Source organism: Bubalus bubalis, chromosome 2 (assembly GCF_019923935.1).
Source record: "Bubalus bubalis isolate 160015118507 breed Murrah chromosome 2, NDDB_SH_1, whole genome shotgun sequence".
In the NCBI taxonomy this organism is placed as follows: domain Eukaryota; kingdom Metazoa; phylum Chordata; class Mammalia; order Artiodactyla; family Bovidae; genus Bubalus; species Bubalus bubalis.
Window position 1 is genome coordinate 23068595 of NC_059158.1, and position 72089 is coordinate 23140683.

The 72089-nt window shown below is 38.1% G+C and overlaps 8 protein-coding genes across 8 annotated transcripts in view; 2 read left to right on the top strand and 6 right to left on the bottom strand.

The window, feature by feature from the left end:
- The window catches only part of LOC102409823 (olfactory receptor 14J1), a 966-nt gene extending 207 nt beyond the window's left edge, over positions 1-759 (top strand). Inside the window, exon 1 of the mRNA XM_006056111.4 lies at positions 1-759. This exon is cut by the window's left edge and continues 207 nt beyond it. Within this exon, the coding sequence (XP_006056173.4) occupies positions 1-759 (759 nt within the window).
- A 4611-nt stretch (positions 760-5370) lies between these two features.
- Positions 5371-6333, top strand: LOC102415783 (olfactory receptor 14J1-like). Its single transcript, XM_006056121.4, has one exon. It carries the CDS (start codon positions 5371-5373, stop codon positions 6331-6333), a length of 963 nt encoding a protein of 320 aa, XP_006056183.4.
- An 18727-nt stretch (positions 6334-25060) lies between these two features.
- LOC102409487 (olfactory receptor 5V1) lies at positions 25061-26013 on the bottom strand. Its single transcript, XM_006056110.4, is given in 2 exon segments — positions 25061-25368; positions 25371-26013. Coding segments are annotated over 2 exon segments (951 nt in total).
- Positions 26014-35314: 9301 nt separating this feature from the next.
- LOC102409166 (olfactory receptor 5V1-like) lies at positions 35315-36238 on the bottom strand. Its single transcript, XM_006056109.4, has one exon. It carries the CDS (start codon positions 36236-36238, stop codon positions 35315-35317), a length of 924 nt encoding a protein of 307 aa, XP_006056171.4.
- An 8463-nt stretch (positions 36239-44701) lies between these two features.
- LOC112578705 (olfactory receptor 12D3-like) lies at positions 44702-45640 on the bottom strand. The gene has a single exon (XM_025263465.3). The coding sequence runs from the start codon at positions 45638-45640 to the stop codon at positions 44702-44704; it is 939 nt and encodes a 312-aa protein (XP_025119250.3).
- Positions 45641-54161: 8521 nt separating this feature from the next.
- Positions 54162-55118, bottom strand: LOC102414783 (olfactory receptor 12D3-like). Its single transcript, XM_006056118.4, has one exon. The coding sequence runs from the start codon at positions 55116-55118 to the stop codon at positions 54162-54164; it is 957 nt and encodes a 318-aa protein (XP_006056180.4).
- Positions 55119-61923: 6805 nt separating this feature from the next.
- Positions 61924-62874, bottom strand: LOC102408848 (olfactory receptor 12D3). The gene has a single exon (XM_006056108.2). It carries the CDS (start codon positions 62872-62874, stop codon positions 61924-61926), a length of 951 nt encoding a protein of 316 aa, XP_006056170.2.
- Positions 62875-69611: 6737 nt separating this feature from the next.
- On the bottom strand, positions 69612-70620 carry LOC102414439 (olfactory receptor 5V1-like). The gene has a single exon (XM_006056117.4). It carries the CDS (start codon positions 70557-70559, stop codon positions 69612-69614), a length of 948 nt encoding a protein of 315 aa, XP_006056179.4. The 5' UTR covers positions 70560-70620.
- Between the last annotated feature and the right edge of the window lie 1469 nt (positions 70621-72089).

Sequence of the window (72089 nt, forward strand, 5' to 3'; positions counted from 1 at the left end):
TGTTTCATCTCTGTCACAGTCCCCCAGGCCATCGCAAATTCACTTATGAACAATGGTTACATTTCCCTTGATCAGTGCATTCTTCAAGTTTTCTTCTTCATAGCTCTGGCCTCGTCAGAAGTGGCCATCCTCACAGTGATGTCTTATGACCGGTATGTAGCCATCTGTCAACCACTGCAATATGAGACCATTATGGACCCCTGTGCCCGTAGGCATGCAGTGATAGCTGTGTGGGTTGCTGGGGGCCTCTCTGGGCTCATGCACGCAGCTGTTAACTTCTCCATACCGCTCTGTGGGGAAAGAGTCATTCACCAATTCTTCTGTGATGTTCCTCAGATGCTGAAACTAGCCTGTTCTTATGAATTCATTAATGAGATTGCAGTGGCTGCATTCACAACCTCAACAGCATTTATTTGTTTGATCTCTATTGTGCTTTCCTACATTTGCATCTTCTCTGCAGTGCTGAGAATTCCATCAGCTGAGGGAAGAACCAAAGTCTTCTCTACCTGCCTACCCCACCTATTTGTAGTCACCTTCTTCCTCTCAGCTGCAGGCTTTGAGTTTCTAAGACCTCCTTCTGATTCCCAGTCAGCTATGGATCTCATGTTCTCCATCTTCTATACTGTGATACCTCCAACGCTCAATCCAGTTATCTATAGTTTACGGAATGAAGCCATGAAGGCAGCTCTGAGGAAGATACTGTCAAAAGAAGAATTCACTCAGAGAAAGATGCATTTAAAAGCCATTTTTAAACTCTAAAGTACCATACAAATAAAAGGTACTGTTATTATGTTTCAGACTGTAGGAGGAATAAATCTGATTTCTTTCCGGAACTCCCTTCTAACTTTTCCGTTCTTTATAGTCTTCTCAAAACATAATTCTTCAGAATTTAAGATGTTATGGTTCTAGGGATATTGGTCTTCTTTCCACAAATTCAATTTTTATTTTTAGGCATCTTACAGCATTTTTTCTGAAATAAAAGAGAAAAGGCAATTAGTTTGGGACTTGGTGAGCATAATTTAAAGCTGGCTTTTAGAGATACATGTGTATAGCTGAGTCCCTTCGTGTTCACCTGAAACTATCACAACATTGTTAACAAATAGATTCCAGACTGCTGCCAAATAAGCTGATTGTGTTCATGAGATAGTGTATCTATGGTGTATTATGTGATTTCCAACAGACCTCCAGGTTTCTTTTGTGCATTAAGTACCCATATTAATTTTCCCTTCCTTTTATGTATTATAATAGCTTTCCCCATACCTATTTATTCAGTCTCTAATAAATGTCAGGTATATTACATACATTTTCCTTTTAATTTTATCAAGCAACTGTTCTACCTATGCCCCATTCTATCAATTAGGACACTAAATTTAGAGGAGATTAATTTCTTGCAACTTCTCAAAGAATAGCAAATATGTGATTCAAAGTAATATTTGTCTGATTCCAAGCTCACTTATTTGCCTCTACTCATTGCAAATGATTTGTTTCTCCATGTGTGTGCATGCTAAGTCGTTTCAGTTGTGTCCAACTCTTTGCGACCCTATGTGAGTATACGTGTTTTTGTATCATCTGTAAAAATAAGCATATTCTACTATTATACACTAATGAGATAGCCTTCAGCAGAAGGCTGTTGTAGCCTTTAAAACAGTAAATCTATGTCCTTACAGCTTCAGAAGAAGCCTTTGTAATATAAATTGAATAAATTTATAGTCATATGATTATTACTGAAAAATATTAATAAAATATAAAAGATGGTAAGAGAATTCAGAAATTACAAAACAACATCATGGACTTACATTCATTTTTAAGTATACTTATAAAGTAGTTGCATATATTTAAATAATAAATTTATTATTTATAAATATATTATTTATAAATTATATATTATTTATAAATAATAAATTTAATGGACTGAGCCTCTTTATGAGATTTTCAGGTACTGTTGCTAAATTTGTTTTAGGATCTTTTAGTAGATAGTTTTATATTTATTAGAGACCACAATGGTTGCCCAAAATAGCTGTTCTAAATCTGAGATGCAATGCATAGGCCTCAATTTCTATAAACAATGATTTCTAGTTTCCCAGGACACGTGACATTAAAAATTTCTTTTAATGTTTAAAATCTTGTTTGCCTTTCTGGAATGCATAATTTAACTATTACAGCAGTTCTCTAAATGTGGCATTCAGTCCATCAGCAGCAGCATCAGGCAGTTTGTTAGGCATTCAAATGTATGGAGGCATTCAAAAACATGAAACCTTCTGAATCAGAATTACTAAATGTAAGGTTTATGTACCTGTTTTATCAAGCTCTCCAGGTGATCCATACCTCTGCTAAAGTTTGCAAACCGCTGAACTAGGAACAAAATCCCCACAGTTTACCAAGTCACTCCCCCTCTGTGTGAAAAGTTTCGAGTCCCAGGTGACAGAGAAGGAGAGAAAATGAAATAGTCTCATCATTCAGTTCAGGCTTCCATTACAAAAGATGGGGGGGGGGAAATCCCAAAAGCAACAGAAACCTTGGGTTCTCAAGGGAAACAACCTGTTTTAAAAGATGTCATTATAGATGAGAAAGGTCAGAATTTTGTGATCAGCTTTCATAACTACCCACACACCAATAGTGGCTGTGGTAAGTTTTACAATCTTGAATGAGGAAAGAGAAAAATGTTTTATGGAAATTGACAGAACATTATATTCTTCAAATTGAATTTGAAAAAGCAAGACTATTCATTCTAACACGGAAAATGAGCTGCTAATAAAGGTCATAGATTTAATTCACATGAATATATTACAAAATGAGCAATTTAAGAAAAGTCAGTAAATTAAGAAAGGTTCATATTTTATATGTTTATATAAACATTCAGTAAAGTAATTGCACTATAACATGTATAGCACTTATACTGAACTATAACAGTAGAGTAACTGTACTATAGTGATGTCATAGTCTCTGATATCACCATGAAACACAAAGCCTTGAATAGATAAATGTTCGGTGTAATTTTGGCTTTTTCCCCCAATGTTTCTGCATGTCTTCCATAAATACTCAGAGATTTTAGATGTAAGACAGTGGTATGAATTGCAAAGGAAAAGGTTTGGTGCTTAGATTCAATTCTGTCACTTAAGTATTCTGAATCTTATTTTTTTCTTTTAAAAATAGAGATTAAAATGCTTAGGCCATAGAAGATAAAAAAATAAAACTTGAGGCATATTTTATGACAAACTCTAGCATGGTGTCTGTCTCATGAAAATGAATGCTCAAAATTTTTCAGTTTATTTCCCAGACTGTTGATAATCACTGGTGGAAATTTGGCAGACTAAAATACTTAATGTACCAATATCAAAATTAAGTATGGATAATGATGTCATTTATTATTTTATCAGTTCAAGGAAAAGAGAGACAAAAAAACAGGCAGCAACTGCCTCTCCAAGGCAGAAAGGGAGAAACTATTGAAAGCGTAGCCTTTACTCTTTAATTCTTTCTGTTTTCTATTCGCTGTGTAAGGCTTTAATAAAAATGGAGTAAGAGGGTGATATTCTATATTAACTTTGCAATTCACACCCATAGAGAAAGAGAAAGACTTTTAATTTGGCAGCCAAAGCAAAAGTTTAAAAATTTAAATTTAATGTAATATAAAATTGTAAATCTAATACTATTGACCCCTGCTGGTAGAAGGGGCGGGGCAGATGTTGAGTTCATTCTTCATAGAGGAGGTTGATTTCCAAGAACCTGAATTAATGAGACACACACACACACAAATTTCTGGTGAGTTTTCATATCTGTTGTTCAGTCGCTAGTCATATCTAAGAGAATCTTACTTAGATCAGCACCCCACCCCCATTTCTCATCAGTCTGAGAGGCTTTTGTTAGTTCAGTAGCCTCTCTCATTTACTTTCTTTTTCTCTTCTCTAATGTCAAACTTTCCTGCTCATAGTTCAGATTTATTCTGTCTCCCTCATGTCTCCTCTGACACCTCTTTTCCTCCTGCCCTCAATCTTGCACATGGTTCAGAATAAAACTCAAAGAAATTGCTTCATTCAGCAGTTTTTCGTTTTATTCCCACCCCCCCCCCCCACCAGCTGCTGCCTAAAACTCACAGGCAGAGAAAAAAATTAAGGAATATGAGAGGCTCATGACTACGTGACTGGTCAGTTCTCATATACTGAGGTATATTTTAATGAATGGAGAACTTTTGTTTATCTCCATCCTGCAAAGCCCAAAACACTATACAATGGCCTAAAACTTCATTTATTTCTTTTCTGAATTGTAGATCACTTTATACCTTTTTAGAGTGTCCTTCTGAAGTTGTATATGGGGTTTTTGAAAGTTTTCCTTCCATATTGAAAGCGACCTCAGAGCAATCACTCTTTCTTCCTCTTCTTTGCAAATACCTTTTGCATGTAGTGGGCTTCTCTGGTGACTCGGACGGTAAAGCGTCTGCCTGCAGTGCGGGAGATCCAGGTTCGATCCCTGGGTTGGGAAGATCCCCTGGAGAAGGAAATGGCAACCCACTCCAGTACTCTTGCCTGGAAAATTCCGTGGACTGAGGAGCCCGGTAGGCTACAGTCCATGGGGTCACAAAGAGTCGGACACGACTGAGTGACTTCACTTTCACTTTGCATGTAGTAAATAGTCAATACATACTTAATGACTTTAGCTGAAGGCAATGTGAAGAGAAATGAAATGAAATTTCAAAGAGAAAACTGTTAGGTACCAGAAGAAGCCCTAGACAGATTAACACTAAATCTGATAGTGAAATGTAAGTAATTCCTTTGTAAAAGTTTTTTTGTTCTTGATTTCAAGATGTGATTATTAAATAAAATGTTAGCTGAAAAGGCAGTAACACTGCATAATTTGGTTGTTGGCCTCATAATTATAGGAACTTTCTCTTTATTAGAATGGTTTGCCAGGGAAGAACCTTAGATATCATCCCATCCAACCACAATTCCTCTAAAGGGCCCTTCAGAATACTAAAATAGAGCAATATAATCTATCCAATTTTGTGAAACCCCTAATTAAGAACTGATCACTTAATTTCTGTTCTTGACTTAAAGCAAAGCAACAAGTTTCACTTTGTGGAAATGGAATAGTGTTTTTAGTGGCAGAAATGCAACCATTTATCTGTGATAGGACCAGTGACTCTGATCACATCTGCACTCAGGTTTATTTTTGTTTTCTGTAAGCTCCCTGAACACAAGATATACATATCTTCACCTTTGAGTCCCCAGCATCTAAGGCATAGCTGATGAATGACAGGTACTCAAAAATTAATTGTTGAAAGAAGCATTGTAAATAAATGAATATTTTAACATCTCTCTACTGCATTTCCTCCATCCTCTTTATCTTCCAGCTGCCAACACAATTTGTACCTTCAAAATGGTTATGGCAAATGTAACCGCAATGAGCGGATTCCTCCTCATGGTGTTTTCCAACAACCGTGAGCTGCAGATCTTACACGCATTGCTTTTCTTGTTAATATACTTATTAACCTTAGCAGAAAACCTCCTGATTATCGCCATCACAACTCTGGACCAACATCTCCAAACCCCAATGTATTACTTCTTGAAACACCTTTCGCTCCTGGACCTGTCCTTCATTTCTGTCACGGTCCCCCAGTCCATTGACAATTCACTGACAGGCAATGGCTATATTGCCCACGGTCAGTGCGTGCTTCAGGTTTTCTTCTTCACATCTTTGGCCTGGGTTGAGGTGGCCATTCTCACAGTGATGTCTTATGATCGCTATGCCGCCATTTGCCTCCCACTGCACTACGAAGACATTATGGATCCCAGAGCCTGTAAGCGGGCTATGATAGCTATATGGCTGAGTGGAGGCATCTCTGGAATCTTGTATACAGCTGCCACATTCTCCATCACATTCTGTAGGGCCAAAATAATCCACCAGTTCTTCTGTGATATCCCCCAGTTGCTGAAGCTCTCCTGCTCCAGTGATTACCTAGGCGTGATTGGAGTGGCTGCTTTCACGACGCTGCTGGCGTTCATCTGCTTCGTCTCCATTGTTCTTTCCTATGCGCACATCTTTTCCACAGTTCTAAGAATACCCTCTGCCGAGGGCCGCTCCAAGGCCTTCTCTACCTGCCTGCCCCACCTCTTTGTTGTGTCATTTTTTCTTTCCACAGGCATTTTTGAGTTCCTAAAACCAACTTCAGATTCTCCAACTGCTTCTGACATTATCATATCTATCTTTTACACAGTAGTGCCCCCAACACTGAACCCTATGATCTACAGCTTGAGGAATGAAGCCATGAAGGGAGCTTTAAGAAAGTTACTGTTGCGTGGTGAATTCACCAGGAAAAAAACATTTTTGTCCTGTGGTTGATGGCTGTCCAATATTACACACAAGGAGCATATTTAATAACTGGAATCCATTATATATAAATGGTAAAGACTGCCAAAGAGTCAGACATGACTGAGCAACTGAGCATTCATGTAATATGTATATAGTAATGTTGAGGAAAAACAACACTTTTTTTCCTGTTGATAAACCAAATACTATAACCATAATCATAATGAAAATGCTTCATTTGACATCTTCACTCTTTTAGACACTGAAATAAGACTTTTTGTTATTCTTTCAAATTAAGAGAAAATAAACAATTATATATAATATTTTAGTGTAGGTCCACTACTTTCCTTTTCCTCCCAATACATATAGACATGCAGACACAAACACATATGAGGTCATACCAACAAACACAGCACTTTTGGAAAAACAGCATAGACAAAATTACAGCAATAATAGTAATAAACAGTGACAATTTATCCACAATTCCACTCACCAATTGTTTAATTCCAAATGTCCATTTAAATTTTTGTCTTTTAAATGCCAAGTTTACATGCTGATACAAACATATACAATTATTATGCATATTTAAGTAGTTTCACTAATATAATTTTCTTGAATACACAGAATTGAATGGAATTCATATCATAATACATTTAACCATTCACCTATTTTATGCATATATATTTTTTCCAATTATTCATTCATGCTAGAAATTGAATTTCTACTCTTCATAATTCCATGGACTGGGATTGTTGAGACAAAGCATGTGAAATGTTAAGCTGCTTTAAGTATGTGACTGTATTGTTTTCTAAAAATGTTAAATCATTTTATGTGGCTATTAGGAATGTGTGGCCATGTCAGTTCTACATGTCTCCTGTGATTTATGAATTCATACAACAAACATGCAGAGAGATTCTATTAGGTGGCTGAAATCATAACAGGTGCCTGGAACATAAAAGTATATAAAACATACACACATTGGGTAGTGTGGAGATTTTTCACCTTTATAGCTGCAATATTCTAACTTTAATTATTTTTAATGTGATAGATGAAGAAATTAAATATATTACAATTTTTATTTTGCTCTCATATTATTCATTTTAACTTTAAATATTTTTATTCTTTACCCATTATGTAAAAAGTTTCATAAATCTTAGAAGTTTGTGTTTTATAACAGCAAAAACCATTTTCTCAGTCCCTCTTTAACTTTATTATTTTAGTTTTCTTTACTATGCAATCTCATATAATTTGATATGAGTTTCTAAAGGTTGTAGCAACAAAGCTTAACCAGTCTAAGTTACCAGGGATAGTCTTAAATGACTAATAATTAAATCTTTTTTGTTAGTTATTAGATTCTTCAATCCATCAGCAATAATGTGTAAATTATATTGTTTATGCTACACACCAACTAAATATGTTAATTTATGAAATATTTATTTTATTGACCTATTATTTAATGAGCCTACTGAATTATAAAATGTGTCAATTTTTATCTCCATTTCTATGCTTTCAAATTTTTATTAATCTATGTTTATGTATTTAAGCTAGTTAAGTAATATTGTATTTTTTTTTTTACTGTAGTGATTTAGGTAGAGGATTATTCTTTGATTTACAAAGTATTTTTATTGCCTTGTATTCTCATTTTGAACCTCTTCATTCAGTTCAATAAACACTGCATTTGTTCTTGAGAGCATTCAATCATTCAAAATTTACAAATTAACTTGGGATATGTACTCTGTTATATAGTTTCTTTTAACCAAGAAACACTAAAGTGTTTTACACTAAATAATATTTTGCTAATTCTCTTTATGAAAGTAGCTCACACTTCTCAATAGCCTTTTTCTATGATTTTACATTTGTGTGGTGACTATAAACCTGATTCAATTTCTATTCATGTTAAACACTCATTGTAGGTACATCGTTGAACAATGCCATAAATTGTAGGAATTCCACACTACTCCTACCACTATCTCCCAAGGCAGAAAACAAAAACTCACTTTCTTGGTATTTATTTCAGCTAGAATGTAGACATAGGACCTTGGTTCTGAGATTAGATATTTCAGCCTGAGATTTTAACTAAGAAAAGAAAAATGTGAGAAGCAGGAACTATGTGGCATCCATTTCTAAAGAAGTTAGTGGTCCAGGCATTCAGTTTGGGGAGTGGAAGTAGCAGAGTCTGTAACCCCGCTCCGCACATGCATGGTAGGAAATGCAGAGTCTGTCCAGCAGCGTCAGCAGTGTACTCCCTTCTAGGACAGTGTCATTGTCCTGAGCTCATATCTTCCAAGCTTGATTATCAGACCTTCCAAGAGACTGTGTGGTATAGGTAGATACAGTTAGGATTGGTTCTGTGTGTTGCTACTAAGAAATTTGAGAACTATAACTGTTAAGAATACTACACTGATTCTTATATACTGGACTTAAAACTAGCCACTTTATTCATTTCTAATAACTCTAGCAGTAATTGATTTATGTGAAGGTTAGACTCTTACCCTCCCAGAGATACTAGGAGATCAGAAAGATTTCTTCCTTGACAATTATATTTCAAAATGATGACTCTTATCCCTGAGAAAGACATTCTTGGGTTGTAAAACTGTCAAGAAAGGATGTTCCCTTTTGGCCTAGTGGTTAAGATTCCAGGTGTTCACTGCTGCAGCCCTGGGTTCAATCCCTGGTCAGAGAGCTGAGAACCTACAAGCTTCACAGTGAGGCTGAAAAAAAGGGAAAAAATGATAGGAAGTTTTTAAAAGATTTATATCTTTTCAAAAAATTTTTTAATTTAAATTTATTTATTTTAATTGGAGGCTAATTACTTTACAATATTGTATTGGTTTTGCCATACATCAACATGAATCCACCATGGGTGTACACGTGTTCCCCATCCTGAACCCCCCTCCCACCTCCCTCCCCGTACCATCCCTCTGGTTCATCCCAGTGCACCAGCCCCATATCTTTTTAAAAAGGGACAGGAAAAGAGTTTACAATTTCAAATTTTCTAAAGACAGGAGCCTAGAGTGAGGAAGAAGCCAGTGGGTTGGTTGATCAGTCATTTGATGGTGATATGGCCTTTGAATTACCACTGTTTACCTAAAATGCAAAACAACAGTTACTGCATGAACAACTGGGAAATATAGAACTTTGCACCATCTACAGCAGTGATGGGCAGAGAGGGTGATTTTGTCTGTAGGAACATTTGGCAATGTCTGGAGGTATCTTTTGGCAATGTCTGGAGGTATCTTTAGTTGTCAAAGTTGCTTGGGAGGATGCTCCTAACATTTAGTGGGTAGAGGCCAGTGGTGCTGCTAAACATCGTACAATGTACAAAACTCCAGACATAAAGAAGTATCCAGCCCCAAATGTCAATGCAGCTGCCACTGACAAATCCTGATCTAGATGTACCGTGGCTTAAGGAAGCTATTACATGACAAGCTAAATATGTTTGAACAATTTTTTTCTCCAAGTAAGTACATTACAGCCAAATATAGAAGTATGAATAAGTTGATGTCAATCATCTAACATCATACATGAAGAAATGGAAAAGAGGTCATGAGAAAGACTGCATACTGCATTTATGAAGTCTTTATATAATAGGCTGTGTCCATTCATGCTGCGTCCTGCAATCAGGCTTTCACTTCTATTACTACACCAAAACTTCCTGCCTACGGCCAGTAATCACTTCCTTGCAATTAGCAACAGTGTCATGGTTGAATCATATTTCTTAACAATAATTGTATTTGGTGATACTGACATGAGACAGTTTGTAGAAGATGGCTGAGAATATGAAAAATGCCATTAAATGATGCTGCCTAAAGACTTACATTCTTCTGTAAAACAGAAGGTGAGGGCACCACCAATAATGAAGAGAGTATAGATAAGTTAATGAAAAATGGTAAATTTTGAAACAATTCCAGAAGGAAATAGGAAAAATTGGGAAGAAAGGACAAATCACTGAAAAATAAGACTGAGTTCATTATTTTATAAAGACATCAGAGTACATTATTGTGGAATTTTCTCCAGATTTTCTGAGCAATATGAGTGGAAGAGACTGCTGCTTTGGGGTGTGTGGTGGAAATAAGGAAGGAGAATATATACTCTGGGGAGTAGAAGTCACAGAAAAAAGTAGAAGTTTTCTACTCTCCCTCTTAGAGATGTGACTTCTGGCTCTAGAGGGTGTGGTCTGAAACTGAAGTTATTTTTTAAGCCAAAGAAATGAAAAAGAAGTAGTGTAAAAGACTACACATTATTTTATTCCACTTTTACAATTGTTTATATGATTACTTTCTGGAAAAGCTGAAACTATAAGCACAGAAACAGATCTATGTCACAGTGGCTGCTTGAGGGAGAGGGTTTACTAGAAAGGGGTGTGGGTCAATTTTAGGGGGTGATAGGACTTTTCTAGGGGGTTCCCAGGTGGTGCTAGTGGTAAAGAACCTGCCTATCAATATAGGAGACATAAGAGACAGGGGTTCGATTCCTGGGTCAGGAAGATCCCCTGGAGAAAGGCATGGCAACCCACCTCAGTATTCTTGCCTGGAGAATGCAACAGACAGAAGAGCCTAGCAACCTACAGTCCATGAGTCTCAGAGTCGTACAGGACGGAAGCAACTTAGCACATATGCAGGGGATCATTCTATGGCTTGAATATGGCTATGACTACATGACTGCAAATGTTTGTTTAAAATCACAAAAATATGTAGTCAAAGGGTGATTGTTACTATATGTAAATTATACATTAATAAAAATTTTGGAAAAAGAAAAATAGTGGGAGAAAGAGAGAATAGTAATTATATGAGCTTACTCCAAGATCAAGCATGAAGCCTTGAAACGAAGATAGGATAGTTGGTAGATGTGTGGGTTGTAACATGATGAGATCCTAAAATTCTTTAGTCATCTCCTTTGAAATGTCTTTCTAGGACTCATCTATGTCTTTGTGACATCTTTTCATGTCAACTATTGCATTTACCACATTATATTCTAAACATCTGAAATCAATATCTGTTTTTATCTTTACATGATGAATTATTTGAGGGTGGAGAATTAAGACTTGACTTTTTTAAAATTTCTATTTTCTGATGTCCAGCAGATATCACATCCCTTTTTTTTTTTTTTTTTTTTTTAACTTTACAATATTGTATTGGTTTTGCCATATATCAAAATGAATCCGCCACAGGTATACATGTGTTCCCATCCTGAACCCTCTTCCCTCCTCCCTCCCCATACCATCCCTCTGTGTCGTCCCAGTGTACCAGCCCCAAGCATCCAATATCGTGCATCAAACCTAGACTGGTGATTCATTTCATATATGATATTATACATGTTTCAATGCCTTATATTAAGTTGGTAATCAACAGTCACTTTGAATAAACAATAAATGAATGAAGTCAAAGAGTTCTGAGATTAATGAGGAGGCTCAATCCCAGGGATTGAACCTGTGTTCAGAACTTATGTCTTCTGTATTGGCAGGAGGATTCTTCACCACTAGCCCCACTTGGGAAGCCCCTACTAATACTAAATTTGTTTATATCTTGAAGTGCACATCAGACTAGTGGGGAAACACAATGGTCAGTTAGATTTTAAGACTTTGACTTATAATTTTTAAACTAAATCAGGTTAAAATTTAAAAAACAATTCACATTTGAATTAGATGATATTAACACCATTTTAAAATGTGCTCTCTGCCACTTTGAATGGGATAAAAGTTTATGTCCTGTGCCAATTAATAACATGAAAACACCCTTGCGTAATGTACTTCTGCCATGCACTCATTTATTTAACTATGGATGTAGTTTAGTCATTCAGTCATTGAGTAGTCATTAGTCATTTATTTTAGAAAATAAAATACAGGGAAGATGTAAGTTCAGTTCAGCCACTCAGTCGTGTCCAACTCTTTGCGACCCCACGGACTGCAACACGCCAGGCCTCCTTGTCCATCACCAACTCCCGGAGCTTGTTCAGACTCATGTCCATTGAGTTGGTTATGCCAACCAACCATCTCAACCTCTGTCATCCCCTTCTCCTCCTGCCTTCAATCTTTCCCAGAATCAAGGTCTTTTCCAATGAGTCAGTTCTTTGCATCAGGTAGCCAAAGTATTGGAGTTTCAGCTTCAGCATCAGTCCTTCCAGTGAATATTCAGGATTGATTTCTTTTAGAATGGACTGGTTGGATCTCCTTGAAGTCCAAGGGACTCTGAAGAGTCTTCTCCAACACCACAGCTCAAAAGCATCAATTCTTTGGCTCTCAGCTTTCTTTATGGTATGACTTTCACATCTGTACAAAACTACTGGAAAAACCATAGCTTTGACTAGATGGACCTTTTCAGCAAAGTAATGTCTCTGCTTCTTAATATGCAGTCTAGTTTGGTCATAGCTTTTCTTCCAAGGCCAAGGAAAGATATACAATGAGATATATATCCTTTTTCCACATCCATCCATTTCCTTCAAATAAACACTGTTATCAATGTCTTTTTAAAATTTATTTTATTATTTTATTGAGATAATTGCTAATTGCTAATGTAAAGCAAAGTGATTTGTTTTATATCTGTCTATATATCTCCTTAGTTATTAATTTATTAATGCACATAAAAAAACAGAGGACTTGAGGGAAGGGAGTAGCAGTGGTTAATTTAACCATTTCAAATGTAGTCATAGAAATTCTGTATCAAGGAAATTTAATGATGAATTAAAATAAAAAGATGCTATAGCAGTATGAGATAACTTCCATTATCACTATCCTATTTTTGTCTGAAGTTATTCTTCCTTAGCTCAAAATCTCACTTTTTGTAGGTTCTTAATTGTGATAATACATGTTTCATGAGTTGGAATTGACTCGATGGACGTGAGTCTGAGTGAACTCCAGGAGTTGATGATGGACAGGGAGGCCTGGAGTGCTGTGATTCATGGGGTCACAAAGAGTCGGACATGACTGAGCGACTGAACTGAACTGGACTGAATGAAATACTCCAAATACACAATTTTATTAAATGTATCTATATGTATGTATGTTTGTAGTATCTGTATGTAGCATTTTATATACAGATATAAAATGTATATAGCTTTCAAAGCTAGGTTAAAAGGAATTTATAGACAATCTAGTAATAAATATCAAACATAAGATTGTAATCATGGTACTTCCCTGGCGGACCAGTGGTTAAGACTCTGCACTTCCACTGCAGAGGGTGTGGGTTTGATCCCTCATCCCAGACCTAAGATCCCCGGCCACAAGGCCAATCTTAAAAAAAAAAAAAAAAAAAAAAGACTGTAATCCTAACAGTAAATTGTGTTCAAATAGGAAAAATCTATACCATGATTCACAAAAAGTAGTAAAACTGTAGAAAAGCAGGAGATTTTATTATAAACTTGGATAAGTTTATTTTAAATGCTGCAAATAGAAATATCAAGTGGTAAAAAGCTTCCATGCTACAAGGTGAGACACATTCTTTGCAATTATGTTACCTAAATTATTATTCAACTTGGTTTAATTAGAACTTTGGATATGGGAAGCTATTATAACAATGGTCCTGGATATCAGAATAACTAATTGAATGAACTGAGTGAATAAATGAATGAATGGTTGCATGAATATAAAGAGAGTTGATATTAACAGAGGTCTAGTTTTCATTCATTCTGGAGTTAGTGGCTCTTAGAGAAAATAAAACACCCTGAAGTTTTCCTAAAGTGTCTTCCTTTCTCTATAGTAATGACTCTACCGTTGACTGGTGCTTTCTGCTCAGTTACCCATCTCCTTTTCCTTGGGGAAAGCTTTAAACTTTGAATAAAGTTTATCTCAACGTTCTTTGTTAAGAAGCCTGCCCCCAGAGGCCTCTTCCTGGAGTTAAGTTGTGAGATTGTTAAAACCTTGAGGCAAAATTGAGATAGAAGTGCCAGAGATTGCCTAACAAAGCTGGGGACTCTGGAGACAACCTCATGTGCCCTGATAAATCACCTTGCCCTTCAGGGAAAATAGTTCTGAAGCACTTAAACAATTAGGTACTGACTGACTTGGTGTAAACGTTCATATTTTAATAATACAATTATCTGGAAGTTTTCTAATGAGCCCTCTAGTGGCTGTGGTAGAACAAGACCTTGCTTGACAACAGCCAATTTCCAAGGAGACAAGTTTTAATTGCTTAGAAACTGCAAAACGATGGCTGTAAGCAGCTGCTGCTTGATCTATGTGAAATGAATGGATTGTTTCTTGGGACAAGGTTTGGTGAGCACATGTCTTTAGTACAGGCTAGCAATCGCCATAATCTCGAGTCTTGGTGAGAAAATAAATACTGTAGGGGCCTTCAAAGTTATCCTAGTTACTTCTTTATATTAGAAGAAGGAATTCAAACTTCATTTTTTCAAATTCTTTTTTGCTTTGTGATTAAATAATTTAGTGAAATATTCCAAACAGACTGATTCAATCCCTCTTTCGTTTTAACTATTTCATGAAAGCAATAAACCATGAGGCTCATTTTCAGTGTAGCATATACATCCAAGTCCAAATGAAAGTCACTCAGTCATGTTCGACTCTTTGTACTGTTGCTGCTGCTTCTAAGTCGCGTCAGTCGTGTCTGACTCTGTTCGACCCCATAGACCACAGCCCACCAGGCTCCTCTGTCCCTGGGATTCTCCAGGCAAGAATACTGGAGTGGGTAGCTTTTCCCTTCTCCAGAGGATCTTGCCAACCTAGGAATCCAACCAGGGTCTCCTGCATTGCAGGTGGATTTTTTTTTAACCAACTGAGCTACCAGGGATGCATCAGTTAACAACACAGTTTTTAGATTCAGATTGCTTGAGTTTAAACAATGGCCCAACAGTTGTTAAACATGTGACCTTAGGAAAGCTAATTAACAATTTTGTGGTTCAATTGTTTGTAAGAAAAAGGTAGTACTAGTACCTCTCTCATGTGGCTGTTGTGAATATCAAATAAGTTAATATACTTAGTGGTCAGTCTCTCAGTCCCGTCCTACTCTTTTCAACTCCATGAATTGTAGCCCACCAAGCTCCTCTGTCCATGGGGATTCTCCAGGCTAGAATACTGGAGTGGGTTGCTATTTCCTCCTCCAGGGGATCTTCCTGACTCACAGATTGCACCTGCATATCTGGTCTCTTATATTGGCAGATGAATTCTTTACCACTGAGCCACTTGGTAAGCCCTCTAATATATACTAATCACATTAAACAGTGTCACAATCGTGTCACACACAATAAGCACACAAGAGATATTAGCTATCATTAATCTGCTACCCAAATAACAATGTGTTGTTTTTTACAGTTGTTTATTTCAAAAATTACTTTTGCATTTTTTAAAGACTATGTTCATTTTAACAGAAAAGAAAATTGAAATTAAAGAATAACAGCCTAGAATAAAATTATACTGGTATTTAACAGTAATGTCCAAGTTCAAACTCAAGTCTACTGACTAATCTGGTGTGCTTCCAGCACCTCACAGCTATTTCTAGACCCACCAGCAAGTGCTGTTAGAGTCAATCCCTTCCCGTACTGACAGAATCGAAAACAGTATGGACAACTAAAACTGGAAGAAAGAAGTCCTGACTATTTTGTTTCACCAAGTATCAATAAAATTTCCAAAATACAGGTTCTAGTTCCCTCGATGATGACATAAACATGCTTGCTCTGTCTCTTCCATGAAATGGCATCTGTAAAATCTGAGCAGAAAGCAAGGAGAAGCTATTTGAGCTTCCTGAAAAATAAATATTAGCAGGTGGGTTGGGGAAGAATACTAGAATTCAAATTGCCATCAAATTGGCAGTGTTTACCATTTTTTCTATCAGCAACATCTCAGCCTGAGTTTAACACAATCAGAAACAGAAGCAAGAACGGGCAACACCATACCACAGTCACAAAGAGCTCTAGGAGAAGCCCGCTGAGACTCTCTGGTTCAAGGAGCACCAAGTGAATTCCTAATGCTCAGAATGTGGAGTACCAAAATCTGTATATGTCTAGATTCTCTACAGAACAGAAGCAATAGGATGTGTACCTTTAGAGAGATTTAAGAAATTGGCTTATGTGATTATAGAGTTGGTAAATCTGAAATCTGCAGTTACGCTGGCAAGTGTAACTGGGGATCCAGGGAGAACTGGAGTTGGTTCTAGTCTCATGAAACTGTAACTCTACGGAATGGAAAATCAGGTTACCCTCCATCAGAACTTTGACTCTTATGGGTTCTGCTCCCACTGATGTCACTGATCAGAGAAAGTCTCAAGGGAAATTAATATATACCTAAATGTAGTCAAAATATAACATATTATGATTTGTGAAATGCAGCTAAAGGAGTGCTTAAATGTTCCTACTAGAAAATTTTTAAAGTTCTCAAATTAATAATTTGAATTTCAACCTTAACAAAAGAGGAAAAGAATAGGAAAAAAAAACCAAATTATGTATATACATTAAAATAATAAAGGACAGTAATTAATGAAATTGAAAATTGCAATGCCTTCCTCAAGGGGATCTTCCCGATTGAACCGAATTTCTTAAGCCTCTTGCACTGGCAGATGGGTTCTTTCCAACTAGAATTACTGTCTGAGGCATTAAAATTTTGTAGGAATGGGCTTCTTGGAAGGGTGATAATTTTAAAAGATTGGGAGACACAGATTTATGTAACACTCCCTTAATAGATTTCAATGCCTTTCTTATCAAAACCAGCAATCTTTCCAGTGGAAATTGACAAGCTGATTCCAATATTTATTTGTAAATCAAAGATACTTAGAATAACCAACACATTTTGAAAAAAGACCAATTTGAATATTTAAACAACTTTATCTCAAAGCTTACTATAGACCTAGACCTAGAGTAAACCTGAGAGTGTGGTTCAGTTCAGTTCAGTTCAGTTCAGTTAATCAGTCGTGTCGGACTCTTTGCGACCCCATGAATCGCAGCACGCCAAGCCTCCCTGTCCATCACCAACTCCCGGAGTTCACTCAGACTCAAGTCTGAGTCAGTGATGCCATCCAGCCATCTCATCCTCTGTCGTCCCTTTCTCCTCTTGCCCCCAATCCCTCCCAGCATCAGAGTCTTTTCCAATGAGTCAACTCTTCACATGAGGTGGCCAAAGTCCTGGAGTTTCAGCTTTAGCACCATTCCTTCCAAAGAAATCCCAGGGCTGATCTCCTTCAGAATGGACTGGTTGGATCTTCTTGAAGTCCAAGGGACTCTCAAGACTCTTCTCCAACACCACAGTTCAAAAGCATCAATTCTTCGATGCTCAGCCTTCTTCACAGTCCAACTCTCACATCCATACATGACCACAGGAAAAACCATAGCCTTGACTAGATGGACCTTTGTTGCCAAAGTAATGTCTCTGCTTTTGAATATGCTATCTAGGTTGGTCATAACTTTCCTTCCAAGGAGTAAGCATCTTTTAATTTCATGGCTGCAGTCACCATCTGCAGTGATTTTGGAGCCCAGAAAAATAAAGTCTGACACTGTTTCCACTGTTTCCCCCATCTATTTCCCATGAAGTGATGGGACAGGATACCATGATCTTAGTTTTCTGAATGTTGGGCTTTAAGCCAACTTTTTCACTCTCCTCTTTCACTTTCATCAAGAGGCTTTTGAGTTCCTCTTCACTTTCTGCCATAAGGGTGGTGTCATCTGCATATCTGAGGTTACTGATATTTCTCCCAGCAATCTTAATTCCAGCTTGTGCCTCTTCCAGCCCAGTGTTTCTCATGATGTACTCTGCATATAAGTTAAATAAGCAGGGTGACAATATACAGCCTTGACATACTCCTTTTCCTATTTGGAACCAGTCTGTTGTTCCATGTTGAGTTCTAACTGTTGCTTCCTGACCTGCATACAGATTTCTCAAGAGGCAGGTCAGGTGGTCTGGTATTCCCATCTCTTTCAGAATTTTCCACAGTTTATTGTGATCCACAGAGTCTAAGGCTTTGGCATAGTCAATAAAGCAGAAATAGATGTTTTTCTGGAACTCTCTTGCTCTTTTGATGATCCAGCAGATGTTGGCAATTTGATCTCTGGTTCCTCTGCCTTTTCTAAAACCAGCTTGAACATCTGGAAGTTCACGGTTCACGTATTGCTGAAGCCTGGCTTGGAGAATTTTGAGCATTACTTTACTAGCGTGTGAGATGAGTGCAATTGTGCGGTAGTTTGAGCATTCTTTGGCATTGTCTTTCTTTGGGATTGGAATGAAAACTGACCTTTTCCAGTCCTGTGGCCACTGCTGAGTTTTTCAAATTTGCTGGCATATTGAGTGCAGCACTTTCAGAGCATCATCTTTCAGGATTTGGAATAGCTCAACTGGAATTCCATCACATCCACTAGCTTTGTTTGTAATGATGCTTTCTAAGGCCCACTTGACTTCACATTCCAGGATGTCTGGCTCTAGGTCAGTGATCACATTATCATGATTATCTGGGTCGTGAAGATCTTTTTTGTACAGTTCTTCTGTGTATTCTTGCCACCTCTTCTTAGTATCTTCTGCTTCTGTTATGTCCATACCATTTCTGTCCTTTATCAAGCCCATCTTTGCATGAAATGTTCCCTTGGTATCTCTAATTTTCTTGAAGAGATCTCTAGTCTTTCCCATTCTGTGGTTTTCCTCTATTTCTTTGCATTGATCGCTGAGGAAGGCTTTCTTATCTCTTCTTGCTACTCTTTGGAACTCTGCATTCAGATGCTTATATCTTTCCTTTTCTCCTTTGCTTTTTGCTTCTCTTCTTTTCACAGCTATATGTAAGGCCTCCCCAGACAGCCATTTTGCTTTTTTGCATTTCTTTTCCATGGGGATGGTCTTGATCCCTGTCTCCTGTACAATGTCACAAACCTCATTCCATAGTTCATCAGGCACTCTATCAGATCTAGGCCCTTAAATCTATTTCTAACTTCCACTGTATAATCATAAGGGATTTGATTTAGGTCATACCTGAATGGTCTAGTGGTTTTCCCTACTTTCTTCAATTTAAGTCTGAATTTGGTAATAAGGAGTTCATGATCTGAGCCACAGTCAGCTCCCGGTCTTGTTTTTGTTGAATGTATGGAGCTTCTCCATCTTTGGCTGTAAAGAACACAATCAATCTGATTGCAGTGTTGACCATCTGGTGATGTCCATGTGTCGAGTCTTCTCTTGTGTTGTTGGAAGAGGGTGTGTGCTATGACCATTGCATTTTCTTGGCAAAACTCTATTAGTCTTTGCCCTGCTTCATTCCGTATTCCAAGGCCAAATTTGCCTGTTACTCCAGGTGTTTCTTGACTTCCTACTTTTGCAGTCCAGTCCCCTATAATGAAAAGGACATCTTTTTGGGGTGTTAGTTCTAAAAGGTCTTGTAGGTCTTCATAGAACCATTCAGCTTCAGCTTCTTCAGCATTACTGGTTGGGGCATAGACTTGGATTACTGTGATATTGAATGGTTTGCCTTGGAAACAAACAGAGATCATTCTGTCATTTTTGAGATTGCATCCAAGTACTGCATTATGGACTCTTTTGTTGACCATAATGGCTTCTCCATTTCTTCTGAGGGATTCCTGCTCACAGTAGTAGATATAATCGTCATCTGAGTTAAATTCACCCATTCCAGTCCATTTCAGTTCGCTGATTCCTAGAATGTCAACATTCACTCTTGCCATCTCTTGTTTGACCACTTCCAATTTGCCTTGATTCATGGACCTGACATTCCAGGTTCCTATGCAATATTGCTCTTTACAGCAGCAGACCTTGGTGTTAGCACTAAATAGACTAATAGATCACAGAACAAAAACCATAAAATCTTGTCTAAGAGAGAAAGAGTGGAAGTCAGTGTAGCAGAATAGCAGCCTTGCCATTATTCATGCTGCAAGGACAGACAGATAAAGCAGCTACGCAGGCTAACAGGGGCACATAAGAGTGCTTTGAGTGACTACTGCTTTCTTATCAATGCCACTCCCAGGTTTTACTTATATTGATTGTGGCGTGTAGCCATGTTTCAATCTGTTCACCATGAGGTATAGTATAACCTTCAAAAGCTCAGCACTGGAACACTCACAGGTCTTCAAAGAGACCCCTCATAGGGTACTAAATCCTGAAGGGCTCAGGCTTAGGAGTCCCAGCTCCCATGTCCTGTTGTCAGGCTAATTGTATTCTTTGGTAAAATCAGATAGTAGCAAGTTGAGCAGAGAGCACTTGTGTTGGTTTACAAACTCAGGAGTTCCTGGGGTGACATAAAAACTTACTCATAAATAGAGGGTAGGGGGAGAAACATAAATAGAGAACACTCCAGATTGGTCTGTGGCAGCTAATTAAAAAGTAAGCAGGGGACTTACAAGACTTCTCCTGGGTGGCTGCCAGAAGAGTAGATCTTGGCACCCACCCTAAGAATCTTAAAGTTTATATACAGGCCTTACCTGGGCTCAGTCCTGCATACCATCCAGATGTCTCAGCAGTACATTGCTCTCTCAAGATTGCAACCCTGAAATATGGCTCCCGCTGTGGGAACGATGGGCAGAACTGACATCCAAGGACAGAGGAGGAGGTGAGGAGGCTCTGATTGCTGGGGTCCAGCTCTCGAGTCAACTGCTAGCTCACTATTTCAATTACCTCCTCCAACACCTTTGCAGAAACTCCTCCTGACTCCAGTCCATCCTGAGGCCAAGTGTCACTTAGAAGTGCTCGTCAGTTCCATCTCCTTAAACATCCATTTAGAACCAGACTCTCCAAGAGGCAGAACAGGCTTGAGTAAGATCAAGTCAGACAAAACCCAGGGCCTTTTTTACAACGTTTGTGAGATTGGAGTGTGGGGAGGAGCCTAACTTCACCCCTGGAAAAGAAGGCATGGAAAAGAAGGTATGCCCAGCAACCATGGATGCTGCTGGAAGGCAGCCTGAGAATGAAGCTCCATGGATGGGAGCAGATCCAAGAGAATCACAAATGGGGGCAGAGCCATGATGCAACCATACTGGAAGTCGATCCACTCTGGACTTCAAAATTACATGAGCCAACTTTCTTTGTTACTGTAAAAAATAGCTGACAATATCAAATTGTACCATGTGTTTAAAAATTTGTGAAGAGGGTAGATCTCAGGTTAAGTGCTCTTACTGCAACTAAAAATTTAAAATAATAATTTTTAAAAGTTTAAAAAAGGCTTATTGAGATAAATAAAAGAAAGAAAGAAGGAAAGAAAAAGAAGGAAGGGAAGGAGGGCAGGAGATTAAAGAGTTAGACCACACTGAGATAGAAGATGTCCTTTTCACTTAAAAAAAAAAAAAATGTCCTTTTCGTTATAGGAGCCTGGAATGCAAAAGTAGGAAGTCAGGAGACACCTGGAGTAACAGGAAAATTCAGCCTTGGAGTACAGAATGAAGCAGGGCAAAAGCTAATAGAGTTTTGCCAAGAGAACGCACTGGTCATAGCAAACACCCTCTTCCAACAACACAAGAGAAGACTCGACACATGGACATCACCAGATGGCCAACATTGAAATTAGATTGATTATATTCTTTGCAGCCAAAGATGGAGAAGCTCTATACAGTCAGCAAAAATAAGACTGGGAGCTGACTGTGGCTCAGATTGTGAACTCCTTATTGCCAAATTCAGACTTAAATTGAAGAAAGTGGGGAAAACCACTAGACCATTCAGGTATGACCTAAATCAAATCCCTTATGATTATACAGTGGAAGTGAGAAATAGATTTAAGGGACTAGATCTGATAGAGTACCTGATGAACTATGGACAAAGGTTCGTGACACTGCACAGGAGACAGGGATCAAGACCATCCCAAAGAAAAAGAAATGCAAAAAAGCAAAATGGCTGTCTGGGGAGGCCTTACAAATAGCTGTGAAAAGAAGAGAAGCAAAAAGCAAAAGAGAAGAGGAAAGACATAGCCATTTGAATGCAGAGTTCCAAAGAATAGCAAGGAGAGATAAGAAAGGCTTCCTAAGTGATCAATGTAAAGAAAGAGAGGAAAACCACAGAATGGGAAAGACTACAGATCTCTTCAAGAAAATTAGAGATACCTAAGGCACATTTCATGCAAAGATGGGTTCAATAAAGGACAGAAATAGTATGGACCTGACAGAAGCAGAAGATATTAAGAAGAGGTGGCAAGAATGAACAGAAGAACTGTACAAAAAAGATCTTCATGACCCAGATGACCTCAATGGTGTGACCACTCACCTAGAGCCAGACATTCTGGAATGTGAAGTCAAGTGGGCCCTAAGAAGCGCCACTACAAACAAAGCTAGTGCAGGTGATGTAATTCCAGTTGAGCTATTTAAACTCCTGAAAGATGATGCTGTGAAAGTGCTGCACTCAATATGTCAGCAAATTTGGAAAACTCAGCAGTGGCCACAGGACTGGAAAAGGTCAGTTTGCATTCCAATCCCAAAGAAAGGCAATGCCAAAGAATGCTCAAACTACTGCACAATTGCACTCATCTCACACACTAGTAAAGTAATGCTCAAAATTCTCCAAGCCAGGCTTCAGCAATACATGAACCATGAACTTCCAAATGTTCAAGAAATGTATGGTTTTAGAAAAGGTGGAGGAACCAGAGATCAAATTGCCAACATCCACTGGATCATGGAAAAAACAAGAGAGTTCCAGAAAAATACCTATTTCTGCTTTATTGACTATGCCAAAGCCTTTGACTGTGTGGCTCACAATAAACTGTGGAAATATCTGAAAGAGATAGGAATGCCAGACCACCTGACTTGCCTCTTGAGAAACCTATATGCAGGTCAGGAAGCAACAGTTAGAACTGGCTATGGAACAGCAGACTGGTTCCAAATAGAAAAGGAGTGCATCAAGGCTGTATATTGTCACCCTGCTTATTTAATTTATATGCAGAGTACATCGTGAGAAATGCTGGGCTGGAAGAAGCACAAGCTGGAATCAAGATTTCCGGGAGAAATATCATTAACCTCAGATAATTAACCTGCAGATGACACCAGCCTTATGGCAGAAAGTAAAGAACTAAAGAGCCTCTTAATGAAAGTGAAAGTGGAGAGTGAAAAAGTTGGCTTAAAGCTCAACAGTCAGAAAACTAAGATCATGGCCTCCGGTCCCATCATTTCATGGCAAATAGATGGGGAAACAGTGGAAACAGTGTCAGGCTTTATTTTGGGGGGCTCCAAAATCACTGCAGATGGTAATTGCAGCCATGAAATTAAAAGATTCTTACTCCTTGGAAGGAAAGTTATGACCAACCTAGGCAGCATATTCAAAAGCAGAGACATTACTTTGTCAACAATGGTCCATCTAGTCAAGGCTATGATTTTTCCAATAGTCATGTATGGATGTGAGATTTGGACTATGAAAAAGTTTAGTGCAGAAGAATTTATGCTTTTGAACTGTGGTGTTGGAGAAGACTCTTGAGAGTCCCTTGGACTGCAAGGAAATCCAACCAGTCCATCAAAAGGACATCAGTCCTGGGTGTTCATTGGAAGGACTGATGTTGAAGCTGAAAATCCAATACTTTGGCCACCTTATGCGAAAAGCTGACTCATTTGAAAAGACCCTGATGCTGGAAAAGATTAGGGGCAGGAGGAAAAGGGGACGACAGAGGATGAGATGGTTGTATGGCATCACTGACTCAAAGGACATGAGTTTGGGTAGGCTTCGGGAGTTGGTGATGGACAGGGAGGCCTGGCATGCTGCAGTTCATGGGGTCACAAAGAGTCGGACACGACTGAACAACTGAACTGAACTGAACTGAGATAGGAGAGCATATATTCCAAGATTAAGCCTAGGCTCTTTTCACTTTTATAGGACCTGATTAGAAATGCATGCTGACACAAAAACATTAATAATATCTGATTAAGTGATAAGCAAATGTGAACATAGAGGTTTATTTAAACTTTATAACCAGTTTTTCATGAGAAGGGGCACCATCTTTGGAATGAAGAATTCAGGAGTGGATATTATGAACAAGAAGAAAATATCTCAAAAGAGTAACATCAATGTCTTTTGCTCAGAACTAACGAAAGCTCAAAATATGTACACTTAGGCTTAAGTGTGCCAACTGTTCAGTATCTGTCCCTACACTGAGTTTCTTATAAATTGAGTGCCACTAGGAATAGCTGGCTGGTGAAAAAGTTAATTTTTAACATGTTAATTGACTGCAGATAAGAGAAGGTTTTTTTTTATACAGTTCATGAGGTTCTTATAGCAAGTATACTGGGGTGGTTTGCCATTCTCTTCTCCAAGAAGGAGGAGATTTCCTCTTCTTGGGCTCCAAAATCACAGCAGATGGTGACCACAGTCATGAAATCACAAGACAATTGCTTCTTGGCAGGAAAGTGATGAAAAACCTAGACAGTTTATTGAAAAGCAGAGATATTACTTTGCCAACAAAGGTCCATATAGTCAAGGCTATGGCTTCCCAGTGGTCACATACAGTTGTGAGAGCTAGACTGTAAAGAAGGCAGAACACCAAAGAATTGATGCCTTCAAACTGTGGTGCTGGAAAAGACTCCTGTAAGTCCCTTGAACAGCTAGGAGATCAAATCAGTCAATCTTAAGAGAGATCAGCCCTGAATATTCACTGAAGGACTGATGCTGAAGCTGAAGCTCCAGTATTTTGGTCATCTGATGCAAACAGAGGACTCATTGGAAAAGTCCCTGATGTTGGGAAAGATTGAGGGCAGAAGAAGAAGGTATCAGACGATGAGATGGCTGGATGGCATCACTGATGCAATGAACATGAACTTGGGCAAACTCTGGGAGATGGTGAGAGACAGGGAGGCCTGGCATGCTACAGTCCATGGGGTTGCAAAGAGTCAGACATGACTGGGTGACTGAACAACAACAACAAAGGAAAGATTATATATCAAAAGCGAGTATTGGTGGCTGCCACTTTCTTCCCACAACTTTCACAGCCTCTTTAATATCCTTATTCCTCAATGTGTAAATTACAGGGTTTAGCATGGGGGTGACAACGCTATACAATACTGAGATTAGTCTGTCCTTTTCCAGTGAGTATGTTGAGATGGGCCGCGCGTACGTGAAGATGGCACTGCCATAATAGAGCAGGACAATGACCAGGTGAGAGGCACAGGTAGAAAAGGCCTTTTGCCTCCCCTCTGAGGAGCGGATCTTCAAGATGGTAGAGATAATGTAGAGGTAGGAAGGACAATACACAAGAAGGGAGTCCAACCAATGAAGACCCCAATGGATAATAGGGCCAACTCATTGACAGAAGTGTCCCCGCAAGACAAGATCAGCAAAGGGGGGATGTCACAGAAGAAATAATTAATCTTGTTGTTGCCACAGAAGGGCAGACGGATTGTCAGTACTGTGTGCACCACTGAGTTGAGGAAACCACCAGTCCAGCAGGAGGCTGCTAACCGGCTATACAGGACCTTGTTCATAATAACCGAATACCTTAAGGGCTTACAGATTGCAATGTAGCGATCATATGCCATGGCTGCCAGGAGGAGACACTCTGATCCTACAAAGAAAATGAAGGCAAAAAGTTGAGCCACACATCCGCCATAGGAAATGCTCTTCTTCTCTGATAGCAGATGGACCATCATCTGGGGAACATTGGTAGTGGTGTAGCAGATGTCAAGAAAAGCCAAATTCCCTAAAAAATGATACATGGGTGTATGTAGATGTGGATCAAGCACAGACACCAAGATAATGAATACATTTCCTCCTAAAGTACAGACATAAGTCAGAAAGAAGATGGTGAATAGCAAAAACTGCAGTTCATTTAGGTCGGAGAATCCCAAAATTATAAATTCAGACAGAGCTGTTTGATTCTCTCCTTCCATGATGTTGCCTGGTTCCCTTTGGTGAACTGGGCAAAGAGAAGCACAGATTAAAATAATCATATGCACAGTAGCAAAGATCTGCAAAACAAGAAAAGTGTTATGAATAAAAATCAGCACCATCTGTACCAGATTCCAACCCTGAGAAGCAGCATCCCTTCGCAAACCATACTCATACGTATCATTGAACAGGGCTTTCCTGATGGCTCAGATGGTAAAAAATCTGCCTGCAATGCAGGAGACCCCAGTTCAATCCTTGGGTCGGGAAGATTTTCCTGGAGAAGGGAATGGTAACCCACTCCAGTATTCTTGCCTGGAGAATTCCCTGGACAAAGGATCCTGTTAGGTTACGCTCCATGGGGTCCCAAACAGTTGGAAACCACTGAGCGACTAACACTTTCACTTTTTCACTTTCTTATCATCAGACACAGCTATAAGTACATCTGGTGTTCTACTTGGAGAAGACTCTTGAGGGTCCCTTGGATTGCAAGGAGATCCAACCAGTCCGTTCTCAAGGAGATCAGCCCTGGGATTTCTTTGGAAGGAATGATGCTAAAGTTGAAACTCCAGTGCTTTGGCCACCTTATGTGAAGAGTTGACTCATTGGAAAAGACTCTGATGCTGGGAGGGATTGGGGGCAGGAGGAGAAGGGGATGACAGAAGATGAGATGGCTGGATGGCATCACCGACTCGATGGACGTGAGTCTGAGTAAACTCCGGGAGTTGGTGATGGACAGGGAGGCCTGGAGTGCTGCGATTCATGGGGTCACAAAGAGTTGGACATGACTGAGCGACTGAACTGAACTGAACTGAATAGATACTGAAGAGGACATAAGGATAAAAGGCACTAAAAGGCTTTTCCACCTCTTTGTTAGGTCAATCACCCTTTGTTAGGGTCTCCTGACACAAATTGTGGTTCATATCTGCAAGAGCAGAAGAAACAGGTAAAAGACATGGATCCTGGTTTATTGTGACCTCTTCTAAGAACAGAGAAATTTTTAGATTAAAGGGAACATGGTAGCTTTCTAGATGTTATACACTGTGGTAAGATATAGCACATACTTTTTGACCTTTCCTATTCACTACAGCTCTTCAGAATGGGTGTTATCATCTTCATTTTGCAGATGAAGTTTTAAAGATCAGAGAGGTTAAACAGTGTGTTTGAGATCACACAGCCAGTGAGAACTAAAGAGGGATCACATTTAGTTCTGTCTAAGTCTGTATCTCCAGCCTGTTTTGGAGACCTAGAGTGGCAAGCAGGTCTCATCTTCCCTGCCAATTCTTTTGCTGAAGACTGCTTACCTAACTTGGGTGTATCCTATGTAAGTTGAGAAAAATGTGTTCTGAACCTAGCAATTTCGACTGTGAATCAAGAAAATGGTAGTGATCGCATGTATTCCTTCCATTTGTCAACCTGACTTAAAACTATGCTTTATTTTGCCTTCAGAGATAGATTTTCTGAAGCCTGTTTTTGGAAAACCTTCAAGTATCCTCTCCTTCCCTCCCTCTTTCATCCCCTCTTTCTCTCCCTCTCCTTCCCTACCCCCACTCCACTGCCCATACTCTCCGCTCTTCCTATAGCTTTTTGAAACAGGTTCACATAGGGCAACATTGCACTTTGTATAATAGGGTGTTAGTACACATTCCTCGGACACATATCTTCTTGCCCTTAACTCTGAGATTTCCAAGTTTTCCTGACATTTTTCTGCTCAGTTGTGTAGACTAAGAACAAACTCTTGGTGCCCAGTCCAACAACCATTAGTCACTTCACTTCAGTAACAGTTATCGATGTTTCCATCAGAGATATTTCCTGACTTTCTTAATAAGTTATTGGTGCCAAAGAGAAGTGAATGGAGAGAAGTGTCATAAGCTTAACATGACCTAATGTCTCTACTACACTGATAATTGTGGATAGTTGGAATTTAAATTCCCAGTTCATTCTTTACCAGTGACTTCTCTAGTTCCTAAATTGCTTGACAAATCAAAATTCAAGGAGAATTTTTTTTCACATTGTAGAGTGCTTTAGAGTTATTTTAAAAGATATCATAGAGAGCATGCCCAATGTTCACCTTTAGATAAATTTTTCCAAAGTTTTCATCATCTATTTTTTTCTGAATAAAGTTAACATATTTGTGTTAGAATATTTAGAAAATATCAAAAATAAAATAAAAACATTAAAAATTAGTATCTCCATCCAAGAAAACCTCTACTAATGGTTTGGTATATGTTCATCTAATCAATTTTCCATGCACGAAATATTCAAAATGGAGATCAGAAAGTACATGTTTTAATTTGCGTTTTTTCCTTAAGCACCATTTTACAATGATTTCTCATGGCAATAAATATTCTCCTGAAACATGATGTTTGAATTATATACAAATATTCATATCAATACAGCAAATTTTTTATACACCCACCCTTATTAATGGATGATTATGTTTATCTTTGTTATGATAAATTTCAGTAATAAGCATACTAAATTAGATTCCTTGAACTTGGAGTTAACTGTCCTATCTTTTAACAAACTTTAAAGATTCATCCTAATAAATTAGAGACCCCCTGATGCTGGTCATCATTCTGGAAAATTCAAGAGCCATTTGGCTACTGTAGGATTCAGTGTTTGTTGGACAAATTATTGTAAGTGCTGGGTAGAGAAAAGCACTTAAAACCTTTGAGTACTTTCTACCCAGAATCTAATTTACTCTTTAGATAAATTCTCTGAGATAAATAATGTTGTCATTCCGAATTCCAGATGAAAACACTGAGTCTCAGCAAAATAAATATCTGATAGAGTTATGTGCGGAGAAGGCAACGGCACCCCACTCCAGTACTCTTGCCTGGAAAATCCCACGGACGGAGGAGCCTGATAGGCTGCAGTCCATGGGGTCGCTAGGAGTCAGACACGACTGAGCGACTTCACTTTCACTTTTCATTTTCATGCATCGGAGAACGAAATGGCAACCCACTCCAGTATTCTTGCCTGGAGAATCCCAGGGACGAGGGAGCCTAGTGGGCTGCCTTCTATGGGGTCGCACAGAGTCGGGCACGACTGAAGCGACTTAGCAGCAGCAGCAGCAGCAGAGTTATGTGGCCATCAGGTAAAAATTGCAAGTTTTATCTTTCCCAGACTAATACACATTTGATTAAGTAGCTAAAAATTAAACTTTATTGCTGACAATAGAATTTTCTTTAAAAATACTTTTACTACCACTTATATTCACATAACTGGATTATTTCAATTTGTTTCCAACTCTAATCGGTTTTTTCCTGACTGTTAATGGCAATGGGCTATGCTGGCCATGTCCTGATAGTTAAATCTATTAATAATTGTTACTAAATATCTGGTATTTAATTAAATAATTTTTGAAAAATTGATCCTTATTATAATTTTTAAATTTCCTGGCTCTGCTGTAAATTAATTTAAGTGTTCATGTTTGTATTATTAAAGGATACTGCTCTAGAGCTTGGTTTAGGTCAATTAATAGAAATGTGTGATAAAATTAAAATAATAATACAGAGAATCTCTTAGTTTAAAATGTTCAAATTCTAATTCACGGAGAAATATTGATTTTGTAGTTTGATGCAAAAAAGAAGCTAACAAGATAAATTAAACATGACTTTCTAAAACTGGAGGTGAGGGACTTCCCTGGTGGTTCAGTGGCTAAGACTCTGCACTCCCAATGCAAGGGTCCTGGATTCAATACTTGGTCAGGGGTCTAGATCCTGTATACTGCAACTAAGATCTGGTGCAGCCAAATAAATAAATATTTAAAAAATAAAAAGCAAAAGTAAAAATGAAGGAGAGTATTATATATTAATCAAAAAAATAAACTTCATTGATTGCCCTGGTCTGTATACAAATACATATTCGAATTCTAAGTTTGAAAGGATGCTTATTTGTATTTTTGTTTTAATTTCTGTCTTTTCCCTCTGTGACCTACTGTGGATATTTTCAGTAGAAGGAACAAATATGTTGGATAAAGGGTTAAATTCCCATAATATAGTATTTCACTTTACCAGAATCAAATGAATTCTCTAATGCAAACAGCACTGTCAAGAGAGGGACCCTAAAATCCCATTGTCTAATCCATGTTTTCCATCACTGCTTATCTCTTCCTTCACCTTTTTCAATCTTTCCTTCCATTTTTGAGGTGGTAAGAGACCAACTACTAGACTAAACCATGCTGCTTATTTTATTCAACAAATGTATTTTTAAAACTTGAAATAAAATGATAAATAAAACAGAAATTGATGTGTAAGTCAGACTTTGACCCTACGTTTCTGTCCTTTATTAATGAAGAATCAGTAAGCCAGCAGAGGGCCATTCTGAGTGATGCTGAAATACCTAAAATAACAGCAGCTCCGTGGTGCACACACACTCAGCCTGCCATTCATAGCATGGGATGAGAGTTCGATTTCTCCCTCCTTTGGAATCTCACAGCTCATTACACTCCACTTGCCCACTTACGTAGTCTCTCATCTAAAGAACAAGGCATAGAAAATGTATCTCCAAGAGATGTAGAGCTATAGCTAAGCAATTAAAAAACTGCTTACTCACCTGTGATCAAAAATGCACCAGAAGTGCAGAGATCACAATTCAAATTGTAGACCCTACTGCAGAACAACTTTTATGAACACAAGGAAGTGACAGATATTAACTGACCCTGGAAAGTCTGTGCTGAATACAGGGTCTTCTACCTGAATGCCAGGAGCATCCTCAATTCCTGAAAGTCAGCGCAAGGAACTGGAGTGGGCAAGGACATGCTCCCTGGATGCAGAAGGTCCCTGTGTTTTGTGGACTCTTCTAAGGACCCGAGAGACACACCTCTGAGATCCAGAGATTCGCTCCTTCCAACTCCTGCCTCAGTCCCTAATCATCTGCTTGTCTTCCAGAGGCTCTGTTGCCATTGCAATTCTGCTTCTGGAAGTCTCATGTAAAATCAAAACTGTTCCAGGTAGACTCTTACCTTTTGGCCCACAACTGACCAATGAGAATCATCTTGCAGCCTTTGCCTCTACCACATTATTGTATATTGGTCCTTGAACTCTACAATTCCAGTGGTACAGTCGAGATCTTTAACTTGTTCTCTTTTTTCCTCTCAGCTGAAGTTAAGGGGAAGCACCTTTCTGGGACTGGGGGAGGCTTACTTAACACCCCAGTTCTCACCAAAGAAATCCTCTTTAGCCACAGAATCAATTCTCTAACTCTGTACTTCTTTAGTGACCTAGCACCTTGCTTTTGGATAGATTTGTCTCAACTAAAATGGAAACATAATATTTTAACATCCTGCAAGATGTGTAATGTATTGATATGTAGGTTCCAAGAGGTTTGTTTTGTTTTTCGTTTTTTTAATGAAACTGATTTTGGAACAAAAATGCTCGGAAACCACTTCTGTTACCACTTCTATAATTCTCCCTTCCTACCCATGTTAAGCACTTAAGCCATATTCAAGTAGTTAAGTTCATCAAGCCACCATGACTTTAGAATATAATTCCATCATCCATTCTATCATGATACACTGGAAAGCTTTTCACTCTGGAAAGCTAAAGGTAATGCTAAGATTTTTATAGCGCTTTCCTGTCCTGGAAGTACCTCAGAATCAGAGGGGACTTCTCTAGAACAAATTAAAGTTAGAGCAAAGTGAAACCAGATTTCCACAGAGTAGAGTTAAATTACACAAGGTTGATCTTCAAAATTCTACCATCTAGCCCAGTTGTACCTGTATCATCCACAGAAGCATACAAGTGTTCCTCACATTGCTTGGAGTTATCAAGTTTTCTAGTTTTTGTCAATCTGATGGGAATGAGGCGGTGGCTCATTATTATTCTAATTTGAATAACTCAGACTACTAGCAATTTTGAACATGCCCTCTATGTGGAGATTTTTTGTGTGTCAATCATTTGGGTTTCCTCTCCTACTAATCTGCTATGTTTATTCTTTGCACATATTCTTAATTAAGTTTCCTGGGCTTTTTTTCTCATTCATTTGTAGGAATTCCTTATTTAAGACATCATTGGTCATTTATAAATTTAACTTTTTCAAATAATTTATAGAAAGGGGTCATCTGTGCATTAATTTTTATTGTTCCATGGAAAAGAAGTCATTCATTTTGTCATGATAAAATCCATATTTTCTTAGGTTATGGGCTGTGCAATTTAAGATTTATTTAAAATTTCCCACTGCTAGTTCATAAATATATTCTTTGAAACTTTTTTATATTAACTTTACAATTTTTAGATTTCAAATTTTGCTTCTTGATCCATTTAAAGTTCATCTTTTTACAAAGTGGAAGTTAGAAAACTAATTTTATTTTTCTTCATTTAATGATCTGATTTTTCCAAACTATAACTAAGTTTTCATTATGTATTGTAGCACCATACTTAGTATGTACTGCTTCTATACAAATTCTTGGATCTGTATCTAAGACCTCTATCCGATGATATTTTTCTTTTTGGACCAGGAACTTGACTTTCCATTACTAGGCCTTAGTTTATGTCTTAATGCCAGGTTGAACAAGTCTCCCTTTTAAATTTTTCTTCAAAAATTAACCTAGAAATTGTGAAAATAATACCTTCACACAATCTTTAGATGTTTGTTAAGTTTATTGAATGAATAAAGTGTTTGTGGGCCTAGCCATGTGATGGAATACCATACAGCAATGAAAAGTGAATGGGCAACAGTGTATGCAACAGTATGGATGACTATCAAAAGCATTTACTAAGCATTTACTGTCAACAGAAAGAAAAAAGGAAAGTCCATGAACAAGTCTAAAACACAGATTACTTGATACCAAGTGAAACAAGAGAAATTTATTTCTTCCTAATACACAGCTCATAGCCATCTAAAGCACCTTCCCTCTCTCTTTGCTTCATTAACTTCTAACAAATATATGCTTTGAGTTTATTCAGACAAAATGTATAGGATTTAGTAAAATAGGGTGAAGAATGGGGAGACTTAATAGGAGGCTTTAGTATTAGTCAAGAAAATTGAGAGGGGGAAAAAAAATCAATCCCTAAGCAAGAGTGACTTGGGTGGGGGTGGAAAGGAATATATTAATATTTTTAATTTTAATTTCCTTTTGACATGTAAAATGTTGGCTTTGTCACTTATTCATCTTATCTCATATGGTGTCCACAGTGACAGTCCCCTGGAAACCGGGATCAACCCCACCCACCATGATCGTTAACCACACAGCAGCAGCCCTAGCCATAAAGGGCTGGGCTGGATGGCTACAGGCTGCAGGAAGCACTGAGGGTTTCTACCCAAGAGGCCCGGTGTTCTCTAGCCCATAGCCTTTGAATGCAGGGACTGTTGCCCTTCCTACCAGAGGCTGCAATGTTCCCAAGGAGACTGTGTAGTCTCAGGTCTCTTCTCTGGATTGGATCTGACAAATTCATATGTGATATGGTAGTACATCCTATATCATTTTCTAAAGGCTTTACTGTTCTTTTATACATTGAGGTATGCAGTATTCTAGAACTGATTTTTGTATAAACTGTAAGGCTGGAATCATAAACCCTTTTGTCTTTTTATTGAAAAGATTATTCTTACTCAACTTTTCTTTCAAGCTTATTCTGGCCTCATCTATCATATAATCAAATACATATGTTTATTCATAGAACTTTTTTTAGTTTGTTTCAATGATCAATATATAAGTGAATCATTAACACACTATCTTTTTAACTTTGCAATTGGTTGCAACATCTCTTAAAGGAAGTTGCCTATCTTAGTTTTCTTCTTTCAGAGAAGCACTACCCAATAACTGCAAAGACATAATTGTTCTATGTATACATTGTCCACTATGATAGCCACTAGGCCTATAAGTGACTAAGCATAGCACAGGCACATGAGTTATTGACAAATTTGCCAGATAAAATGAGGATACCAGCTAAATTTCAATTAGGTAGCTCAAGATCCAATTTTAGCCCTCCAATCTTACAAGAATGTTAAAATGCTGTTCAGAAACTCAAACACTTCCTAAGATCATCAGAAGTCCTCACAAGGAGTCCCTTTCACAGTTTTTTATTTTCAACTCTGTTCAGTGTTGGCCTTGTGATTCCTATCCTTTTAGTTCACTGATCTCTGAAAAAAAATTTGCAATATTTTATACAGACCACCTGATCTGCCTCTTGAGAAATTTGTATGCAGGTCAGGAAGGAACAGTTAGAACTGGACATGGAACAACAGACTGGTTCCAAATAGGAAAAGGAGTACGTCAAGGCTGTATATTGTCACCCTGCTTATTTAACTTCTATGCAGAGTACATCATGAGAAACGCTGGACTGGAAGAAACACAAGCTGGAATCAAGATTGCTGGGAGAAATATCATTAACCTCAGATATGCAGATGACACCACCCTTATGGCAGAAAGTGAAGAGGAACTCAAAAGCCTCTTGACGAAAGTGAAAGTAGAGAGTGAAAAAGTTGGCTTAAAGCTCAACAGTCAGAAAACGAAGATCATGGCATCCGGTCCCATCACTTCTTGGGAAATAGATGGGGAAACAGTGGAAACAGTGTCAGACTTTATTTTTCTGGGCTCCAAAATCACTGCAGATGGTGACTGCAGCCATGAAATTAAAAGACGCTTACTCCTTGGAAGAAAAGTTATGACCAACATAGACAGCATATTGAGAAGCAGAGACATTACTTTGCCAACAAAGTTTCGTCTAGTCGGGGCTATGGTTTTTCCTGTGGTCATGTATGGATGGGAGAGTTGGACTGTGAAGAAAGCTGAGTGCCGAAGAATTGATGCTTTTGAAGTGTGGTGTTGGAGAAGACTCTTGAGAGTCCCTTGGACTGCAAGGAGATCCAACCAGTCCATTCTGAAGGAGATCAGCCCTGGGATTTCTTTGGAAGGAATGATGCTAAAGCTGAAACTCCAGTACTCTAGCCACCTCATTCGAAGAGTTGACTCATTGGGAAAGACTCTGATGCTGGGAGGGATTGGGGGCAAGAGGAGAAGGGGACGACAGAGGATGAGATGGCTGGATGGCATCACCGACTCGATGGACGTGAGTCTCAGTGAACTCCAGAAGTTGGTGATGGACAGGGAGGCCTGGCGTGCTGCGATTCATGGGGTCACAAAGAGTCGGACACGACTGAGTGACTGATCTGATCTGATCTGATACAGACTTTTTAAACAAGAGTGTTTGCTAATCACTGGCTGTGAAAATTTGCATTGACTTTTAATTTTGCTTGAGAGTAATTTGCAAAAGTCAGCTCTAAAAGTAAGATGGACAGTTTTGTAATACGTCGTTTTCTTAGAAAAGTTTACACAGCAAAAGAGAGGGAACTTGAAGCCTGCTACTTTCTCCCCACAACTTTTGCAGCCTCTTTAATATCCTTATTCCTCAAGGAGTAGATAATAGGGTTTAACATGGGGGTGACAACACTGTACAATACTGAGATCAGTCTGTCCTTCTCCAGTGAATACGCTGATATGGGTCGTACATATGTGAAGATGGAGCTGCCAAAATAGAGAAGGACAATGATCAAGTGGGAAGCACAGGTAGAAAAGGCCTTTTGCCTCCCCTCAGAAGACCTGATCCTTAAAATGGTAGAAATAATATAAAGGTAGGAAAGTATGATACATAAAAAAGGAGTCCAACCAATGAAGACCCCAATGGATAATAGGGCCAACTCATTGACAGAAGTGTCCCCGCAAGACAAGATCAGCAAAGGAGGGATGTCACAGAAGAAATAATTAATCTTGTTGTTGCCACAGAAGGGCAGATGGAATGTCAGTACTGTGTGCACCACTGAGTTGAGGAAACCACCAGTCCAGCAGGAAGTTGCTAACTGGCTATACAGGACTTTGTTCATAATAACCGAATACCTTAAGGGCTTACAGATTGCAATGTAGCGATCATATGCCATAGCTGCCAGAAGCAGGGACTCTGACCCAACAAAAAAAATAAATGCAAAAAGTTGCACTATGCAACCCAAATAAGAAATGCTTTTTCTCTCTGATAGTAAATGTACCATCATCTGGGGAACATTGGTGGTGGTGTAGCAGATGTCAAGAAAAGCTAAGTTTTCCAGAAAAAAATACATGGGAGTGTGGAGGCGTGGATCAATCATGGTCACCAAAATTATGAAGGTATTTCCTCCCAAAGTACAGATATATGCTACCAGGAAAATAGTGAAAAGTAAAAATTTTAACTCATTTAAGTTGGAGAATCCCAAGATGATAAACTCAAATAGAACCGTTTGGTTTTCTCCTTTCATAATACAGCTCTGGTTTTCTTTCTGAAATTGAGAACGAGGAAGCATGGATTTCCGTAGTCAGGAATTGCTCCTGAAACAGGCTACGAAACTAGAAAATAAAAGTTTCATAGAGGAAAAGATATTATTTATCAAGAAAATATTAGATGGATCTGTAAAAATGCACAATCCCACAGCAAATAAACTGTATGCATTAGCACCCAGCATAAACATTATCAGCCTTTCATCTGTTGGTCAAATATTTTAAAATGAACACTACAGACAGTTTTGAATTTTCAAGTAAAACACATGCACTAAAGGAAGAAAAGGCCCATCTACTCTGTCTTCCTGGGCTGCAGCAATTTGGAAGCTCATTAAAGACAATTGTCAGTGGGTCAATCAACTATGCTGCCCTGATTGTAAAGCGACTATACTCCAATAAAAATTAATTAAACAAAAAACTGTGCTGCCTTGCACACTTTTGGAGGCTGACATTTGTAGACTGAATGTAGAATTAGTTGGTCACGCTTAGAGAATTAGGAGAGCAGAAAAAGACATAGTGGTACCATGGGTTGATAATATATTTGAGGGGGAGGGCAGTTCCATAAAATACAGAGGAAATTCACAATTAATCTGACCGTATATATTTTACAGTTCAAGATGCTCAGACTTGGGTGTTCAGCTAATAAAAATAAGTTCTGGCTGTTGAAAGCCTTTCTAAAAAATAAAAAAAATAAAAAGAACTCTTTATTCTTTATAAAGGGAGAATGAATTAATATTTTATTTATCATTTACTGTACAAAGTTTATCCTGTACTGTATGCCACTAGAAATCACTACATCACAGGTACACTAGAGCTAGCTATTACTGGTTCAAAAAAGCTTGTTGTTAATGTCCAGAAATTTTGTAAGCAAGATATTAAACACAACCATTGTTTATGTAAACTTCCAATTGAGTAAATTATATTAAAAACAGAGGTAACTCACACAAGACATCACTCCCTAATCATTTTACATGTTCCTATTATCTTTACCTTAGAGATTATTGCTTTTATTGTATGTGTATGATGGAGATGCCATAAAATGGCTTGCTGCTGCTGCTGCTGCTGCTGCTAAGTCGCTTCAGTCGTGTCCGACTCTGTGCAACCCCAGAGATAGCAGCCCACCAGGCTCCCCCATCCTTGGGATTCTCCAGGCAAGAACACTGGAGTGGGTTGCCATTTCCTTCTCCAATACATGAAAGTGAAAAGTGAAAGGGAAGTCACTCAGTCATGTCCCATGGACACAGCAACCCATGGACTACAGCCTACTAGGCTCCTCCATCCATGCGATTTTCCAGGCAAGAGTGCTGGAGTGGGGTGCCATTGCCTTCTCCACTGATCATTTATTCCCAAACTCATGTTCAGTGAATCATGTTGATAGCTTGCAACTAGTCACAGTGGAAGTATTTAAGCCAAGGAGCTGGTAATTCTATAAATTATGAGATTGTTTCATGGTTTTGTTGATTGTCTAGGCTTAAGAAAGTGGTGGAAATATATTAACGATGTCTGCTTGCTTAGTCGCTTGGTCATGTCCAGCTCTTTGTGACCCCATGGACTATAGCCTGGCCAGGTTCCTCTGTCCAAGGGATTCTCCAGGCAAGAATACAGGGCGGGTTGCCATTCTCTTCTCCATGGGAACTCCCTGACACAGGGAGCGGATCCGGGTCTCCTGCGTTAAAGGCAGAGTCTTTACTCTCTGAGCCACTGGGGAAGCCCTGTTGGTGATGCAGTTTAAACTTAAAACTGTGTCATGTTTGTAGCCATTATATTGCAAATAACACAAAAAGTGGAGGAACGTTTCTTCCAGTATTCAAAAAATTTTGTACTTTTAGAAAAACTAATGTCACTGACAAATGAGAGAAATTCAGACATATAACTTCCTTGATTCACTTTCATCTTACTTATTAACATAAACAAACATATCAAACACTAATGGAATTCATCAATGACGCAAGAGACTACTTTGTTGAATTGACGTTCACAGAGTACTATTGTTAATTTTTGCTAAATGCCTGAATCTATAGCCTCACTATAGCTGAAATTCAACTACTGTTTGATCAAGTTAGACTGTATTCAAGGACTTATTTACAGCTCTCAAGTCCATTCACTCTCACACACCCCTGGATAACCATTTCAAATCTCCAGTATGCTTTTTCTCTATATTTATTCTCAAATGCTGATCTTGTTTTCTTGTCTATGAGAAATTTGAAGCAATTGAAAAGAACTTCCAGACTCAGCATCATATGTGTTTGCTTCTATGTACAAATCTGCTTTCCCATCTGTGTCTATATTACTAGAGAGTGATTATCTGTGCTTTTTTTAAAAATTCAGTTTTGATTGGAGGATAATTGCTTTACAATGTTGTGTTGCTTTCTGCTGTACAACAACATGAATCAGCCATAGGTATACATATATCTCCTCCCTTTTGAGCTCCCCCCCACCCCCATCTGTGTTTAAAAAATTTTTTTTAATATTGTAGTGGTGTTTGGCATACATTGACATGAATCAGCCATGGGTGTACATGTGTTCCCTATCCTGAACCCCCCTCCCACCTCCCAAAAGCACAAGCCAACCTTCTCACTTGTGCTTTTGATGACACCCCCTCACTTAATCAAGTGTGCACTCCAGCAATGGTACTCTCTCCTCCGTAATTCTTTTTTCTTTCTCTGATGAAGCATTCTCTTTAGCAGAGAAACAGGCTATTATTTCTCCTAACATAAAAAAATTTGTTGTCTTTCTTTTTCACTATTTTTCTTTACCATCTCATTTTTCTGATATTTATATCAAAACTTCTCAAAAACAATAATTAAACTGATGGTCTCATTTCCTATTCTTTGCCATCTCTCGAACTTACTTTGTTAGACCTTTATCTCAATGTTCCCCCAATTCCTAATTGTTAGATCAATTATGAAATGTTTATACACAGAATCTTACTGCTTATTTTCATTTCTCTAGCTACCGAGTCTTCACTATGTCTCAGTTAATAGTTATAATCTTATTCTCAATAGTTTAATGCTTCTAATCTTGCCCAGTGCATGCAGTGCTTAGTTGCTCGGTCGTGTCCAACTCTTTGTGACCCCATGGACTGTAGCTCTCCAGGCTCCTCTGTCTATGGGGATTCTCCAGGCAAGAATACTGGAGTGGGTTGCCATGCTCTCCTCCAGGGGATCTTCCCCACCCAAGGATTGAACCCAGGTCTCCTGCATTGCAGGCAGATTCTTTACTGGCTGAGCCACCAGTGAAGCCCAATTATGTGTAAATCACCTTCCATCATCATGCTTCCACTCATAACCCTCCAATCATCCTAGCTCAGACTGTAAATTCAATTTTTTTTTTGGCTGCTTTTCCCAGTTTGTGGGAATCTTATTTCCCCCTCCAAGGATAGAACTAGGGCCCACCACAGTGAAAGCACTGAGCCATAACCACTGGACCACTAAGGAATTCCCTATAAAATCAGATTCTTTAAAAAATACTACAAGCTCTGTAAAATCTTTTTCTTTTCACTCTTCCAACCTAATTTTCCCCCTTTCTCCCCTTTGTTCACTCAGTCAAGTCACACTGGCCTCTTTGCTGTTCCCCTTTGCTCTTCCCCATGGCCAGCTGACAAAAGTCTTAACTTTATTTAAATCTTACCTCAAATAACATTTATTTAATGAAACCACTCTGATCATCCTATTGGTGCCCTCCTACACTCTAAACCCCTCTCATGCTCCTTTCATTTCCGCATGACACATAGCACCTTCTGAAATCCATATATAATTTATCTATTTATCCTGCTTATTGTGGATTGCCTATTCCCCTAGTTGGATATGGGCTCTCCTAGTGACTCAGTCAGTAAAGAATTTTCCTGCAGTGCAGGAGACTCAGCTTTGACACCTGGGTCATGAAGCTTCTCTGGAGATGGGAATGGCAACTCACTCCAGTAGTCTTGCCTGGAGAATTCCCATGGACAGAGGAGCCTGATGGGCTACAGTCCATAGTGTTGCAAAGAATTGAACACAACTGAGCAATTAACACAAGCTGGATATAAGTTTTACAAAATCAGTGTATTGACTGTTAATGATGCTTTCTGAGCATCTAGAACAGTCCCTGGCACACAATATGTATTTGTTCATTGTTAAATCAGTCTTCAGATCTCCTTTCATAAAGAATTAACTTAGTTAATTTCTCTTTGCAGAAGACTCATAGGGTAATCTCTTTGTTTTTCCAAGACAACTTATGTTAGCCCCACTTACCCAGTTTGGTTTAATTTGATTTGCTGTCTTGGTTCAACCAGGAGTTGTCAAGGAGGAAAATGTTACCCTTATAAAGAAGGATTAGCCTCTCCCTCATATTCTTATGTGAACAGGAATGAAATTGTCTCCTTCAGTGTTACCATCTCTGGCCACTTAGGTTTGGAACCACCGTAAGCGTGGGAGGAAGCCGCTGCTCTCTTCGAACTCACATGCCTAACACCAGAAACCCTCTTCTTTCCTCCTGTTTATATAATGTCTTTAGAAAAGCATACAGTGTAGTGAAAATCTAATTACTTTTCCCCAAATAGCAATGATAAAGACTTTGGAGACTTTGAATATCTTACTAGTAATTAGGGTGTATTATAAAATTGTTTGTGGGCTTCCCCAGGTGGCACTAGAGGTAAATAACCCACCTGCCAATACAGGGGCCATAAGAGGCAGGGTTCAATCCCTGGGTTGGGAAGATCCTGGAGGAGGGCATGGTGACCCACTCCAGTATTCTTGCTTGGAGAATCCCATGGACAGAGGACCCTGGCAGGCTATGGTCCATAACGTTGGAAAGAGTTGGACATGACTGAAGTGATTCAGCACGGACATATAAAATTGTTTATAGTGGCAGAATTTAAAAGAACAATACTGCTATTATTATTTTGCACAAAATAATACTGCCATTATAAGTTTTCCATAATATATCCTTATTGCTGGATATAGTTGAAAATTATTATGATTGTTGTTGCTTTTATTGTTGTATTTAAAATGATGTTCAAGTGACCTTCATTATATAATTATGTAAATTTAAATAGCATGTAATTTCAGAAACTTAAATTTTTAATGAGTATATTTTTATACTATTTGTCTCATTTGAGTAACATAACAATTTTTAAGATGGGTGTATATGTTGTAGGCAAAATTCCAAGATAAATCCTAACAAACCTAATCTGTGTATAATCTCCTCCCTTTGAGTACAGGCAGAACATATGAACATAGGTGATATTACCTCTATAATTATATTATATGGCAAAATATATATATTTTGCAGATGTAATGATTGCTATTGCTAAGTCACTTCAGTCGTGTCCGACTCTGTGCGACCCCATAGACGGCAGCCCACCAGGCTTCCCCATCCCTGGGATTCTCCAGGCAAGAACACTGGAGTGGGTTGCCATTTCCTTCTCCAATGCATGAAAGTGAAAAGTGAAAGTGAAGTCGCTCAGTCATGTCTGACCCTCAGCGACCCCATGGACTGCAGCTTTCCAGGCTCCTCCATCCATGGGATTTTCCAGGCAAGAGTACTGAAGTCAGAGATGTAATGATATCCTCAAGTTAATTAGCATTAAAATAGGGAGATTTTCCAGGTGGGTCTGACATAATCATGTGGGCCCTTTAAATCTGAGTTGAAAAGGTCAGAGTTAAATTATAAGAGGAATTTAAGTGTGAGAAGTTCTCCACTCTTGTTTAAACATGATTAGAAGTGTAGGCAGCCTCTAAAATTCAGCAGTAGCTTCAACTGACGTTCAACAAAGAAATGAAGATCTCTTTCTACAACTGTAAGGAATTTGGCCAACAACCTGAATGAGCTTGGATTCCAGAAAGGAATGCAGCCCAGCCAATAGCTTGATTTCAGTCATTTGATAAACTTAGCAGAAAACCCAGACATAACACACCTGGAATTCTAACCTACAGAACCGACAACTAAGCTAATAAATGACTGTCATTTTAATAGAAATGATAATAGAAAATAGTACAGTGAAATTATTTCTATATGAGAATTTTACAAATAATTTTACAAATAAATAATGCAGAAGGGTCACATAAAATTGCATCTTCTCACAGTACACTGTTTCTCACTATTCCACATCTATTTCCTTATACCTAAAGTATCAAAATACATTTGTTTGACAATATAAATCTTTATTCCCACTAGAAGGAATGGTTATGTCCTCTCCAACTCCCTATTATTTTCTATCTGAGAAATTTCGGGCAAGTTCATCGTGATAAAAATAACAGAGAAATAGAGGCAATTGTTCAACAGAGTAAAATCTTAAAAGATAGCATAATATTTAAAAGTTTTGCTTTTTATCTTCATCTGTAAAATATCATCATAGCCACTGTAATCAATTGACAATATTAGGCATTTCACATTTTTATTCTAGTCATTATGCATATATTTTTCTGCCTCACAAGTTTCAGCCAGTTTTCTTGGTGAAGAGATTCACAGAAATTCAGCCATGAAGATTATTCTAGATATCATCTAAATCTACAAGTAAAACATTCAGTGTTAACATGGTTAGATTAAGTCCATGTTCCCTTCTTTTCTAAAAATTTTCCTAAAAGAAATGATAGAAGAATAAATCCAAACTTTATTTTTAAAAAATTAAGAAAAGTATGAATCCCAGAACAATAAAATAGAAATTAATGCTTAGAAAACAATGGAGATAAAACAAGAAAGGAAGCCCACTGGTGCAAAGCTAAGAAAAAGCTGCTGAATTTCCCTTTGTTAAGTAAGTTGCATAAGCTAAGCTATTAATCAGTCAGCAGTAGGAATTTTTCTTGACCTGATTTGGTTTCAAGGAGTAGTCAGCATGGAACTCAAAGAATCAAAGAAGTAAGCCGCATTTGACAGAATTATTTCAGGAAGGAAGTGATGTAGCGAGAAACTCTGTGTATTTGAAGGAAATAGTCTGTTATTAAAGCTGTGAGGAGAACAGATCTACAACTGCAAATCTCAGTTGCTTTACAAAGAAAGAAATCACCTCACTTCAAAAACCAGATCCAAAAAGCTTCAGCTAAATTTACAATTTTGGCAACAGTTTTACACAAACCTTCAAGAGGAAAACTGAAAATCAGTCAACATATTAAAAATCCTTCTGAAGGAGTCAAAGAGCTGACCAGGCAGTGAAGATTTGCAGGACTAAGATCTAGAACAGGAGGGCAGTGCAGAAAGGAGGGTCCAGCATTTTTTTTAACCATTTTTCTCCTTGAGGTACAAGCATATCTTAATTTTTTGTATTTCAGTTTACTGCAGTCCACAGATATTGTGCTTTTTTTTTTCTTTTTTTTTACAAATTGAAGATCTATGGCAGCCCAGCATTGAGCGAGCTTGTCAGCACAATTTTCCAAACAGCATTTGCCCACTTTGAATCTCCTGTCACATTTTGGTAATTCTCACAATATTTCAAACTTTTTCAGTGTTAGTATATTCGTAATGGTTATCTGTGATCAGTGATCTTTGATGCTATTACTACAGCTCACCGAAGGTTCAGATGATGGCGAGGAAAAGTGTTTTTAATGAAGATACATACTTTGTTTTAGACATAATTCTATTGTACATTTAATAGATTACACGCTATGGTATGATCGTATGCAGTGGGGAAAAAGTATTCACGTGACTTGCTTTATTGCCACATCTGTTTTAGGGCTGGAAACAAGCCCGCAGCATCTCTGAAGTATGCCTGTACTGGCATATTCTGAAAAGAAGTCATAAGAAAATATTTGAGAAGATTTCATTTATCCTAACATTAATGATTATTTCTACATCACTAGTATCTTGTGGACCACTACGCTTAGACTGTTATACCTTTTTGGTAATTTTATCAAGGATCAAATATAACACGGTTTCTCTTTTAGACAAATGCTCTCTATTCATCCTAGATTTTACCTCGAATTAACATTTAGAATGTCTTTTTCACCTGCCATTTTCTGCCATACTTGTATGTTTATATTCTTATCCGATTCGTTTTAGTTATGTATAAATTCCATAATGGTGAAACTATGTTTTTTTTATTACTGCTCTTATTACCAGAAAAATTGAATTAAACCATGCCTAGAGAGAATAAATTGTCACAAATGAAGTTGTCTTTGAAAGTAAAGCCTGCATACTAATCTATGATTTTTTTTAATATATTGTTCTATGCCTAAAGAGGATTAGTTAGTAGGAAGGAAAACTCAATTCAAAACAATTTTATTATGCAAAAAGCAAATAAAAACTATCACACCCTTGCTCTATTCATAGACTAATTCTACACTATAGATATTTCTTGGTGTTAACATAAATAAATAAAAATTAGTGATCATCCTTGATGCCTCTCATCTCCCTACCATTTCTGAAATGAAAACAGAATTCAAGAAATGTATCAGATTTATTAGATATAAGAAAATGAATGTCATAAAAAGCACAGTTTTTATTTATTCCTGTTTGGCCAATGATTTTCTTTAGACAGACAGCTTCAGTTTCCTCCCAAAGACTCTCTTCAAAGCCAACTTCCCTTCCTTATTCCTAAGGGTGTATATCAATGGATTCAGCAGTGAAGTGACAGTGGTGTGTATGACAGCCACATGCCGTCCCTGTGATACAGATGTGGCAGAGGCAGGAGGGATGTAGGCGAGTCCCACAGTTCCATAAAACAGAGATACGACCATGAAATGAGAGGCACATGTGGACAGAGCCTTGTGGAGCCCACGGCAGGTCCGGTTCTTGAACAGAAGGAAGCCAATAATATACAAGTAGGAGAGGAAAGTGAGAAAGCACGCTGCCATAGATAAGCTGCCAGTGACAATAAAAATGAGCCACTGATTGAGCCGAATGTCCCCACAAGCCAACTCTAAGAGAGGCTTCACATCGCAGAAGAAGTAGTTGAGTTTCAAAGAGTGGCAAAAGTTCAGACGTGCAGTCATGACAGAATGCATCAGAGCATAAAAGAAACTGGTGATCCAGGCCACAGTTGCCAGGAGAATACATGCCTTGAGGTTCATGATAAGAGTGTAGCGAAGTGGATAACAGATGGCCACAAATCGGTCAAATCCCATAATGGCCAGCAAGATGGACTCAGTACAGCCCAGAAAGTGGAAGAAGTGTAGCTGAGTGATGCAGCCCAGGAAAGACACGGCCTTGTGAGCAGAGAGGAGGTTTGCCATTAGTATGGGCAGTGTCACTGAAGAATAGCAGATATCCAGACAAGAAAGATTTCCCAGGAAAAAATACATAGGGGAGTAGAGTCTTGGCTCCGAGATGACAACCACTAATATGGACCCGTTTCCAAACAGATCGATCATGTATATAATCAGGAGGGTCATAAAGAGAACAGGCTGCAGCTCCTGAGTGGAGGTCAGTTCCAGCAGGAGAAACTCATTCACTGTGGTAACGTTCTCCATCGCTCTGAGGAGGAGTGATAACAGTTAGTAAAGCTGCTCTAGTAGACTGTATGGGTTAAATGAAGCAAGTTCATCATCTGAAAGTATATGAGGATGATCTATGGTGAGTAAAATGGTTAGAAATGCTAGAATTAAGTTCACTTGCAACATAATTAAGGACAGAAATTTGTGATAAATTCTGAGTCAGTGTGATATATGTGATACATAGAACAAAGAAGCATATTTAGGATGCTGAGTTAAACCTATAAAGCAACTCATAAATAATTAAAGCAGATATTTAGTGGACACAGTAAGAGAACAGGACTCAGTTTTAGCCTCATTGTAGCATTAAAATTAGTGTATCTAAAGAGTCTTGTCAGATGTATTTGTAAAAATTTAAATATTTTTAAATGGACATAATAGGCACACTTCTCATTTCTGGTACAAGTAGAAACTTAGCAATAGTCCTAAATATCTGCTTAAAAAAAATAAGAGTAGGTTCTCCACAATCTAAACCTTCATGAAACTAGAAAAAAAAATTGTAAACCCCAAAATTTCAAATCATGTGTAGGCAGAGGGAATACAAATCAGCAGGCTTGGTGTCAGCATCACAAGAGGGCATCACAGCAGCAGGGTTATTTATGCAGGAAAATCCCAAAGTACTAAGAAGTTTTAGTAGCAAAAGAGTATTGAAAACAGCAGAAAATTATCAGTCTCAGAAAGAGAGGGCCTCACATTGAGAGTGAATTTCTCCAGAATACCAGAAAACAAGCAAGTCAGTGTGCACATAATGATGAAGAGTAAAGTATGTTACCACAAAGACAGTAAAAATGTTGCAACTGAAGAGGGGACCAATGAGCCAAGAATCTGGGGAAAATATCCTATCCTCCATGCCATATAAACCTCCTGATAACTTGCCCCCCAAATCCAACTTGTTCATATATAAACAATAAATAGATAAACTTCTGTATCCACATGAAAGTATGATAAGAAACAAACAGAAAAATAGATAATCATGATTTCTCAACAGAAATTCAAATTAAAATTCAATGGTATACTATTTTGACAAAGATTAAAATGTTTGCAACATTTATTTTCTTGAAGGTGGTGAAATACACACAGATGGGGATGTCAATTGGTTTAATCTCTAACAGATAGTTTAGTAATAATGGATGTGAGAGTTGGACCATAAAGAATGCTGAGCACCAAAGAACTGCTGCTTTTGAATTATAGTGCTAGAGATGACTCTTGAAAGTCCCTTGGACAGCAAGATCAAACCAGTCAATCCTAAAGAAAATCAACCCTGCATTTCGTTGGAAGGACTGATGCTAAAGCTGAAGCTCCAGTACTTCAGCCACCTGATGCGAAGAGCCAACTCAGTGGAAAACACCCTGATGCTGGGGAAGATTGAAAGCAAAAGGAGAAGCAGGTGACAGAGGATGAAATTGTTAGATAGCATTGCCAACTCAATGGATGTGAATTTGAGCAAACTCCAGGAGATAGTGAAGGACAGAGAAACCTGGTGTGCTGCAGTCCATGGGGTCACAAAGAGTTAGACACAACTTAGTGACTAAACAACAAAATTACACAAAACATCACTCCCTAATCATTTTAGATGTTTCTATTATCTGCATTTTTAGAGTATATCACTTTTATTCTATCTGTATGTTAGAGATGCCATAAAATGACCTGTTCGTTTATTCCCAAATTCACGTTCAGTGAACCACATTAACAGCTTGCAGTTGGTCATGGTGGAAGTGCTTATGCCAAGGAATTGGTAAATTCTACAAATTATAAGCATGGTTTATGGTTTTTTGATTGTCTAGGCTTAAGAAAGTGATGGAAATGATGCAGATTAAACTTAAAAGTGTGTCATATTTGTAGTCATTATATTGTGAATAACACAAAAATGGAGGAACATTTCTTCTGGTATTCAAAAAGTTTTGTACTTCAGGAAAACTAATATCACTGACCAATGAGAGAAATCCAGGCATATAACTTCCTTGATTCACTTTTGTCTTAGTTATTAACATAAACATATCAAACCCTAATGGAATTCATCAATGATGCAAGCGATTTCTTTGTTGAATTGACATTCACAGAATGCTAATATTGATTTTTGGTAAATACTTGCTGAAATTCAACTATATTTGAAATTCATACCATAGCTGAAATTTAATTTCTATTTGATCAAGTTACAATATATTCAAGGACTTATTTACAATTGTCAAGTCCATTCACCCTCACACACTCCTGGATAACCATTTCAAACCTCCAGCCAACCTGCTTCTCCATATTGACTGTCCAATGCTGAGCTTGCTTCCTTGTCTATAAGAAATTTGAAGCAATTGAAAAGAACTTCCAGACTCACTATCATTTGTGTCTATATTATTAGAAAGTGATTGCACTTTCTTTTTAATTTATTTTTAATTGAGGATAATTGCTTTATAATGGTGTGTTAGTTTCTGTCATATAACAATGTGAATCATGCAGATATCCTCTCCCTCATGAGCCTTTCTCCCTGCCCAACCTGTGCTTTTTTAAAGCCAAAGCTCTTGCTTGTCCTTTCAATGATACCCATTTGCTTAATCAGGTGTGCACTCCCACAATGCCATTCTCTCTTCCATAATTATTTTTCCTTTCTCTAATGTAACATTCTCTTCAGCAAAGGAACATTAAAAAGTCTTCCTTTCTCTCTGTTTTTCTTCACTGTCCATTTCCTCTGATCTTTACATCAAAGCTTCTCACAATGTTTAAATTGATGGAAAAAAAAATAAATAAATAAATTGATGGTCTCCACTCTTATTCTTTCCTGTCTCTCTTCAACCTACCTCATTAGACCTTTACTTCAATATTCCCCTGAACCCTAGTTGTTGGATCAATTATGAAATGCATATGCACAGAATCTTCCACTTATTTTCACTTCTCTAGCTATCAAGTGAGTCCATGTCATGTCTCAGTTATTATCATTAACAGTTATAGTATTATTATTAATAGCTTCTTGCGTCTAACCTTACGTGTAAATCACCTCCCATCATCATGCTTTTTCTTATAACCCTCCTACCACACTTCAGCTCAGATTGTAAATTCAAACTTATTTATTCATTGCCACACCACACAGCTTGTGTGATCTTAGTTCCCCAACCAGAGATGGAACCTGGACACTTGGCGTGAAAGTGTGGAGTTCTAACCATTGGACCACCAGGAAATTCTCCATAAACTCAAATTCTAAGAAAGACTACAAGCTCTGTAATGTCTTTTTCTTTTCACTCTTCCAGCCTAATTTTCTCCCTTTATCCCCTGAGTTCAATCAGTCAAGTCACACTGGCCTCTTTGCTGTTCCCCTCTGCTCTTCCCCATGACTAGCTGTCTGACAAAAGCCCTAACTTCATTTCAATCTTACCGCAAATGGTATTTATTCAATGAGACCCACTCTGATCATCCTATTGGGGTCCTCAAACACTCCATACCCCCTTCACTCTCCTTGCATTTCCCCATGACACATAACACCTTCTGAAATCCCATATCATTTATTTATTTATTCTCTTTATTGTGTATTACCTGCTCCCCTAGTTGGATATAATCTTTACAAAGTCAGTGTATTGTCTCTTAATGATGCCTTCTGAGCATCTATAACAGTACCTGGCACACAACACATATTTGTTCATTGTTAAATCAATCTTTCTAGTCTCCTTTCATGAGGAATTAACTTAGCTGCTTTCCCTTTGCAGAAAACTCATAGGAAGTCTCTTTGTTTTTTCAAGACAACTTATTTTTGCCCCACTTACCCAGTTTGGTTTAATTTGATTTGCTGTGGTATAGGTTCAACCAAGAATTGTCATGAAGAAAAATGTTAACCTTATAAAGAAATAATAGCCTCTCCCTCATATTATTATGTGAACAGGAGTGAAATTTTCTCCTGTAGTGTTACCATCTGTGCCCACTTATGTTTGGAACCACTGGAAGTGTGGCTGGAATCTGCTGTTCTCATCCAACTCACATACCCAACACCAGGAACCCTCTTCTTTATAAACCCTCCTGTTTATATGATTTCTTTAAAAAAGCACACACAGCATACTGAGAATCTAATTAGTTTTCCCCAAATGGCAATGATGAAGACTTTGGGGACTTTAGGTATCTTACTAGTAATTAAGGTATATTGTAAAATTGTCTATAGGGGCAAAATAAGAAAAATACCATTATTATCATTTTCCACAAAATAGTATTACCATTATTATCTTCCATAATATTAAATCCTTATAACTGGATCATGCTGAAATTTTTTATTATTGCTGTTGTTTTTATTGTTGTATTTAAATGATGTTAATGTGAACTTATTACATAATTACATAAATTTAAGTAGCATACAATTAGAGAAATAAGAGAAGCAACTGTTCAAAAAAGAGTGAAATCTTAAAAGAGCATAATATCTAAAAGTTTTACTTTTAAAATTTTATTTATTTATTATTTTGTCCGCTCTGGGTCTTCATTGCTGCATGAAATTTTCTCTAGTTGCAGTGAGTGGGGCCCACTCTCTAGATGCGGTGCATGGGCTTCTCACTGCAGCAGCTTCTCTTGTTGTGAAGCACTAGCTCTAACACACGAGCTTCACTAGTTTCAGCACTTGAACTCAGTAGCTGTGGTTCTTGGGCTCTAGAATAGAGGCTCAGTAGTTGCATGCCTGGGATTACTTGCTCTGAGCATTTGGATTTTCCTGGATCAGGGATTGAACCTGTGTCTCCTGCATTGGCAAGCAGATTCTTTTACTCTGAGCCACCAGGGAAAACCTTAAAAGTTTTGCTTTTTATCTCTTTCTGTAAAATGTCATCATAGCCACTGTAATCAATTGACAATAATATCAAGTGATTCATTTTTTTCTAATCATTCTGCATTTATTTTGCTACCACACAAATTTCAGCCAGCTTTCTTGGTGAAGAGATTCACAGAAGTTCAGCCATGAAAATTATTATATAAATCATTTAAATCTACAAATAAAACATCCAGTGCTAATATGGCTGTTATTAAATCAGTGTTAATAACAGTGTTAATAATATGGTTGGATTAATCAGTGTTCTTCTCTTATTTTCTAAAAACTTTTCTGAAAGAAATAAGGAGAAAAAGAAGTATAAATCCAAACTTTATTTCAAAACAAATATTAGAAAAAGTCTGAAACCCAGAACAATAAAATAGAAATAAATATTCAGAAAACAATGGAGGCAAGAGAAGGGAGTAGGAAGATGTTAAGAAAGGAAGTCAATTTCTGCAAAGTTAAGAAAAAGCTGCCAGATTTCTTTTTTTAAAGTAAGTAGCACAGGTTAAGATACGAAGGAGACAGCAGCAGGAAATTTTCTCGACCTTGTTTGGTTCCTAGAGCAGAGCAGTCAGTGTGGACTAAAAGAAGTAAGCCGAATTAGACAGAAGTTATTTCTGGTTGGGGGTGGTGATGTAGAGAATATTTCTGCATATTTGAAGGAAATAGTCTGTTACTAAAGCTGTGAGAACAGATCTAGAGCTGCACATCTCAGCTGTTTTACAAAGGGAGAACTCACCTGACTTCAAAAGTGGAATCAAAAATGCTACAGCCCAGGTTCGATGCATGAGACAGGGCACTCAGGGCCAGTGTACTGAGATGACCCTGAGGGATGGGATGGGGAGGTAGGTAGGTGAGGGGTTCAGGATTGGGGACACATGAACACCCTTGGCTGATTCATATCAATGCATGGTAAAAGCTACTACAATATTGTAAAGTAAGTAACATCCAATTAAAATAAATTAATTAATTTTTAAAAATAAAAAAAATGCTACAGCTAAACTTATGCTTTTGGCAACAGTAGATTGTGCTATTTTATATAACCCTCAGGTTAGGAACAAAAGGTTGGTCAATGTATTAAAAATCCTTCTGAAGGAGTCAGAGAGCTAACAAGGCATTGAGTATTTTCAGGACCAAGATACAGAAGAGGACAGTATAGGAAGGAGAGTCCAGCATTTTTCACCATTTTTCTACTTGAGATACCTACATTTTGGGGGGCTCCAAAATCACTGCAGATGGTGACTGTAGCCATGAAATTAAAAGACGCTTACTCTTGGAAGAAAAGACCAACCTAGATAGCATATTCAAAAGCAGAGACATTACTTTGCCAACAAAGGTCCATCTAGTCAAGGCTATGGTTTTTCCAGTGGTCATGTATGGATGTGAGAGTTGGACTGTGAAAAAAGCTGAGCACCGAAGAATTGATGCTTTTGAACTGTAGTGTTGGAGAAGACTCTTGAGAGTCCCTTGGACTTCAAGGAGATCCAACCAGTCCATTGTAAAGGAGATCAGCCCTCGGTGTTCTTTGGAAGGAATGATGCTAAAGCTGAAACTCCAGTACTTTGGCCACCTCATGCGAAGAGTTGACTCATTGGAAAAGACTCTGATGCTGGGAGGGATTGCGGGCAGGAGGAAGAGGGGACGACAGAGGATTAGATGGCTGGATGGCATCACCAACTCGATGGACGTGAATTTGAGTGAACTCCAGGAGATGGTGTTGGACAGGGAGGCCTGGCGCGCCGCGATTCATGGGGTCACAAGGATTCGGACAGGACTGAGCAACTTAACTGAACTGAACTGAATACTTAGATTTATTGTTTTATTTTATTGCACTCCATGGATACTGTTTTTTTTGTTGTTGTTACAAAATTGTAATGTTGTTACAACCTTGAAGGTCTGTGACTACCTGGCACAAGGTCTAACTAAGCAAGCCTGTCAGCTCCATTTTCCCAACAGCATTTGCCTACTTTGAATCACCTGTCACATACTGGTAATTCTCACAGTATTTAAAAATTTTCCAGTACTTTATATTTGTTATGGTGACCTGTGATCAGTGATCTTTGTTGCTATTACTACAGCTCACTGAAGAGTTCAGATGATAGTTAGCATTTTTTTAGCAATAAAGTATTTTTAATTAAGGCACATACATGTACATCCATAATACTATTGTACACGTAATAGATTACAATAGAGTGTACATATAACATTTACATGCACTGGGAACCAAGTTTTCATGTGACTTGCTTTATTGTCATATCATCTTTATGGTGGTGGACTGGAAACCCACAATATCTCTGAGGTCTGCCTGTATTGGCATGTTCTGAAAAGAAATCAAAAGAAAATACTTGAGAATTTTTCCTTTATCTTAACATTAATGATTATTTTTACATCACTAAGATCTCGTGGACCACCACACTTAAACTGTTATACCTTTGTGGTAATTTTGTGTGTGTGCCCTGCTAAGTCATTTCAGTTGTGTCCCACTGTTTGTAAACCTATGGACTGTAGCTCACCAGGCTCCTCTGCCCATGGAACTCTCCAGACAAGAATACTGGAGTGGATAGCCATTCCCTTCTCCAGTGGATTTTCCTGACCCAGGGATCAAATCCGAGTCTCCCGCATTGCAGGCAGATTGCTTACTGTCTGAGCTATCAGGGAAGCCTGATTAATAGGAAGGAGAACTCAATTCAAAACATTATTATGGTGAGAAAAACAATCAAAACTTTTATCACACCCTTCTCTGTTCATAGCCTGATTTTTCTACACTATCAGAATATCTTGGTGTTAACATAAGTACATAAAAATTAATGATCATCCTCCATGCCTCTCATCTTCCTACCAGCTATCAGTAAATAATGAAAGTTGAGTGTTCAAAATACATCCAGAATCTAACTGCTTCTCCTATCCCCACCATTATTACCCTTGTCTAGGCTTCCATGAATTCTCATCCAAAAGATTATAAGGAAATTCTAATTTCATCCTTGCTCCCCTACTCTCTGTTCTCAACACAGTAACATTGTGATTCTTTCACCACAGAAGTCAAGTCAAGTCAGTTCTTCATTCAAATGCCCCATATCATACTAATCACCCAGAGTAAGTAAGTGCTGAAAGCCTTCAGCCAAACAACAGAATGCCCATGACATGACTATCATCAACTTTCTGCCCTTATCTCCTGCCACCCGCTTCATTACTCACTGAGCTCCAGGCACATGGGACATCTTACTGGAACAACACTCTATACCAATACTCTTTCATTCTCTGTCAGTTCTACATAAAAAGCTTTATTGTCACATATTTGCATGACTCACTTCCCTATTTCCTTTGGCATTCTGCTCAAATGTCATTTCTTAAAGAAGATTTCATAGACCCAATCTTACAAAAGAGTGCCCACTGGCACATGCTCATTCTGTGTTTTATCTTCTGAAAGACATATGCGTTAACTTGTTCATCTTATCTTTGCAAACCTTTTCAAATGAAAAAGATCCATGTCCTCATGTCAGGTACTCGTGGATCTTTTCCAAGGTAGTATCCTCTGCAAATTGAACACTGCTTGCTGAAAGATATATTTCAAGTGAATGAATGACTAATGAAGAGTAATTGGAATCATATATGTGAAGAGCACAGTTACAAATGGAACAAATTCTGATAGGAAAAGAAAATTCAAGAAATGTATCAAAAGTATTAAAATGAGAAATAAATGTCATAAACATAAAATGGAGTTTTGATTTTTTTCTAGTGCTGCCAATGATTTTCTTTAGGCAGCTTCAGTTTCCTCCCAAACACTCTGCTCAGAGCCAACTTCACTTCCTTATTCCTAAGGGTGTATATCAATGGATTCAGCAATGAAGTGACAGTGGTGTGTATGACAGCCACATGCCGCTCCTGTATTACAGAGGTGGCAGAGGTTGGGGAGATGTAAGTGAGCCCCACAGTTCCATAAAACAGAGATACCACCATTAAATGGGAGGCACATGTGGACAGAGCCTTGTGGAGCACACGACAGGTATGGTTCTTAAACAGAAGGAAGCTGATAATATACAAGTAGGAGAGGAAAGTGAAGAAGCATGGTACCATAGCTAAGCTGCCAGTGACAATAAAAATGAGCCACTGATTGAGCCGAATGTCACCACAAGCCAACTCTAAGAGAGGCTTCACATCACAAAAGAAGTGATTGAGTTTCAGAGGGTGGCAAAAGTTCAGACGTGCAGTCATGACAGAATGCATCAGAGCATAAAAGAAGCTGGTGATCCAGGCCATGGCTGCCAAGAGAATACACATCTTAAGGTTCATGAAAACAGTGTAGCGAAGTGGATAACAGATGGCCACAAATCGGTCAAATCCCATAATGGCCAGCAAGATGGACTCAGTACAGCCCAGAAAGTGGAAGAAGTGTAGCTGAGTGATGCAGCCCAGGAAAGACACGGCCTTGTGAGCAGAGAGGAGGTTTGCCATTAGTATGGGCAGTGTCACTGAAGAATAGCAGATATCCAGACAAGAAAGATTTCCCAGGAAAAAATACATAGGGGAGTAGAGTCTTGGCTCCGAGATGACAACCACTAATATGGACCCGTTTCCAAACAGATCGATCATGTATATAATCAGGAGGGTCATAAAGAGAACAGGCTGCAGCTCCTGAGTGGAGGTCAGTTCCAGCAGGAGAAACTCATTCACTGTGGTAACGTTCTCCATCGCTCTGAGGAGGAGTGATAACAGTTAGTAAAGCTGCTCTAGTAGACTGTATGGGTTAAATGAAGCAAGTTCATCATCTGAAAGTATATAAGGATGATCTATGGTGAGTAAAATGGTTAGAAATGCTAGAATTAAATTCACTTGCAACATAATTAAGGACAGAAATTTGTGATAAATTCTGAGTCAGTGTGATATATGTGATACATAGAACTAAGAAATATATTTAGGATGCTGAGTTAAACCCATAAAGCAGCTCATATAGAATAAAAGCAGATATTCAGTGAATACAGTAAGAGAACAAGACTCAATTTTAGCCTCATTGCAGCATTAAAATTAATGTATCTAAAAAGAATCTTGTCAGAAATATTTATAAAAATTTATTTCTGGGTATAGATAGAAGTTTAGCAATAGTCCTAAATATCTTCTTTTAAAAAAGAGTAGGTTCTCCACAACCTAAACCTTTGTAAAACTAGAAGACATTTTTTAAAATCCACAAACTTCAAATCATATGTAGGCAGAGGGAATACAAATCAGCAGAATTGGTGTCAGCGTCAGAAGAAGGCATCGCAGCAACAGGGCTATTTATGCAGGAAAATCCCAAAATACCAAGCTGTTTAACAGCAACAGAATATCGAAAACAGCAAAAAATTCAGTCTCAGAAAAAAGTACCTTACACTGAGAGTGAATTTCTCCGGAATATCAGAAAAGAGCAAGTCAATGTGCTTGTAATGATGGAATGCAGAAAAAAGTACATTACTACAGAGGCAGTAAGAATGTTGCAATACAAGAGGGGACCAATGAGCCAAGAATCTAGGGAAAATATCCTATCCCTTTTTCCATAAACCTCCTGCTGATAACTTGCCCCCCAAATTCAACTTTTTCATAGATAAACAATAAATATGAGAACTTCTGCATCTACATGAAAGCACAATAAGAAAAAAACAGATAGATAGAAAATCGTGATTTCTTAATCAAATATATTTCTTCAGAAAAAAATATTTAAAGTGAAACAGAAAACTTCAGCACAATATTCCTAAGTGAAGCTACTAAAACTATAACATAACTTTTAATGAAAAAATATACACATATTCAAAACAGAATTTCAAATTAAAACACTGCTGCTGTTGCTGCTGCTAAATCGCTTCAGTCATGCCCGACTCTGTGCGACCCCATAGACGGCAGCCCACCAGGCTCCCCTGTCCCTGGGATTCTCAAGGCAAGAACACTGGAGTGGGTTGCCATTTCCTTCTCCAATGCATGAGAGTGAAAAGTGAAAGTGAAGTCGCTCAGTCGTGTTCGACTCTCAGCGACCCCATGGACTGTAGCCCACCAGGCTCCTCCATCCATGGGATTTTCCAGGCAAGAGTACTGGAGTGGGGTGCCATTGCCTTCTCTGAATTAAAACACAATGATATGCTATTTTGATGAAGATTAAAATGTTTGAGACATTATATTTGCCTGAGGGTGGTAAAATACACACAGATGAGGATGTCAGTTGATTTAATCTCTAACAAATATTTTAGCAATAACTATTAAAAATCTCACACTCAAAGCAATTCCACTTTCTAGATTGTCCTTCAGATGTGTTTGTAAACGTCAAAAATTGTGTATTTGCCATGATGCAAGGAAATGGCAACCCACTCCAGTGTTCTTGCCTGGAGAATCGCAGGCACGGATGGGCTGCCGTTTCTGGGGTCGCACAGAGTCGGACACGACTGAAGCGACTTAGCAGTAGTAGCAGTAGCAGCATACGAAAGATTGCAAACAAACTAAATGACCATATGGGACTAGTTAAATAATTTTCAGTACATCAGTTCAGCTCAGTTCAGTTGCTCAGTCATGTCCGACTCTGTGCGACCCCGTGAATCGCAGCACGCCAGGCCTCCCTGTCCATCACCAACTCCCGGAGTTCACTCAGACTCACATCCATCGAGTCAGTGATGCCATCCAGCCATCTCATCCTCTGTCGTCTCCTTCTCCTCCTGCCCCCAATCCCTCCCAGCATCAGAGTCTTTTCCAATGAGTCAACTCTTTGCATGAGATGGCCAAAGTACTGGAGTTTCAGCTTTAGCATCATTCCTTCCAGAGAAATCCCAGGGCTGATCTCCTTCAGAATGGACTGGTTGGATCTCCTTGCAGTCCAAGGGACTCTCAAGAGTCTTCTCCAACACCACAGTTCAAAAGCATCAATTCTTCGGTGCTCAGCTTTCTTCACAGTCCAACTCTCACATCCATACATGACCACAGGAAAAACCATAGCCTTGACTAGACGAACCTTTGTCGGCAAAGTAATGTCTCTGCTTTTGAATATGCTATCTAGGTTGGTCATAACTTTCCTTCCAAGGAGTAAGCGTCTTTTAATTTCATAGGAAATAGTAAAACAAGGCAGCTCTTTATATACTGTTTTTCATCTCGCACAAAAAAACACTCACAAGTACACAGGTAGAGATGCATATGTGCTGCTATATCTACTTCATACAAAAGATGCATGATTAAACAGATTAAGAAAATCAAAGCTTTTCCAACTAAGAAATTGTGCCATAAACCCACTTGTTCCCCCCTATAGTTTTGACAAATTATATTCAAAGAGATTCCCCAGCTACTCTCACTCACCCTTTCTAATGGTTTCAATTTCCTTCTATAAAACACACACATACACAAAACACCAAAAAAAAAAAAAAAAACAACCCACACATTTGTACACATACAAAAACAAAAACCTTCCTTCTTACCTATTCTCTTATGTTCTACCTACTGACTGTGGCAATTCACCCTATTCTTTACTTCTCTGTGTACATACCTTGGAAAAAATATATGGTTTTGGTGCATAAGGAAACCCAAGAATGAGGGCTATAATATGTTGATTATCTCTTTGTATAAAATTATCAGAAAGATTTTAGCTGCTCAGAGTCTTATATGACAAATATCATATACCTAAGAGTAAATATAAATCACAGAGGACTTGGCCTTCATTCCCATTCTAAGCACAAAATGAGCACATTGAATCCCCTCTGACTCTCCCTAGAGATGTTCCAAGCATAGATGTCTAGGGATCTCTTCTCAAAGGGTTATTCTCTCTACTTTAATCTTTCAATAAATAGCTATTTTGTTTTTTTAATCTATTTGGTAGAACATTTTGCTACATTTAACTAGAAAAGAATATTATGCTGAGCCAGTGATTTCCACTGAAAGATTAAAGAAAGAGTAAGTATGACAATTTTTAAACAATACAGCTCCTATCATTGGAAACTCTTAACAGCTTGTGGATCCAAAGTTTGTCATTGTTTAGAGAAATATATTAAGAAATTAAAAAATGATAAAGTTTAAACTGAACCATTTTGACAAGACAAGGTGATTGATTTAACTTGAGAAATGTCAGAGAAAAAGAAAACAGCAACAAAATAAGGGCTTTATAACCACCAAAATGAAAAATAAAGTACCTTGTTAGACTCAAAATAGATCCTGTCTATAAATGGAAGAGAAATTGACAGATTTTTCTTAAAATCTGCCTCAGCCAAAAATTTCTTAATAATGACTATTTATAGATGCATACAGCAAAACTCTCAGACTCTGGAACAAGATCTCCTGGAGTTAGAATCCTGGCTCTGCTTGCAACGTGACTATAGTTAAGTTACTTCTTTCTGGTCTCTGGTTTTCCCCTTCTGTAAACATATGATAATAATGAAACCAATCTGATTTGATTGATGTGATGACTAAGGTTAAATAAAATAATATCTGTAAGTGAACAAACTCTATATAAGTGATTACACATATACACACACAATCATGGCTACAGAGAATTCTAAATAAGGGTTATAAAGGCATTTTGCAAGAAGCAGAGAGAGACTCTGTGATGTTAAGAATCATAGTCTGGAAACCTCAATCACATATCTAGAATTTTATCCAGTTCTACTGCATGATGACATTTGCCAAAGGATTACTTTTCATCCAATTTAAAATATATTTTCTTTCATGGATATTGACAAGCAGATTCTAAATTAACAAAAAAGAATAACAGAGGTTCTTGTTCAAGATGGTGGACTAGGAGACCCTGAACTCACCTCTTCCCATGGGCACACCCAATCTATAGCTACACAGAAAAGAAAACCAGAAACTAGTTGAAGTACTTTTACACATCAAATCAATGAGAAACATTCCACACTGAATCAGGCAGAGAGACCAAGATGCAGTCTGGCCAAACACTCTATTCCCAGCATGGCAACTCACAACTCCCAGCTTCTCACTGAGGAGTAAAGAGTTTAGACTCCACATCTGGCACCCCAACTCTAAAGAATTTCACTTGAGGAACAAGCCCCTAGACATCTAGCTTTGAAAAACAAGGCTTGCATATGTGAGACCTACAAGGCTATGGAGAACTAAAAGAGAGTTCTTAAAAGGCTCATAGGACCTCACTCTGGCTAACTGACACCCTGCTACTCCCCAAAGCTCAAAAAAGAAGCAGCAGATTGCAATGTGTCCAGTCTTAGGAAATTCCCTGGTGGTCCAGTGGTTAAGATCGAAGTCCTTCACAGAGTGACCCTCTTACGTTCTCATGGGAGGACTAGACATAGGAGGTAAAAACAGCAAAGGAAGCCCCAGGAGACTTTCTTCCATCAAAATGCTTTTTTAAAAACCAAGTTGTGGAATTCCATGGTCGTCCAGTGGTTAGGTCTTGGAGCTTCCAATGCAGAGGGTACAGGTTCAATCCCTGGTCAAGGAACTAAGATCCCACATGCCATATGGAATAGTCAAAATACAAAAAACAAAACAGACAAAAAAACTCCCATATAATGAAATGTGTCCAGTCTTCATGTGAAGGAGATCTATTTGCTTATTTTAAAGGCTTGACCTAAGTGGTAGGCTTCTTATCTAACACACTTCTAGAGGCCAACTACAATACTCTCCATTGACGGAGGCCTTAGCAGACATCATCTCTTTTCTATCCCTCTGCCTCATTCGGATTGCCAATATATCCCAACATCCAGAGGACACCTCTTAACCATTTGACTCTAGTGGCCAGCAGGACTCATGTCTTTTGGCCCCCACAGGTCTGTAACAAACAGAGAAACAATTCTTAACTGGCTATCTCCCCTGAGACAGCACAGAGACATCGACAGAAATACCCAGTCTTTCTGTGAAATAGGACTATTTGTTTCCCTTAAAAGCTACCTGTAGCAGATTCATTTTGATATTTGGCAAAACTAATACAGTTATGTAAAGTTTTAAAATAAAATAAAATTAAAAAAAAAAAAAAAAGCTACAGCCTAAGAGGCAGGCTTCTCATTTATCACATAGCTAGGGGGCAAGTACGGGAAAAGACAATGGCACCCCACTCCAGTACTCCTTCCTGGGAAATCCCATGGACGGAGGAGCCTGGTAGGCTATAGTCCATGGGGTCGCTAAGAGTCAGACACGACTGAGAGACTTCACTTTCCCTTTCCACTTTCATGCATTGGAGAAGGAAATGGCAACCCACTCCAGTGTTCTTGCCTAGAGAATCTCAGGGACAGAGGAGCCTGGTGGGCTTCCGTCTATGGGGTCATACAGAGTCGGACATGACTGACGCAACTTAGCACCAGCACCAGCAGCAGGGGGCAAGTACAATCCTTTGTAGAGCTCAGGGAATCCAACGGATGCAATCTTCAGGCTATAGCTCTGCCCTAGCTCAGATCTCTGGTGTTTCTGAGAAAAAAAAAATCTTTCTAGTGTTTCAGTTTTTGTTGCTGACACCCAGAGGCCACATAACTCAGATAGCATGCTCTAATGACCAGAGGGGCTTGTGTCTTTGGGCTTACCAGGACAGTCACAAACAAAGAAACTGTTCTTAACTGGCTACCACCCCAGGGCTCAGTGAAGGAGAAGCAAACTTACTTCTTACAGACATCCACTGAAGGATGTCTATAGACATTCATTGAAAACTTCTGCCTGAGAGTCTGGCTTCCAATTATCCTGCATCCAGATGCTGATGGAGACATTTATTATAAATCTCAGTTTTAATATGTCTTCCCTTTTCAACATATACAACAAAGGATTTACCAATAAATTGAGTGCATTTTCTAGCATTTAGATCAGTTGATCTTTTTCCGATGAATAAATTGATATGAGAATATCTGACATATATGATAATAGAACAGCCAGAATAGAAAAGAAATAGATAAATCATTTATTATGTAGTAAGTGCCTACTCTAATCCCTCCCTAGATTTCTTATCTCTTTTTAGTTCTCTGTAGCATCTAATTGGAGAAGGCAGTGGCACCCCACTCCAGTACTCTTGCCTAGAGAGTCCCATGGACGGAGGAGCCTGGTGAGTTGCAGTCCATGGGGTTGCTAAGAGTCAGACACGACTGAGCAACTTTACTTTCCCTTTTCACTTTCATGCACGGAGAAGGAAATGGCAACCCACTCCAGTGTTCTTGCCTGGAGAATCCCAGGGACGGAGTAGCCTGGTGAGTTGCCATCTATGGGGTCGCACAGAGTCGGACACGACTGAAGCGACTTAGCAGCAGCAGCAGCATCTAATTACCCTGACATATATACTTATGAATTTGTCCATGTGTAAGATTGTAGAATTTCTTTTGTTCAGTCTTGCTTCCTACACCTACTATGCTGCCTGACACAATATATATTCAATAACTATCTCTTAAATAAGTGAGTAGGTAAATAAAAACTGAGCAAATAATGACACATAGTTGAGCACAGAACATGGTTATGGGGATACAAATTCCTGAGGGAAAATCATGTAGACCATTTATTAGAGTGAAGGGATAAAAATCTTAATCAGAGTCAGATATAAGCCTCATTAATCTCAGTGGTGCTGCCGGCAGTCTTTAAATAACTTGCTCCCGAAGGTTTTCTTCAGCGCCAGCCTCACTTCTTTATTCCTAAGAGTGTATATCAGTGGATTCAGCACTGGAGTGACTGCACTATAGACGATGGCCACCATCCGGTCCTGAGTCATGGAAGTGGCTGAGGCAGGACGAATGTACGTGAAGCCTACAGGTCCATAGAAAAGACACACCACTGTGAAATGGGAGGCACAAGTGGACAAAGCTTTGTGGAGTATTCTGCAGGACTTATGCTTGAGCAGAAGGGAGCAAATGATATACAAGTAGGAGAGAAGCGTCAGGAAGAAAGCTCCCATAGATACGCTGCCTGTGACAACAAAAAGAAGCCATTGGTTGAGCAGCGTGTTACTGCAGGCCAGTTCCAAGAGGGGCTTGACATCACAGAAGAAGTGATTGAGCTCTTGAGAGCGGCAAAAGTTCAGGTGTGCAGTCATGACAGAATGTACCAGAGCGTTAAAGATGCTGGTGATCCAGGCCACGGCTGCCAAAAGAATACATACCTTGGGGCTCATGATGACAGGGTAACGAAGTGGGTTGCAGATGGCAGCGAAGCGATCAAAAGCCATGACAGCCAGTAAGACGGCCTCTGTGCTTCCCAGAAAGTGGAAGAAGTATAGCTGAGTGATACAGCCCAGGAAAGATATGGTCCTGCGAGCGGAGAGGAGGTTTATAAGGACTTTGGGCAATGTCACTGAAGAGTAGCAGATATCCAGACAAGAAAGGTTTCCCAGGAAAAAATACATGGGGGAATGCAGTTTGGGTTCCAAAATCGCAATCACTAATATAGCTCCATTTCCAACCAAGTTTATCAAGTAAATGATTAAGAAAATCACAAAGAAGAAAGGCTGCAGCTGCTGAACACTGGTCAGGCCAAGTAACAGAAACTCATTTACTGTAGTGACATTCTCCATTGCTTTGGGAAGCAAATGTAATGATGACAATGAATTAGTTTTTTGAATTTTACACTGTGGGAATTAAGTGAAGCAAGTTTACTATTTGGAAAAGCCTAAGGGTGAGCTCCAGTGTGGAGAATATTTAAAAGTGGTAAGTAAACAGCTTTACCACTCCTGAATATGAGTCAAGCATCTTTTTACTGCTTCAGAATTTATCATGTACTAATAAAAACAGCTTATAATGAGTAAGTCAGATATAGATAAAAGACACTTTTTTAAAGCATAAAATGTAAAGCATGACTATATCTTATTTACAACATTAGAATTAGAGGTTAGACAAAAAAAATTAGAGGTTAGAAAAATTTAAAACATACAAAGGAAATAATTGTTTAGCTTATGATTCTCGGTTCTGGCAGTAAAAGTGATGTAGCCTAGTGAGGATTTCTTCTTTTCTCCTAAGATATTTTAAAGCCTCAGGAAATTAACGCATCCTTCCTACACGCCTAAACTTTCAGCAAAACTAAGAAACATAAAATCCAGAATCTTCAAATATTGTGTTTAAGCAGAGGGAATAAAAACAGCATCAGTTCAGTTCAGTTCAGTTCAGTCGCTCAGTCGTGTCCGACTCTTTGCGACCCCATGAATCACAGCACGCCAGCATAATTAGCATCAGTAGCCACAAGACTGCAGCACAGTGGTGGGTTTGTGTGTGTAGTTGAGAAAAACTTGAAAGAGTAAAAAGTGTTAACAGGAAGAGAATTTTGAAAACATCCCCGATTTTTCAGGCCCAGGAAAAAGTGCCCTACATTTAGTGGGAATTTCTACGAGAGGAGGAGAATTAGAACAAGGTAAAGCATAAGCATTGAAAGAGAGAGGAAAAATATATACTAAATGCTTTGGCATTTGTAAAAAATAATCACCACCTTATTAACAGAAGAAGGAGTCCTTGAATTGAGGAATGGAAAAACTACCTGGTATACCCTCTCCCTGGTGGCTCAGATGGTAAAGAATCTGCCTGCAGTGTGGGAAAGAGCCCCTGGAGAAGGGCATGGCGACCCACTCCAGTATTCTTGCCTGGAGAATACCATGGACAGAGGAGCCTGGTGGGCTCCAGTCCATGGGGATGCAAAGAGTCCAACATGACTGAGCGATTAAGCAGCAGCCTACCCACCCTCACCCACGCTAACACTCCCCTGCTAACAACTGGTCCAGAATATCACAACCCAACATAAGCTCCCAATAAAATAGCTTCAAAAGTTGACAGAAATAATGAAGAGTAAAATTCACAATCCTAATAGAAGTTTTTAACATCGCTCTCTCTCTATGCCTTATAGAAGAGAAAGCAAAAAAAAAAAAAAGTTAGTAAGAATATAAAAATCTGAAAAGCATAATTTACAAATTTGATTGACATATATAAACAGCTCAGTAAGAAAAGAATTCACACCCACAAAAAAAGAGTAAAATACAAGCTGAGAGAATTTATCACTACACTAAAAATATACACTAAAGTAAGTTCTCTAGTCAGTAAGAAAAGATCCTAAGCAGAAGAATGGAAATACAGAAGGAAGTGAAGAATATCAGAATGGGTATGTGTCTGTATGCATGTAAGGAAAAACTGACCCAATAAAAGTGAAAAATGACTATACAAGGGAATAATGACTATGACTTGTGGATGTTAATACTATGTAGAATAGAATACATGAATGGGAAAAGAAAAGAATTCACATTATTTTTAATGGCACATTAAACATTTACAAAATCAAGATAGGTTGAGGTTTTTTTAAGCATCAAAAATTTCAATAGATTAAGTCATTCAAAGAATGTTCTTTGAATATGGTAAAAATTTTAAAAAGTAAGGAAAAGATATCCAGAAATGCACTAAATGCTTGAAATAAAGCAACACACAGCTAAATAATTCATGGATAAGGGGAAAATCCAAATAGATTTTTTTTAATATTTTAACCAAATCATAATGAAGATGAGACATAGCAAAACTTTTAGTATGTAGCTAAAGAAATAAACAGAGAAATTTTATGTCATGAATTCATATCTTAAAAAGAAGAAATATTGAAAATCAGTACTCTAAAGTTGTATTTCAAAAACTAAAAGAATGAATGAATAAAACCAGCACCTCAAATCTAAAGAAACCAAAAGAAAGGAAATAATGAAAATAATAACATGAATCATTAAAATAGAAAAGAAAAATACAGTAGAGAAAAGTCAATAAAGTGAAAACTTAGTTATTTGAAAAGATTGTGAAAGTGATAAACTCCTGTAAGACTTAAAGAGAGAGAGCTCAAAATATCAATTATAGATCTTTATGAGCAAATTTATGCCAATAAATTTAACAATCTAGATGACATTTACAAATTACTTCAAAACAAAAGTAAATTACTAAAACTAACAGTAAAAGAAAGAAAATTTGAATAGTTTGATATCTATATAGGAAACTGTAGATGCTATTTAAGATCTTCCACAAAATAAAATGCCAAGTGCAGATTTCTACCAAATAGTTAATAAAGAAATAATAATTTACACATAGTCTCCTAAAGAAAGAAAAAAAGAATACTTCTCAACTTCTTTTATAAGGCTAGCATAACCCTGATGAAAGTAGTGAAAGTGAAAGTCGTTCAATCATATCCAACTCTTTGTGACCCTATGGACTATACAGTCCATGGAATTCTCCAGGCCAGAATACTGGAGTGGGTAGCTGTTCCCTTCTCCAGGTATCTTCCCAACCTGGGTCTCCCTCACTGCCGGCAGATTCTTTCTTACTTCCCACAAGGGAAGCCCAAAGCCCCCCAAAAAGAATACTCTCAACTTCTTTTATAAGGCTAGCATGACCTTGATACCAATACTTGAAAAAGGACTTAACAGAAAGGAGATGTGCAGATTACCTTGTTTCATGACTACAGATGCAAAATTCCTTTCTCACTGTCTCCTATGTGACTCTGTGCAAATCACCATCATCACTCATTTGAATTATTGGAATGATCTTATTTCCACTCTTAACCAGTCTCTTATTCTCAAGGCAGCATCCAGGATTATTCTGTTAAACATGTCTAATGATTTAAGCTTCCACTACCACTCTATCCCTGGATTACTCAGCCACATTGATCTCTATGTTGTTCCTAAAACACTAACTACATTCTCATCTCAAGGTCTTTGCACCAGCTCTCCACTTGTGTGAAGCATTCTTACACTTAATAAATTCACATGTTTAATTCCCACATCTCTTTCAGATCTTTGCCCTAAAGCTACACCTTCATCATGAATTTCTCTGATTGTTTTGTTCAGTCACTGACTCCTGTACAACTCTTTGCGATGTGATGGACTGCAACATGCCAGGCTCCTCTGTCCTCCACTATCTCCTGGAGTTTGCTCAAATTCATGTCCATTGAGTCAGCGATTCTATCTAACCATCTCATCCTCTCACCCTCTTCTCTGGCCTTCCATCTTTCCCAGTGAGTCAGCTCTTCACATCAGGTGGCCAAAGTATTGGAGCTTTAGCTTCAGCAACAGTCCTTCCAGTGAAGTGTCAGGGTTAATTTCCTTTAGGATTCACTGGTTTGATCTCCTTCCTGTCCAAGGGACTCTCAAGAGTCTTCTCCAGGTTAAATGACAAAAAAAAAAGCATATCCTTTCTTGCTATGTTATTATCAATGGTACTTATCTTAATCTGCTGTATTGGATTTTATTAAATATTTTATATTTTTTATTTAACTTACATGCAGTCTCAAACACACACACACACAAAACTGTTGTCTATTTTATTCACTACTGCATCCCAGCACCTAAAACAGTGTCTGGAACATTTTTTTGGTGCTCTCTCTATACTTACTGAATTAACTACTGGATTATGATTACCTGTTCAATTATTATCAGTTACAAAAGCTACCCTCAAAAGGTCAGATTTGTTTTCTTTTGAACATTCTCACCTATCCATACTATTCTCCTGAATGTGATGCTGCACTCACAAAAGATTCTTTCAGTTCATCAGAGGACATGGCAACATAGAAAGTGAGAAATGAATATTTGTGATTACGTAAATAACTTTTAGCCATATAGGGCCAGTTTTAGCAATTCATTTTCGTCATGGACTGTTCTCAAAGACACTTGCGATTCTTAATGATTAAGTGTTGTCTATAAACAGTATTTTAAATTTAAGAAATTACATTATTGGTGAAAGAAAACAAAAATCTAGGAACTGCACTCCATGAGTATGGATATAGAAGAAATATTCTAAATGAAGTTGTTGGTAGAGAAGATGATTAATCTCAGGAGTCATAAATATAATTGAAGGACATTATTACCTATGCATATATGGGAAACTGTGGATGTACTCAAGTGAAAATATTAATACTTAAGTAAATACTTCATACAAGTGTTTTGAAAATTATTATATTTTTCCTGGATAATAGCACCATCCATCTCCCACTAAAAATCATACTATTGCAAAGTTATGTAATTATATAAACAGTAGGTACAATCTAACATATTGCTTGACTAGAACTAGAACCTATCATTTTTGCATTATTAATTTTAACATATATTAAGGTATTACTCATGTAATTTTTTTCTCTACTTCACTTTCTTCTTCTCTTTATATTTTCTCTAATTCTCAGTAACACACACACCCACCCACACACACCCACACCCATACCCACACACCACTAAACAGATATAGGCACTCAGACATTTAATTAAAACATAGACCTAACTTGATCACAATGAGAGTCTACCCTGAAACAAATAACAAACAACCAAAAAAAAAAACCAAAAATGTACACACACAGACTGAGAAATTCAAAGCTTTACTTGCTAATGACTTGTGCTATGAACACACCTGCTCTTCCACTCTGTAATTTTCACAGCTTAGATTCAAAGAGTTTTCCGCATTTACTTTCACTTGCTTTTTCCAATTATATTAACGCCCTTTCTTCAGAAAATCATTCCTCTAATCTAAGCTCACTTTTCTTCTGTTTACTCTCAGCCAATTTGTCCTGCATATCTGTCTTCACATACTTTATAATAAAATAAAATTTTGGCTCAAAAAGGATATCCAAAAATCAGAGATCAGCTGCATTTACTGTCTCTTTGAATAAGATCATCATAGATAGTTCCAGCTCTTCAAAACTCTTAACACCCATTTTATTGCAAGCAATCTCTATCTAGATGTGAGACTGAATCTCAGCAAATCCATCTCTTATTTGAGAGAACAAACAGACTAAATCGTGTATAAATCTCCCTGGGGGTATCTGGACATTAATGTCTTGGGATTTTCTCTCTAGAGACTTATTCTTTCCATATTTCTCTTCCATAAGTATCAATTTATACCCTTCTTTGGTGTGCTTGTGAAGTCACTAGATTAATTCTTTAATAATAAATTTGGGGCAGAGCCTTTGGTTGATCATGAGCAAAAGGGAGTGATGAGAATATAAAAGAAAAGAGACAAATCTATCCTTCAAAAGTCTAACACCTTATAAATGCAAAAAAAGTGATATCAGAGAAATATAATGAAAACTAAAAATATTAATTATAAACTGAATTCCACAAATAAAGAAAAGGGAAGGATTTAGGGAAATGATAAACAAACAGGGAAGAATAAACAATGGGAATAAATTTGTTTAATTTGCATTTTTATGTATGGGATCTTTGAAGTATTGCAAAAAATCTAAGGTTATTATTTGTGCTATTATGATAAATATCCTTTCTAAAGATAAGAGAAATTATATATTTTCTATTTTCTTTCTTTCTTTTTTTTTCAGTCACATTATGTGGCTTGCAGAATCTTAGTTCCCTGACACCAGGGATTGAACCCAGGACACAGCAGTGAAAGCGCTGAGTTCTAACCACTGGTGTTATGCTTAGTTGCTAAGTCGTGTCTGACTCTTTGCAACCCCATGGACTGTAGCCTGTCAAGCTCCTCTGTCCATGGAATTTTCCAGGCCAGAATACTGGAGTGGATAGCCTTTCCCTTCTCCAGGGAATCTTCCCTACCCAGGGATCAAACCCAGGTCTCCCACATAGCAGGTAGATTCTTTACCAGCTGAGCCACTGGGAAAGTACAGTAAATGTAAGAAGGACAGTGACAAAGGAAGATAACTTTTAGACAAATGCTGAAAGTTAGAGAACCACAAGTCAATGGATAGTTAGTTCACCATAAGACAAAATAAAATTTAAGAACAATAGATTAACTGAAGAATATATTTGATATGTTTGAATATATTTGGGATTCCCTAGTGGCTCAGACGGTAGAGTCTGCCTGCAGTGTGGGAGACCTGAGTTCGATCACTAGGTCGGGAAGATCCCCTGGAAAAGGAAATGGCAATTCACTCCAGTATTCTTGCCTGGAAAATCCCATGGATGGAGGAGCCTGAAGGGCTAAGTCCTTAGGGTCGCAAAGAGTCAGACACGACTGAGCAACTTCAGTTCACTATGTTTAATATGGAGGTTAAAATACCGAAAAAAGTGTGCACAAGTAGAGACAAGCACATCATAGTTTTACTTATGCTCAAAAGATTCAAATTAACTTTTATTTAGATATAGTTTCAAATATATAGAATATACATAAGCTTTTCAGGAATAAGAAGAGAACCCCCAAAATCCATTAATTCTTTACCCAGATTAATCTATTGTTAACATTTTGCCCCATTTATCATTGAAATCAATACTTTTGGCAAGAAAAAACAGATTGCATGAGCAAGACAGATAATTTTCTATATTTATCATGAGAGAAAAATAAACACTACAGTTCAAGGGAAATGAAGTTTGAAAGTTGCTACTTTTTCTCCCATAGCTTTCAGGGCCTTTCTGATATCCTTATTCCTCAAAGTATAAATGATGGGGTTTAGCATAGGGGTCACCACACTGTACAGTACTGAGATCAGCCGGTCTTTTGCCAATGAGTAAGATGAGATGGGCCGCACATAGGTGAAGATGGAGCTGCCATAGTAGAGAAGGACAATGACCAGGTGGGAGGCACAGGTAGAAAAGGCCTTTTGTCTCCCCTCTGAGGAGCGGATCCTCAAGATGGTGGAGATAATGTAGAGGTAGGAAAGGATGATACCTAGGAAAGGAGCCCATCCAATGAAGACCCCAACGATAAGTAACACGAACTCATTGACAGAAGTGTCCCCACAAGACAAGATCAGCAAAGGGGGGATGTCACAGAAGAAATAATTAATCTCGTTATTGCCACAGAAAGGCAGGCGGAATGTCAGTACTGTGTGCACCACTGAGTTGAGGAAACCACCAGTCCAGCAGGAGGCTGCTAACTGGCTGTATAGGACCTTGTTCATAATAACCGAATACCTTAAAGGTTTGCAGATTGCAATGTAACGATCATATGCCATGGCTGCCAGGAGGAGACATTCTACCCCCACAAAGAAAAGGAATGCAAAAAGTTGAGCCACACAGCCCCCGTAGGAAATACTTTTCTTCTTTGATAGGAGATGCACCATCATCTGGGGGACATTAGTGGTGGTATAACAGATATCAAGAAAGGCCAGATTCCTTAAAAAAAAATACATGGGGGTATAGAGTCGTATATCGACCAATGTTACCAAAATAATGAAAATATTTCCTCCCAGGGTACAGAGATAGATCATAAGAAATATGGTAAAGAATAAAAACTGCATATTGTTTAAGTCAGAGAATCCTAAGATGATAAATTCAGACAGAGTGTGATTTTCTCCTTCCATGATGTTTTCTCTCGGAAATTGAGAAAGAAGCAGTACAGATTGCAGTATTCATGTGCTGCAACAGCAGTAATCTACAAAACAAAAACATATAACTTTATAGATAAAATAATCATCAGAAAATAACAGGAAAAAACACTCAAATTTAGAATCTATGACAAGTTACAGTGTTGTACCACAATTATCACATAAGCCTTCGACACACACATTTAAACTTTTCCTATGGGATGCATCTCTTACAGAATATCAGCAACACCTTTGCAGGAAAAAGTAAATATTTTAAAAGTCTATGTGCAGCATAAGAGCTATTTATGTAAATAGGTCTTGGCAAGCCTGTTTTCTAACACTTCGTTGTGTCTTAGAGATGACTGGTGAATATCCATCACAGAATTTGTTTGAAGAGTTGTGGGGTTATTTGAGTTTCTCCTTGTGAGGCCTCCTTGTCTTCCTTGCACACTTAGAGATTGATTTTTATGGTTTTTATTTAAGTTATATTTTAAGAAAATGAAAGTGGAACAGAAAATTCCAAAAACAATATAGTTCTAGAATGTGATACCAGGTACTTTGATAAAACTTTATCTTAAAAAACAATACTTGAGACTAGTAAGCATGTCCTGGAACAGACTCTTATAAACCAAGACACTTTTTGATGTGTCATGAAGACTTGACACCATTATCAATGGAATTAGTTATTGAAACCACTCTCCCGTGCTCTAAGCTTTGTCATATAATTTCTCTGGTGGTCCAGTGATTAGGACTTGGAGTTTTCACTGCTGTAAAAGTAAGACCAAGTAAATAAATAAAAATTTTAAATAATAATTTTGTCTCATTTTAGCCTCAAATATCGTGATGGTGGTGGTGGTTTAGTCATTAAGTCCTGTATCTGCATTCAGGGCAGGAAATTTAAAAGTCAAACTTCTCTCTCTTTAACTGGTATGGTCACCAACAACAACCTTAGCTGATCAGAGAAAACATGAAACAAACAAGAGAACACGTCTCACAGAATACCTGGGTTCCCTCCTCAGTTCTATAATCCACTAGCTGTTTGAACATGGGAAGATCATTTTAATTTTCTGGTTCCCTGTTGAGTCATATGTGATGTGAAAGTTGCTCAGTCATATCCAACTTTTTGCAACTCCACAGCCTATACAATCCACAGAATTCTCCAGGCCAGAATACTGGAGTGGGTAGCCGCTCCCTTCTCCAGGAGATCTTCCCAACCCAGGGATTGAACCCAGGTCTCTTGCATTGAAGGCAGATTCTTTACTAGCTGAGCCACAGGGGAAACCCTGAGTCAGATGTAAAATTATTATAAACTCTCTGTCTCCAAAATTCCAGAAAAATATTTATGTATTATTATGTAAAAGTAACAGTTTTAGTTTGACCATTGATCCATTCTGATTGCTTAGAATGATGAAGAAACAAAAATGTTTAAAAATCAATTTCTCATCAATGGTTTTAGTAATGTGATATCATAATTAATGATCTCAGTAAATTAAGTATACTATGATCATAGTATATTACAACTCAAAG

Bases quoted from the DNA above. Each gene is read 5' to 3' on its own strand.
- LOC102409166 (XM_006056109.4), bottom strand. From the start codon at position 36,238: ATGAAAGGAGAAAACCAAACGGTTCTATTTGAGTTTATCATCTTGGGA.
- LOC102414439 (XM_006056117.4), bottom strand. From the start codon at position 70,559: ATGGAAGGAGAAAATCACACTCTGTCTGAATTTATCATCTTAGGATTC.
- LOC102415783 (XM_006056121.4), top strand. From the start codon at position 5,371: ATGGTTATGGCAAATGTAACCGCAATGAGCGGATTCCTCCTCATGGTG.
- LOC112578705 (XM_025263465.3), bottom strand. From the start codon at position 45,640: ATGGAGAACGTTACCACAGTGAATGAGTTTCTCCTGCTGGAACTGACC.
- LOC102408848 (XM_006056108.2), bottom strand. From the start codon at position 62,874: ATGGAGAATGTCACTACAGTAAATGAGTTTCTGTTACTTGGCCTGACC.
- LOC102414783 (XM_006056118.4), bottom strand. From the start codon at position 55,118: ATGGAGAACGTTACCACAGTGAATGAGTTTCTCCTGCTGGAACTGACC.